This window comes from Amborella trichopoda, chromosome 11, assembly GCF_054954075.1.
Source record: "Amborella trichopoda isolate Santa Cruz 75 chromosome 11, AtrichopodaSantaCruz75HAP2 v2.0, whole genome shotgun sequence".
Lineage (NCBI taxonomy): Eukaryota > Viridiplantae > Streptophyta > Magnoliopsida > Amborellales > Amborellaceae > Amborella > Amborella trichopoda.
Window position 1 is genome coordinate 42,363,352 of NC_142346.1, and position 72,089 is coordinate 42,435,440.

At 35.4% G+C, this 72,089-nt stretch overlaps 2 protein-coding genes and 2 long non-coding RNA genes across 4 annotated transcripts in view; all 4 read left to right on the forward strand.

The window, feature by feature from the left end:
* LOC18431866 (uncharacterized) overlaps window positions 1-16,441 on the forward strand; it is a 29,994-nt gene extending 13,553 nt beyond the window's left edge. Inside the window, exons 9-16 of the mRNA XM_088850635.1 lie at window positions 3,458-3,825; window positions 5,081-5,262; window positions 8,248-8,339; window positions 8,426-8,652; window positions 10,333-10,508; window positions 12,026-12,244; window positions 14,060-14,198; window positions 15,810-16,441. Of these exons, the coding sequence (XP_088706761.1) occupies window positions 3,458-3,825; window positions 5,081-5,262; window positions 8,248-8,339; window positions 8,426-8,652; window positions 10,333-10,508; window positions 12,026-12,244; window positions 14,060-14,198; window positions 15,810-16,358 (1,952 nt within the window). The 3' untranslated portion in view covers window positions 16,359-16,441. The remainder of the gene's footprint in view (window positions 1-3,457; window positions 3,826-5,080; window positions 5,263-8,247; window positions 8,340-8,425; window positions 8,653-10,332; window positions 10,509-12,025; window positions 12,245-14,059; window positions 14,199-15,809) is intronic.
* A 6,566-nt stretch (window positions 16,442-23,007) lies between these two features.
* LOC148779918 (uncharacterized) lies at window positions 23,008-32,841 on the forward strand. Its single transcript, XR_016044644.1, has 3 exons — window positions 23,008-23,240; window positions 32,437-32,650; window positions 32,743-32,841. It is a non-coding gene; the product is annotated as an uncharacterized LOC148779918 (long non-coding RNA).
* Window positions 32,842-52,310: 19,469 nt separating this feature from the next.
* Window positions 52,311-58,263, forward strand: LOC18425474 (uncharacterized). The gene is given in 3 exon segments (XM_006830021.4): window positions 52,311-52,599; window positions 52,602-53,120; window positions 57,770-58,263. Coding segments are annotated over 3 exon segments (1,059 nt in total). The 5' UTR covers window positions 52,311-52,553.
* A 6,012-nt stretch (window positions 58,264-64,275) lies between these two features.
* Window positions 64,276-66,843, forward strand: LOC148779919 (uncharacterized). Its single transcript, XR_016044852.1, has 2 exons — window positions 64,276-64,456; window positions 65,997-66,843. It is a non-coding gene; the product is annotated as an uncharacterized LOC148779919 (long non-coding RNA).
* The last annotated feature ends 5,246 nt before the right edge of the window (window positions 66,844-72,089 follow it).

Consider the following 72,089-nt stretch of genomic DNA (forward strand, 5'->3'; position numbering starts at 1 on the left):
CTAGCACCGACAATGAATCGAAACTAAAAAAATGGTACAGATATTGTCGATCTATAAGCACTTAATTTTAGGACAAAATAGACAATCTAGATAATTTATTATTATATGCAGTTTTTTAAGAACTTGAAATTTTATTTTGTATCCACAACCATGATGCTCAAACCAAGATGATTGATATAAAGGTTTTCTAATTCTTGAATTGCATTGAGTTATGAGGTGAGGCTTCGCTTGTTTCGATAGAGCTACAGCCCTATCAAACCATTTTCGAGTACTAAATAACCCCTGTTAGGCAGCATTTTTATGCACAAATAGGGTTCCGACGATTATGGCTACGAACGCGCTGAGACACAATGGAGGAAGACACTGGTACTAATTTCATTTAGTGGTCCAGGCCCTCAGATTGTGTATGTACTTGAAACAATTAAGCCCTGCTAAGCTGGGTATTTTGTCACAAATCCTGGTTGTCTACATGTGTTTAAGTCTTTATGAATGAACCCAAAGCAATTCACATTCTCTTACTGTAATCTAGGGGTGGCAATGGACCCGGACCGGGCATGGGTCTAAGAATTGGACCCAATGGGTCGGGTCCGGGTCTAAATATTAGATTCGAATACTATTCGGGTCATAGACCCGAACCCATCATGAATAGTGTTATTATATTAATAATATTTAATTTATAATATTATAATAATATTTGATTAATTTTTAAATAAATATAACTATATATATTTTTAGTTATAATATTTAAGGGTGTGATTTCTATAAAGTTGCAACCTTAAACAATCCAATTAAGGCACACCTTTAAATTTTATCATATGTAATTTTGAAGTAAAGATTCCTTAAGATTATCTTAATATCTATTTTCAAATATCTATTTTCATCTCTAATTATGAAATTTTAGACTTTAAAAATGGTTTAAATCAAGTAGATCTATAAACATATGAAAATCTCGAAAATAAACGGTCTAGATAATGTATTTCAAGGTGCACTATTTCTGAGACTCATAATCATTTTTTTTCATATTCATACACCTTGATGTCGAGATGATCAATTAGAGGAATTTTCAATTCGATGGATTTTTGAGATGCATATGTAATTCAACATTTAAGGTTGCAACCTTATATAAACTTTTTCTTTTAAATAAGACATGTATATATTTAACTTAATATTTAAATATGTTTTTATCTATATATTTTTTATTTTTGGGTCGGGTCCAATTGGATCCGGGTTCAAGTCCGGCCGGACCCAGACCCGACTCGTTGCCACCCCTAGATTGTGTCGTGTTTGGGTCAACCCCAACCCAGACCTGATCCAATTGGTTCCTAGCAAGACTAGGAAAAATAACAAAGTTTTTTTAAATATAAAGAATATTGCAAATATACATGCCTATTAAATAAAAATATTTGGGTACTGTCAGGTCGCTTTGACCTTAACCCGAACCTAATTCGACCCAATAAGTTCCAGGATGGACCCATACCTAACCCATGCCAGGCCCAGGTAATTTGGATCTAGACCCGACTCACACGGTCAAATAATTTAGGGTAGGGCCCGACCATTGTCATGTTGAACCCAGGTTGGCAGGTCCACCCTGACTAGATATCCACCCCTAAACATTATATTACATTAGGAAAATCAGGCGCAGAACTGTCTGATATCGAAATATTCAACGGTTTGGATAGAATCTTTCCGACCAAACTTTGCAGCTTATTCCTTCTCAAATAAGACAAAAGCTCAAGCATAATTTGAGATGGGAAGGAATCTATGCGAACCATATGCTTTAGAAAACGGCTAATTGTCTAACTTCAAAAAAAAAATGCTAAAGAATGGAATGAAGTTTTAATAAGGCTTAAGTTTTATAAAAACAAAATAAAGCCTCACCTGAAATCCTCATTTTTAAAAGCACTATAAACATAAAAAAGCTCCACGATGGCTCTAAAATCAATTTCTGGCACCCAAAATAAAATTTGAAACTAAAAAAATGCTGCAGATCTTGCCGATAAACATAAAAAAGCTCCACGATGGCTCTAAAATCAATTTCTGGCACCCAAAATAAAATTTGAAACTAAAAAAATGCTGCAGATCTTGCCGATCTATCAACGCTTATTTCTAGGGCAAAATGGATGGTACAAAAGATTTGTTGCAATATACATTATTTTTAGAATTTCAAATCCTAATTTTTTTCATACTATAATATTCAACTCGAGATGATCGATTTAAAGGTTTTTCGATACTTCAATTACAATTTCTCGTGAGTTATGATGTGAGCGTTTACTCATTTTGATAGAACTGCAACTTGACAAACCATTGTTCTTAAAGAATAAGCAACTGATGTATGAAGATGCTCAAAGAATACATCCCCCAACAAACTTAGCCAAAAACAAACGGAGAAATTGCTAAATTGTCGCATAAAGAATAAGCCACTTGATCTATACGAATAATAAAACCCCTAACTAACTTAGTTTTAAAAAAGAAGAGGATAAAAACAGTAAACAAATGAAGTGTTAGATCAAGAGCTTCAACCTTGGGAGAAAAGGTAAAACACTATCCTATATATGCTTGGACAAGTTAGGTAAAATAAAAAGGGAAAGCTTTCTATGTTTCCCCTACAGCATAAAATTTATATATTTCCCCTTATCCAACCGTTCATTTTGAATGGAGGGCTAAGATTGCCCCAATCACAATGTCACGTCTCTAAATTATTTTATTTTTAATTTTTTTTTATAAACTATTTTTACACCAAAATTTGGACGTCCAATTCTCTATTAAACTCGCACTAGCGAAAAATATAAAAAAAATATTTTCAATGAAATAAAATGGTCAAAATACCCCTAAAAGATTCAAGGGGTATTTTAATCATTATATTTTATCGAAGAAGAATTATTTTCAATATTTTTTATAGGTGCGCCCCAATGAGAAGATTACACTTACCAAATTTCATATTCATAAAATTTGTATAAAAAACATTAAAAATAAAATACTTTGAAACGTCGGATCTAAGATCAAACAACGACTGGCTCTCTTGATCAAAATTGGACAACTGGATGGTAGGGGAGGATAGTTCTTCTATACTGTAGGGAAAGTATAGAAACCTTTCTCAAATAAAAGACCCAAAAGGGACATGAAAATGTGGAAGTTATTTTTTAAATACCACTGATTATAATTTATAAGAGATATTAGCATACTCTTCCAAAAAAACTAAAAGGAGGTAAACCTTGGGTTAGGCTCATGGACTAGGCTGGTATTTCAAAATTTTCAGGGTTATAAGTTTACTGTCAGTTTCCCCAAATTGTGAAAGTCCAGCACTTTGCAACTATTGAGATATTTCTAAAAATGAAAAGGAAAATAATAAAAAATAAATAACAAAGGAAAAACAAACATAACAGACTTCTGCGGGTCAGCACATAACTATATAAGAGCCAATGGCAAAGGAGTCATGACATGAAACTCCACAATATAGAGACAATGGCTCTTCTCCTCAGTGACTTCCCTCCACCCTCTCTTACTTTCTCTCTCCTCTCTCCTCGTGCCTCCATGAGCTCTTCTTTCTCTCTCCTTCCTCTTCATGCCTCCAGGGGTTCTCCTCCTTCCTCTCCCCTCTCTCATACATGTCCACACACATATCCACTTTTCTCTCTCTTCTCTCCTCATGGCTTCTATGGTCCGTCTCAATCCTCTCTTCTCTCTCCCCATTTCCTCCCTATTACACCTCATGTTGCCCGTACAGGTCTCAAGAGGCATGTGTGCTCATGCCTGGGCATTCATGGAGTCACCATGCCCTCAAGTTTAGAAGAAACTGATGAGAAACATCCTCACCATGAGGGCGATGTAAGTGTCTCACTTTTAATTGGTTGATGAATTTAGAATTTAGAAAATTTCACTCAATATTATACATGCACAATTATATTGACGGGAAAGCGTTCTATGTAATCTCACCCACATGTATAATATATGTGACCCTTGATCTCAACCGTCTGATATAAGTAGATTGTTGCGATGACTTGAGTCATAATGTCATAAGCTGGCTATTACCCGTCAGATCTTGATTTGATGGTTCATATTTTTTTATTTTAAGTTTTATTCCATAAATCATTTTGAAGTAAAATTCGAGGAATGCATATATATGATAGGGGAGAGCACATGATAAAAATAATAATAAAATATTTCAGGTGATCAAAATGACCAAAACACCTCTAAAAATTTTAGGGGCATTTTGGTTATTTATTTTTATGGAACTCTTATTTTTTCTAGGTTCGGCCCTAATTTTATGATGGGCTGCCCAAATTTTCATCCAAAAATGTTTTGTAAAAAGAAAATGAAAAATAAAACAATGTTTGGGTAACATTGCAGCATGAACATTCATAGTCGTTTGATTCAAGTCGAATGTCTAAGAAGTGGGGTCGCATATGAATTATATGTTGTTGGGTTGCAAAAAAAGCTTTGACCATATTGACAGACTCGGAAACAAAATAAAATAAGATAATTTACTTTTTGATACGAGGAGATCATAGTTAGACTTGGCCTTTAGATGTAATTATAAAGTCAAAAGGAATTCTTTTATCTTTATTACACATTTCAAAGGATCCATAACCAAATTCCCTCCCCCCCCCCCCCCGGCCCCGCAAAAGCAATGTATGAGAAAGCCTTTTGAAGCGGTTTTATAAGCACGGTTCTATAAGCATTACTATTCTATGCTCCGCATCACAACACCACCACCACTGCATTGCCTAACCACCACTATCACCACCGCTCCACCCCCACACCACTATGACTGTGGAATTGCACTACTACCACCGCCATGGAGCTACCACCATTACTGCTCCAACGCGCACAATACCATTGTCGCACGTATTATCTCAACTGCCGCTAAAACTAGCACCAACATCACATCACCATCACTGCAAATAACTACTTACTAGATCACATTTGGAAGAGAAGCATATTTTTTTGACGAAATTCAAAAAAATTCAACCATAAATAATCAAAGAGAATGGATGGTTGGGGATTATACTTAGCATACTATTTTGATATTACATACAATCCTAGTGGATAATTTGAAGGGAAACACTCTTAAAATTTACAGGGAGAGAAGAGGGTAGGAGATCTTATCAAAGAAATCAATGAGAATTTTGGGTCACATAGTGATGATGGGAAAGCCAGCCAGTGTTTGTACGAGCGACTGAGAGATGTTGACATAATGGAGAGGCTTGGGATCCACCCTCACTTCAAGAATACTATCAAGGATATCTTGCAGTCTGTTTATAGGTAATCCATCAAACCTAGGATCTTCATTGTCATGCAATTGTCTTTTTGACTCAAGTGAAGCGCTACAGCCTAGGCTTCTCAAGGGCTCATTTGACTCCCTGCAAATGGGTCTCTAAGAGACTCATTTCCATGGATACAGATATTTCTGTAATTTCAATGCGGTTTGGATATGATTTCAGTCTCCGCGAGAAGATTTGTATCCATGCCTTGAGGCCAAAATGTGGACATCTGTACTCCACAAAAATAGGTGGAATACATATATTCACATTTTAAGATCTGTATTCTATTATAATATAGATATGGATATTCCACCAAAATAATAATGTAAAAAATATATTATAATAAATATAGAAATATTATAATATATAATTATATTATAATATATGATTAATATATATTATATATGACGTCTTCCCACAACAACCTATTCGAGGGAACCAGTGCGCCCTAGACTCCCCCCAACTTGGGCACATATAATTGATTCACAATGAATTACTATTGATTTACACATACTCGAGTGACTCAATTGTATGCACCCAAGTCACTTGTGAAAGATGAACTATGTGATAATGCATAGTGTATATATTTTTTTTAAAATTTTTGTTTCACTGGTAATATCACTCACAATGTCTAATCACAATTAAATTTCACTTGAAATAAATAAATAAAGAAAAATAGGATCTCACTAGCTATCATCTAAAACAAAACTTTACACAATAATGAAATTGTAATGATACTACGAGACCCTCCTACAGCCATGTGAGTAGGACCCCAAATGATCACTATTAAATTTTGACACAGATCTCTAGAAAAGTTATCAATAAATATATTCACCCAAGTCCTACAACCAGGTGTTAACTTTTCTAGAGATCTGTATCAAAATTTAATAGTGATCCTTTGAGGTCCTACTCATATGGGTGTGAGAGGGTCTCATAGTGTCATTACTCATAATAAAAAACCTAGACTCTTTTGCTTTATGGTAAAAGAAGAATATAACATAATTAAATCTCTAAAAAAGTAAAATTGTAGGAGGTTATTTCAACCGGGCTTAGTACACTCCACGTCGAGTTTTTTACTTTCGATGGTGCTTGGGATCTTTGATCGCTCTCTTGATTCTCCTTCTTATGGTAAAATCCAATCAATGCATATCGATATTGATTTAGAACCACCCACCTAAAGCCTCAAAGCTTTAGCCTAATTCAAGCCCCTTGGCTTGATCTTTATGAGAGATAAAAATCAAGAAATGAGGGAGAAAAACTACTAGCTAAGGGCTCAAACCCCTTTGCTACCCACTAAGAGATACTGGCCTAGCCTAGCTTGGGCATGGTCCCTTAGAGCCTACAAGAGAGAGAGAGAGAGACTTGCTAGGTTGGGGCATGCCCTTTAGGATAGTTTGTGAGAGAGAGGTAGGCTAGGGTGGGTTTCTTAGAGAGAGAGAGAGAGATGTGACCTAAGTGGGGCATGCCCCTCTAGGAAGCCTTAGAGCAAGAGATGATCTTAGAGAGAGAAAAGAGCCAAGAGGTGTGTAGAGATCATGGGAGATGAATGATCTTTTTTATAGATTTTTTCATACATTGGTGTTTACTATAAATTGTAGGAGCAAATCTTGACCGTCAATTTAAGGAGACTTGTAGGGTATTAAATGTAAGACATCCATTCTTTAGATCTACCATCAAGATACTAAGAAAGGTATTAAAACTTTATCTTCCAATTTCTAAACTATTCCCATTAAATAAGTTAAATAAGAAAAATATCTCTTTATTTTTTTATTAGGAAATATTCATTTCTTATTTCTCAATCAAAACCTTCTTGTTTATCAAGATATTCTAAAACCATATATTTCATTTCTTTAACGCAAGTAGGCTTCTCTCAACAAAAAGAAAGCCAACTAGCATGGGATGCCTCTCACTATATTTAGCAAGAATAAGCAAGCCCCTATGGGTGGGGCGTGCCACCCTTTAGTGGCCACTCATGGGCCCCACCCAATTTACCCCATGTGTTTTAAATTGGTCCTCATTTTAAAGGGTAAGTCCCACATATTTTGGAAAATATAGAATTTGACTTTTAGGATTTAATTCTTCGTAATTTGTTTAAAACTTTAGATAATGAATTTCTCTTGATTTATAAATCCAAATGGCAAAATTAAAATATCAGAAGATTCACAAAAATTCAAATAAACATTCTAAAAATCAAATAATATAATATAAATTAAATTAAATTAGTTTTGATGGAAATCGGATCCGAAGAGATTTAAGATTTATCAACGCACATGAGCACTCCACCTTCAACTGTGGATCACGATCTACAATAGCTTTCTCAAACTGACCCAGCAGTTCTCATGGCTCACAGTCTATAACAAGGGCTCATGATTGGACCGCCAAAGTCAATTAATAGGCGAGGAGATGTAATCCCAGTATGTGGATTTAATGTTCTCTCCAAGAGACAAACCATGATTCGCTAGACTATGATGCAACCATGTCTCTATGGTGCATAGGGATAATCTCTCACACATATGCACACTTCACCCTCAATGATGGATCTCTATCTCAATAAGTCAATACGACTATCTATGTACATGTCATGTGATGATACAATGATGGGGTTTTAGCCTTGTCTCTATAGGCTATGCATCACACACAAAGATCACACAGTTCCTTGGCTCTCATCCGAGCATACTCCGACCTCATCAAGGGCTAAACTACTAAACCCTCTTTGTTTATATCTCTATGCCCAGGTACGTTGGATCTTTCCAATTCGGCTAGCCTAGCACGTTGAGCTTAGTCCGAGTATTGGCAAATTGCATTTGCCAAGTATAGTCCACAAGAGGACCACACTCCCACTGAATTTATGATTCATTTATTCAAATGTTTTAAACAATCTCTCTTAAAGGCCACATAAACCCAACAACTCAGACCATGTAGCGCCCGAGTTATGTGGCCTGCTGCATTTTTGAATACTGGGTGACAATCGTTCATAAAAATGCAGGCAATGGGATTGTGATCTTGGACTAGGTGATATACGAACCACAGTCATGGGATTTCGCTTGCTCAGACTACACGGATACCAAGTTTCTGCAGGTGCTCACTCTTTTTGTGTGTACGTGCGTGCATGTGTGTGTGCTGACGAATTATCATGGACGAAACTCTGATGTGTTTGGTGACAGATGTTTTGAAAGGATACCTAAAGGAAGATGATGGAGGGCTAAGTTCTCTCTCGATTGATTCCCATGAAGGAGTATGTGTGTTACTAGACTTGTTCATGTGTTCGCAGTTTGCCTTCCCATGGGAGTACGAGATAATGGAAAAAGCAGCAACCCTCTCAGAGACTCAACTTCACATTTCACTGCTGAAAGATGGCCCTCACCTTCGCATAAACAATCTCAAAACTGAGGTATCCTAACTAGTAATTTACATTTTTTTTTTTTGGGTAAATAAGTGAGGATAACGAGCCCCGACCTGTTTTTGAAATAGTCATTTTTAAAGATCAAGACCTTTTTAACTTGGGCTCAGGTGATAGTTTACACCAATGGTTTAAAAAACGGATCGGTGACTCGGATCGGGCTTCCAAAAAACCGATCCGGATCGGCGAATCGGATATCCGGATCGGGAATTGGGTGAATCGGTCAGAATAAAGCTTAAAAAAAATTCGAAAAAATTATTAAAATTCATTATAAATATTGTTTTTTAGGAATTCAATAAAAAATGAGGGTACTCCATTAAGAATTTTCATGTTTTTGAATGAATATGCGAATATTGATATGTTCTTTCCCTGCATGAACCGCCATTCAGCATTTAATTTACAGTATTTCGTGCTCATCCCTACACTGTTGCTGTTGAGACTCGATATGTGAATAATATGACTGGGATAGGGTGGCTTCAGAATCATCATCTCTCTCATTTTCTCTTTGAATAATATGGATTAAAAAAAAAAAATAACAAATTTTCAAAAAAATCGATCATGGATTAAAAAAAAAATCACAAATTTTCAAAAAATTCTATCATGGATTACAAAAAAAAATTCGATCATGGATTAAAAAAAAAAAATCACAAATTTTCAAAAAATTCAATCATGGATTACATAAAATTCGATCATGGATTACATAAAATTCGATCATGGATTACATAAAATTCGATCATGAATTACATAAAATTCGATCATGGATTACAAAAAAAAACAAACAAAAAAAACCACAAAATTCAATCGTGGATTAAAAAAAAAGAAAAAAACAGTTCGATCATGGATTACAAAAAATTCAATCATGGATTACAAAAACTCTATCATGGGTTACAAAAAAAGCAAAAAACAAAAAATTCAATCATGGATTACAAAAAAAAAACAAACATTTCGATCATGGATTACAAAAAAAAAACAAACATTTCGATCATGTATTACAAAACATTCGATCATGGATTACAAAAACTTCTATCATGGGTTACAAAAAAAAAAAAAAAAACAAAAAAATCGATCATGGATTACAAGAAAAGAAAACAAACATTTCGATCATGGATTACAAAAAATTCTATTATGGGTTACAAAAAACCAAAAAATTCGATCATGGATTACAAAAAAACAAAAACAATTCGAGCATGGATTACAAAAAATCGATCAAGTATTACAAAAAAATCTATCATGGATTACACAAAAAAAAAAAAAAAAAAAAAAAAAAAAAAAAAAAAAAAAAAAAAAAAAAAAAAAAAAAAAAAAAAAAAGATTCCCTACGGACTTGCCGATTCACTGTTCGGACTCGCCGATTCCGTACAGTGAATCTGCGATTCACTGTACAGAATCGTCCGGTTCTCTCTAGAACCGGACGATTTTCGATTTTTTAGGCGATCCGGTCCCCTTTTCACGATTTCCGAGTCGAACCGGGCGAGTCCGGTTCGACTCGGCGTTTTTTAAAACAGTGGTTTACACGTATATTGAATGGAAACAAGTTAGAGCTTGTTTTGCACTCAAGTGTCAACTCTCTCTCTATTGTGACGGGTAAAATCTAGGCTAATGTAATTCCTCTCCTTCTCTCTCTCTCTCCTTTTCCATGGATTTGAAGTGTGTGTCTCAAATGTTGGGCAGATTGAGTTTGCACTTTGTTACCCAAGACAATGCCTTTTGCCGAGACTCGAATCGAGAAGCCTGGTACGTCAACTTTGGCCTGGTGAAGGAATCAATCAACAATATGTGGAGCTGGCCTCACTTGAGTTGAACTCTCTCCAAAAACTGTATTTGCATGAGATAGAGGAAGTGAATAGGTAATTCTCAGTTCTCTAATTATTTGAGGAACCAGGTAAATAACTTAGTAAGCTTGTTAAGCGTGCCTGGGCAAGATGGGTGACTTCCTGATGGATTACTTAACCTAGAAGTAGGCTTTCAAAACACCTTTCATTTTTAATAAATGCTGAACTAAACCCCACTTCCCCTGTCAAATGAATAAGAAACAAAGAAAATTGTTAGTGGGTGGAACTTGAGAATTTTGATATGGGTTATTGTCAAATCATGAGAAGAAACTTGCATGCAAGAGTTTTTTCAGATCAATTCATTTTCTAGAAAAGATTATTTTGATTTCTTTGTGGAAAAGTCAAGTCTCGAGCAATCAAGAATGTGGCCATGAAACTCTTGCTTACATTCAATTAATGAAAATTCTCCCTATGGAGTTCTTCATTGGATTTTTGTCCAGACTGGTTCTTGGATAGCATTGGTTGCAGGCATGGGAGTGACAAGATAGAAGCCCTGGAAAAACTTGCATGTTTTAGCGGGACTTGCTACATGAGGCAAGCTTCCTTATCAAAAAAAATGGCAAAAGAAGGAAGCCAAGTTGAGGACTAACTGAATTTTCATATTGGTAGAGCCCCATGAATTTGAAGATTTAACATGAGAATCCAGCACTTTCCGATTGAATCATGAATTTCAGTTTTGGGGAATCAGGATTTGGGAATGCTATAAGTTAGAAATCAATTATGACTCCTATTAGGAAGAGGCTGGCTAGGTGATTAGGGTGGAGGGTTGCCACAAGATGTCTTGAGTTTTATTTCTACCAAGGGTAAGACATCTTTTCCTAATGAAATACTAGAAAGGGGAAAAAAAAGAATGATGAGTCCTATTCACAGACGTTGTTAGTCTTGGATTAGTTAATTTAAAGTCCTTCAAAATATTGAAGCTTTTTCGGAGATCCGATTTGGAAGAGTTTGGCAAGGAAAAGAAGCTCTTATGGACATTATCACATAAAGGACCTGTAAATTAGCATTTGAAATTAAAATAAGCTTTGGGTAGATTGTCCAGTATCATAGAGTATGATCTACTTGATTTTTCTGAGCAAAAGGGGAGCTAAACAAATATCTTCCGTGGCTAGACTTTGTGGAATTTCGGGCTATTTCTCTACCTTACAACTTGTTTTTTTTTTTTTTGGGGTGCGGGGGGGGGGTTAATATCAAATATTATAAGCAGACATTGTGGCTTGTATTGGTGGTTTATTTACATTTTCAATTTTTTGACATTAGTGATTTCATGCAATAATTTGAAGAGCAATATTGACTTTTGCTAATTGAGAAGCATGATAGAAAACATAGGTAGATTATTTCCTTGTTTAGGATGCTGCCATAGTGATTTACTCTTGTTTTTCATATTCGTTTATTTATTATGTTTTTGTAAGTATATATTGCCCATAAACTATTTTTTGGATCACAAATAATAAAAGTAGTCGTTCTCATTCAGAAATGAAATTGCAGTTCAGAAACAAACTAACGAAAATATTTCACTTTTTCCATTATAGGTGGTGGACAGGTTGGGGACTAGATAAGTATGAGTTCGCCCGGCAGCCGATTGTAAAGTCTCACTTCCCGATTGTCACTTGCTTCTTTGAACCTAAATTCTCAGATTCTCGAGTAGACCTCACCAAGTGTGGATGCCTGGTTAGTTTACAGGATGATTTCTTCGACAATCCCACAACAGAACTCAAGGATCTCGAAAAATACTATGAAGCAGTTAAGAGGTACAGTATTGCAGACATTCATTCGTATTTACCCAAAAAAAAAAAAAATGTTTAGAAAAAGTTTATATAAAATTGCAACCTTAAATGAGAAGTACAGATGCACCTCAAAATCCATCCGAAAAGGTTGTTTTAATTTTGAAAGCCCCTCTAATTGATCATCTCGACATAGAGATCTATGAATTGGAAAATAAAGTATTTTGAGCCTTAGAAAGAGTGCATCTTGCAGCACATTATCTAGACCGTTCATTTTCAAGACTTTCATATGTCTATAGATCTACTTGATTTTAACCATTTTTGAAGTTTAAAATTTATAATTGGGCATGAAATAGATTTTCAGATAATCTTAAGAATTTTTAACACCAAAATTACACATTATGATAAAATTTGGAGGTGCGTCTTAATCGGATTGTTTAAAATTGTAGCCTTATAAAAACCGCACCCTATAAGTTTTAGAAGAAGTTAAAGAGGTAAACTACCCCCCGAAATAAAAAACATAAGAAAAGAAGAGACTTGTAAACATGCGATATAACTTTTAAAAGAATTCCTTTATGATTATTAGTTCTATAAATTTCAAAAAGGAGTTTCCAATCCAAAATACAAAGAAAAATTCTTAAACTTTACTATTTTTGTGAGAATATAACAAGAGAAATGATCCTATAGGACTCTCTCCCACCCATGTGTGTAGGACCCCAAAAGATCACCATTAAATTTGGCACGGATATCTTAAAAAGTCGAGTCTTACACCCATGTGATAACTTTTTTAGGGATTCGTGCCAAATTTAATGGAGATCATGTAGGGTCCTACACACATGGGTGGGAGAGGGTCCTATAAGATCATTACTCATATAACAAATTCATTTTTGAATTTGAAGGCATTCAAAAAAATAAAAATTATAGAAGATCAAAACATTCCTTCAGAAGAGGTACAAGAGAATTGAAGACTATTCTTGCTACGTAGTTAATTTATCTAAAGCATTTGGCATTAGCATCTCTCTCAGTTTGAGACAATAGGATTATTGTGAAATGAAGTCATCGTGGGAAAATAAGATGGGATGGGATTGGATATATATTACTATTTACTTTTTTTTTACAAGGAGCTTAGAATTGTTGTTAGCCATCAAATGTGAAATCCGACAATTTAGGATTGTGTCATAAAAGTAAGAAATTTTCGGTTCGACTTTGACTAAGTAGCACACCCCCAACCACTTGATCTCAAATTACTTAATCCTTTTATTAATAATTTTTTATACGTCTTTCATAGACAAACTCATAGCTTGATTATAAAATTAAAGAAATAATAGTAATAGAAGAAGGTATTTCTTTGCTGAAGTTTTTTCCTACATTCCAATACCAATGAAAACTTTTCTTAGGTTTTGGTTTTTTCTTAGCTTTTGGTTTTTCCAAAAGATATCCTACGAATGTATTGTTTATTTGCTCCCTTGGATAAAGCATCACTTATGATTAGTATTAGGACCCTAAATTTTGGAGATATGGCCTCTTTAACACATAAATTAGCGTCAATAAAAAGAATTTCCTAATGGCACCCTGTAAGTACTTAAAAAAATAATGTCTCAAGATTAAATAGAAACCGCACAGTTTTTAAATGGTGAGATCTAAGTGTCACATACTCAAATTTCATTTTTCTTTTTAGAATAATTATCGAGTAATTCTAAGGTGGTTATCAAATTTCAGATTGAAAAAATCCTCCTAAGTAGTCCTCTTACTGAGGAAGTAGAAATAAACTGTGCTCCCGAGGGAGCATAATATTGCTCTTTGGTTTTTAAAGATTAAATAGGCATTGTGCTTTGGATTCAGATGGGATGTATCACTTGTGGAAGGCCTTCCTCATCATATGGCACTCACATTTAGGTGCCTCCACACCACTGTGAACGACATGGCAAGCAGATGTAGCAAGGCTCAAGGCCGTGACCTCTTTCCTCTATTTAAACAAATAGTATGTTTCTAGCCCTCTATAAATTCATGGAAAAAGTTTATATAGAGTCAAGGCTCTGAATAATCAAATTAGAGCCCACATAAAAAATTTCACTAGAAGATGTGGATTTGACGCTCAAATCTCTTTAAATTGATTTTCTTGACATCAAGATACATGAACATGAAAAAATATGGATTTCAAGTTTTTGGAAATAGTACATCTTGTAACGAATTTTTGAATCATCAATTTTCAAGATTTTCAAGATTTCATAGATCTACTTGATCTACATTGTTTTTGAAGCTTTACATTTTATGATTAAAGATGAAAATATATTTTAAGGTTATCACAAAGATTTCCAGTATAGAAACCACATTTCTCGACACTATTTAAAGGTAGGTTCTAATTGAATGTTTAGAGCCTCGGCTCTATACAAACCGCACTCTAAATTCATTAGTTTTAACTTAAACAAATGAAAACTTGTTTGAAGTTCCAAACCAAATTCTAGGTCCTCTGGTGAGTGTTGGATTTGATTTCAAGTACTGAACTCGTACTTACCCTCAAAAATAGTGCCGGACCTTGACATGTTAAACGAAATATGCCATTTGGCAAGTGCCGAAGTACGGATATTTCAGGAAAAAAAACTTGGACAAAAAAGGCACTTCAGTGTAAACTTTGAAAATTTTAAGATTATTTTCCATTTCAAAAATTATATAGGACATTTCTATAACATTTTCTATTATTGTAAATGTTAGTACTTTCTATTATTGTAAATGTTTATACCATTAAAGTAAGGTGTGTATCCAAATCCTAATTAAAGATATGGTTCATGTACTAGAAAGCGCTTATTATGGCGTTAAAATCTATTTTCAACTTTAATTATGAAGTTTAAAGTTGAAAAATAGTGCAAATCAAATAGATCAAGTAGATATAGGGACTCACATTTTGAATTTTCTTTAAATGCTGGCCTAGTGATTTTTACGTGGATATCAAAATTTTATATAAAGAAATTCCTCCTATGTAGGCCGTGTGTTGGATGGACTAAGAATATAGTATGCTACCTACATGCACTCTACTATTTTCTAACATAAATACAGCAAATATCTCAAATGATCATACAACATCGCTAAAGTTCTCACATCATCATATTTACCACGATAAGCTTTATTTTTTAAGTTCTAATACTAAAAAATTTGTTCATAAGTTTGAAAATTACCATAGTTCAAGGTTGTTGGAAAGTTTCAAAATTACCCAAGTTCAGGGTTGAGGATCTTGAACAAGGATATTTTAGTGATTTAACCAACTTAAGTGCCTTTGGTTGTTCAGGGCTTAGAACATGAAACTGCCAAATGATAACAATCTAATTATGCATTACTTACATTGGTTGAGGGAGGTCAAGGATTTTAACCCATGAAGTTTGTGTCAGAAAGCCTCTTTTTTTTTTTTTGTTTTTTTTTTTTTGCAGGGAAAAAAGTCACTATAATATGATAGCCCAATTTTCTCACTAGGTCCAAACAAGCTAGCCTGGCCTTTTTTTAGCTCAGCCAAAGAAGAAATTCACTGAAATATGTTAGCTTATAATAATACTAGGGTCACTAATCTGTGTCTCTTTTGCTTCCTATGCATGTTTCATAGTTCATAGAAGTGATAAGGTCAGTCCTGAAGGAGGCTGAATGGAAGCATTCACGATATATACCAACCTTTGATGAATATATCAAAGTGGGTGTCAACACAGTTTGTGCAGCAGCATGCACTATGAGTTCCACATTCCTGTTGGGGGAGCAGGTATCAGAAGAAGATCTCAAAAGGATTGGCCCCGGCTCTCGACTGCTACATTTAGTAAGCATCATTGCAAGGCTTTCGAATGACATTGTCACATTCGAAAGAGAATTAGGAGAAGGGCAGATGGCATCAGGTGTCGGATGCTACATGAAGGAGCATCCTGGTTGTAGCAAAGAACAGGCCATAGTGCACTTGAGACACCTGATCGCCTCAAGCAATCGTGAGCTTGAGTGGGAGCTATTCAAGTGTCGGGGCATTGTGCCGGATTTATGTAGCCAGGGAGTAGTCGATTTTGCAAGGCAAATGAGTCTTCTTTACAAGAGAGCAGATGGTTATGCTAATGGCTTAGACATGGACTTTGAGTGGTTGATAAAAGATTTTTACCATAACCTTCTTCCTTGATCTATATTTTCAAGTTCTTGTGAATGTCAGAAGTCAAGAAAAAGAACTTTGAATCTGTTCATATCAAAATAATTAAGCATGGATTGGTGATGCAATTTATGCTGATTAAGTGCATTATAATTGTTAATTATGACACTACGTGGCACATGTTTTGTTGCATTCAAATAATGTAAACATTTAATTTAGGGTGTGGTTTGTATAAGGTTGCAATCTTAAACAATCAAGTTAGGGAATCCCTCCAAATTTTATCATAAACATAATTTTGGTGTAAAAAATTCATAGGAGGACTTGAGAATCTATTCTCATCTCTAATTATAAAATCTTGTACTCCAAAAATGGTTCAAATTTAGTAGATCTATATAACAATTGAAAATTTTGAAAATGGGCGGTCAAGATAATGTGTTGCAAGATACACTATTTTTAGGTCTCAAAATCATTTTTTCTTTTCATATTCATATGTCTCGATGTCGAGATGATCAGTGTGAGGGTTTTCCAATATCAAAACAACCTTTTGTGATGGATTTTGTAGGTTCGCCTTAATTATACATTTTAAGGGTTGCAACCTTGTATAATATTTTTCCTTTAATTTATATACTTTCCAAAAGCATGAGTCACTCTTATAGGCACCTATTTTTTTGAAATCCTATTTTAGTCGAGAGCAAAACTACGTACAAGAGAGAGATCTACACACCTATTTTATATGAATTCATTTTATAGGATAACTAAATTAGAGAGAGAGGTCTACACACCTATTCTTTGAAACTCATTGTATAGGATAACTAAATTTGAGAGATTTCTAACTCTAAGGGAAATGAAGTTTGATAAAGTCTATATCGAAAGTAAGTCATAGTGATTCTTTTTATTTAATTTTTTCTATTGTCTTTGTTCGTATTTTTTATGTGTGCATATTGAAGGTAAGTCAAAGCACGTTTTTTTTTTTTTTTTTCTTTTTTGTATTACCTATGTTTGTATTTTTTTAGGTGTTCTTCCCATTTTGCAAAGATTGAGAAACATATTCATCTTTAAAAGTAAGAGAAACCTTACTTTTCCTAATGTACGTAATTATTATTTTAAAATATCATAAGCATCTGCTTTGAATTAATTTGTACATGCTTTTATTTTTCAGATGTTCTGTTTGTTTTAATTTATGTTTTCATTAGATAGTCAATATTTTTCAATCACGTGCAAAACACACGCTTCTTACTATATATATATATATATATATATATATATATATATATATATATATATATATATATATATATATATATATATATATATAATTGTCCGATAGTGTTTCATTTTTCATTTTTTTTTTACAAATCGGGATCTGAAATTTGGAGCGTGTGTACATCTTAGTGATGCGCACCTAATAAAAATATATAAAAAAATAATTTGTGAAAACAAAATTGAACATTAATCAATTTTTTTCATGTGAAATATTTTTTTGATATTTTTTGTAGATTCATTGATTTTTGATGAACATAAATTCCAAATTTCATGTCCTTCTGATTTGTATAAAAAAAAATGAAAAATAAAACACTACCAGACAATCGTGACCGTGCGATGAACTTTAGACGGTGATGAGGATAGGCGAAATCAAAAGGCCCAAGTGAAGCCCAAGTTCCAAAAATAGCATAGCGAGTGCGAAAAAAGCAACCTTCGCTTTGCTTACTTCTCGTTAATGTTACTTTCTTTATTATTTTTATCGCGCATTTTAAGCACTCGTTTCTTTCGCCTTCTAGTCTTCTTCCCTACGTACAACAGCGGCTAGAGTCCATCCCCCATATGGACTCTCGGCTATGGGGTCCTCAAAGGGCCCTAGCATGTCATATATCGCACGATGCTTTGGCTCAAGGGGGCAGTCAACAGGCTGCTTCTTGGCCACACCCCCCATTCAACATTCTCGAAATAAAAAATCAAACTGGAAAAATAATCAACGTTGTAGGACCCGGCTTACCACAACCAAAACCGGAAACTGGATGATGTTCATTTTCGCTTATAAGTGTTTTGTAGTATAATATATATATATATATATATATATATATCAAAAGAGGGGTTGGAGGAGAGGACGCAGCAACATGTATATTGTGCTCTCGCGAGAGCATATACTTAATATCTACTCTCTCTCTCCAAGATCTACTTTAGAGGATTTTTTCATTTTGAAATCATCGTTAGATAATTATTCAATCTTAGATTCATTGTTTTTTTTCTTGTACATAGAGAGTTTGATTTAGAAATTTTTTTATTGAGATAGTCTATAGGTGAAGAGGATATATCCCAAAATTTGAGATACTAAAATTACTCTTATATTAAGTTTTGGGATGAGACCATTTATCTTTATCATGAGGAGGTCGTGATTATTTATAGTCATTAGATGTTAAATTGGATGGCTTGGGGTGTGTCATGAAATTCGATAAATTTTTTTTTTAACTTTGAGTATAGTCTACGATATTTTTACAACCGTCCAATTTAAAATAAGATAGACAAGAATTTATGTGACCTCCTTATATCAAAAATAAATAGTCACTTTGTATACTTTCCCTTAAGTATTTGTTTCACGTTAAAATATTTTTCGAAAAATATTTTCACACGAAACAAACAACAAACATGCCATTAAGTTTTACATGAGGGAGTAAATGGATACTCCCATGAGATTATAAAACCCAGTGTAATCAAATTTGGTTAGCTTCGGCCAAAAAAGTCGAAGCAGTCAGCTTTTCAGGCCGCTTTCGTCAGACCGCAGCGAAGCGAAGCTTAGTGCTACTGCTTCAGTTAGATTTGGGCCGCTTCTGTTAGATTCGGGTTTGCTTTAAACCGATTCAACTGAGCTTCAGCCACTTGGACGTAAGCAAAGAAATATTTATAAAAAAATATTTTTTATTTTTAAAATTATAATTTTAATTTTTTTTTTTATTATATATAAATATCTAACTTATTTATATTAAATTAAAAAAAATCCAATATCTTTTTCATAATCGACAGAAGCACCGAATTGCTTTACTTTTGTTCCTAAATCGAAAATGACTCCCAAGCGAATCAACTTTGATAAAATCATTTGGCTCCATGCATACGCGCATTCCCCGAGCGCGTGATAATGACTTTCACTTACAGTCGCTAATGATCGGTCCTTGACGACTCATTCTAATTCCATTTCTCTCTCTCTCTCTACCATTAAAGGCTGTGGATTTCAGTTCTTTACCCCCCTCTCTCTCTCTCTTTCTCTCTCTCTCTCTGGACTTTACATCTTTGTTCAGTTTCTACTTCAACTAACACGTTTTCAAACTTATTAAGTCGCTGGGTTTTCATACAAACACATTTCTCGAGCCCATCATCATGAGTTCATGACTTTCTTTTACATCTCTAACCAGCACTTTGATAACTCATTCCACTTTACTCTCTCTCTCTACCCCTTTTGGTTGTGGACTTTTCAACTTTTTCCAATTTCTACATCAATTAACACATTTTCAACTGGTTAAAAAAAAAGGAAACGTTTATATAGCGCCTAGGCCCTAAACAATCAAATTAAAGCCTACCTCAAGAGTTTCACTAGAAGAAGTTGTTTTGATGCTCAAATATCATCAAATTGATCATCTCAACATCAAGATGCATGGACATGAGAAAAAATGAGATTTCAAGTTTTGGAAGTAGTGCATCTTGTAAGACATTTTTGGACCGTTAATTTTCAAGTTTTCATAGATCTACTAGATCCACACTATTTTTTTAACATTTAAATTTTATAATTAAAGATGAAAATATAATTGAAGGCTATCACAAAACTTTTCTGCATTAAAATCATATTTCTCGATACTATTTGAAGGTGGGTTCTAATTTGATCGTTTGGATCCTCAGCTCTACAGAAACCGCATCCTAAAAAAAAACAGTAACACATTTTCAAACTGATAGCAAATCTTTTAATCTATAAAAAGTCGTGTCGAGACAATTGCACAATTACTTATGTTCAAAAGAAAAAAGACGAAAAAATTAATTGTAGATCTCAAGAATGATAACTCAATGCAAAACCTTATTGACTTGGTTACTTTTACTCTTTCAAATGCCTTCCTCACTACGGCGATGCATCTGAAAATATTTCCAACTGTGCGGGCAACCTTACACAATACCAACACTTTTCATTACATTATTCAATGAATATGGGAGTGCCCATTCAAGGTTATAGTTTTCTCTTATCTAGTTTTAAGGACTTTTTATAATGGAAAATGTTTATCTAAGTGCGAGGCTTGAAACAATCAAATTAGGGCGCACCTCAAGAATTTCATTAGAAGATGTTGTTTTGAAACTTTTGATACCCAATAATTCTCAAATTGATCATCTCGACCTCAAAATACATGGACGTGAGAAAAAAATGGATTTTTAGTTTTAGAAATAGTATATCTTGCAATGCATTTTTTGCTCGTCAATTTTCAAGATTTTCTAGTTTTCATAGATCTACTCGATCTATACTATTTTTGAAGCTTTAAAATTTTTATAATTAGAGGTGAAATTATATTTTAAGGCCATCACAAAGATTTTCAGTATTGAAACCACATTTCTCGATACTATTTGAAGGTGCGCTTTAATTTGATTGTTTAGAGCCTCGGTGTTATATAATCCGCAAGTTTACACATGGCATCAACTATAAATAATCACAGCAAGCGGTACCTTACTTTTCAATAGGTACGATTTATACAAGACACCAACTATAAATAATCTAAGGTGAACCTAATAACCTGGCCGCAAGATGCATTTTTGAATAAAAAACACCCAAAATTTATTGAAAATCTTTTTCTACCCTTGATTATGAAATTTAACTCTCGGTGTAGATCAAGCATATTTATTAACACTTGATAATTTTGGAAATTAACAGATTAGATAGTTTGTCATTAGATACACTATTTTTAGGATTTCAATTTTTTCTTTTTTTCTTTTTTTTTTTTTTTTAGAAAAAAAAAAATTCTATACATCTCCAAGTCAAGATGATTAAATTGAGATTTCTCTAGGATCAAAACAACCATTTTTAGTGGATTTTGATGTGCGGTTTGCTTTTATAGTATAAAGTTGATGCTTTATATATGATTTTAATTCTTTTAATTCTACTTCTTCTTCTTTTTACTCATATTAATATGGTTTCATCAATGTTTAAAAATCCAGGATTAGTTGACTGAATTGCCCGTCCGAGAAACCGCTTTGGAGTAGTGAATCATTGATTCGGATCAACAAATATTGATTCAGATAAGTAAATCATTGATCAAAATACCATTGTATCTTTTAAGGGTATTTTTGTCAATTTATTTCATAAATTATTTTTTTAATTTTTTTATTAGAATCGCCTATTTTCAAGAGATGATGGTCAAAATTTTAAGTTAATAAGATTTATAAAACAGTAATTAGAATTCAAATATGAAATACAATCATGACTATTGGATTGACAAGATTCAATTTGGGCCATTGTGCATTTATTGTAGCAATCCTGAACTGCCCACCAGCTGATGGAACAATGTAAGCTCCATAGCCCAGATTGAACCTAGGCCGATCTGGCGGCCACGAGTGCATTTTGTAATATAATTTTAATATTTTTATATAAATCCAAATCACAATAAAATTTGAAAAGTCGTCTCTTCTCATCAAGGTGAATCTAATTAAATTATTTAAAAATTATTCATAAAAATAAATGGCCCAAAATACCTATGAAATTCTCAAGGGTATTTTAGTTAATTTTTTTTTTAGGAATTATCTTTTTATATTAATATTAGATTCTAATATTTTCAAAGATATACACTCTAAATTTCGCCTGTAAGTGTTTTCAAGAGTTTTCTATATATATATATATATATATATATATATATATATATATATATATATATATATATATATATATATATATATATATATATATATATATATATATATATATATGGAAAACGCTTGGGTGAGCCCACTAGCTCATGGAATAGTATAAGCCCAACGGGTTAGATTGAATCCGGGCCGATTTGACGAACACGGATGACTGGTAGTGTTTGATTTTTTTTTTTTTTACAAATCCAAATAATTTGAAATTTTAAGCGTGTGTTCTTCTCATCAAGTCGCACCTAATAAAATTATAAAAAAAATAATTCACAAAAAAATACTTGACCAAAATACCCCCAAAACTTTTTGGGCATATTTTGGTCGATTTATTTCATATAAAATATTTTTTTGATATTTTTCGAAGATTCACCTATTTTTTATGTACACACGCTCCAAATATCAAGTAATTTAGATTTGTAAGAAAAAATTAAAATTCAAACAATACCGGATATCCATGATCGTCAGATCGGCCCAGATTTAATCTGGATTGTTGGGCTTATTTTTTCCTGTGAGCTAGTGGGCTCACCCTAACATCTTTTATATATATATATATATATATATATATATATATATATATATATATATGGATAATTTCTTTTAATTTTAGTGTTAAAAGAAAAGAAAAACAATCTCAATACTTGACGGCAAGTTGGCAATGGTGGTACCTAAGATTGGAACTCGGAAAATTTCCAGGGTTAAGTAGAACTCAGCTTGATGTGACTAGTGATTTTTTGAGAGGAAAAGCTGCCTGGGATTACTATAAATACAAGTCCCAGGAAGAGGAGCAAACAGAGCACAACGGCGCTTCCTCTTCACCGCCTCTCTCTCCCTTCTCCTGCTTACCCTCTCTACTCTCCCCTGCCAAACCTGAGACCTTGTTTCTCTCTCCTCTCGCATCACCCTGCTAGTGCTGCTTTTCTTGGTAGTCCACGTTCTACAAGGATTCCGTGGTCATGGGCCTTTATTGGGGGAGCCGTACAACAACAGTTGTCTTCAGCTTCAAAATCCTCTCATCAAATTACTGATCCACGTGACAATGTAAGTATACTCCCCTTTCCATATCTCTTCATTATAATGGGCCGGTTCAGTCCTGGTCATGACCGGTCCTATTTGGCTAAGGGCCAGCCAAAGGCCGTTCCTGACCCTATTAGGGTCGTGCTAGATCGGGTCCACTCAGTGAGATTCAAGGAAAACAATGAAAACAGATGAATAAAATAAGGGTGCGGTTTGCATAGAGCCTAGGCTCCAAACAATCAAATTAGAGCCTACCTTCAAATAGTGTCGAGAAATTTCCTTTTGTGATAGCTTTAAAATACATTTTCATCTTTATTTATGAAGTTTAAAGGTTCATAAATCGTGTCAATCGATAAATCTATGAAAACTTGAAAATCTTGAAAATTGATGGTCCGAAAAACGTTACAAAATACATTATTTTTAAAACTTGAAATCCATGTTTTTTATCCATGCATATTGATCTCGAGATGATCAATTTGAAGATATTTGAGCATCAAAACAACCTCTTTTAGTGAAATTTTTGAGGTAGGCTCAATTTGATTGTTTAGAGCCTCGGCTCTATATAAACTTTTCCCATAAAATAAAGGCTAGGCTGGGGCAAACCAGACTGGGGCAAGACCCCAGCCCCCAGGCTTCTTAGAGTTATGTTCAAGTTTCCTATGCACTGCACACACTCGCACCACAGGCTAGAGACATTTAGAGCTCAAGAGGTTCAAGGCTCATGGTACAATTTTTTTTTGCTCTATGGATATTTACAAGTATATTGTTACATAAACCCCCCACAAGGGTCGGTGCCAAGGGTTCATGTAAACCCAAGTTTACAACTTAAAAGTTTGAATCGGTGAAAAAAGGTCACGACTCGGGGACGGTACTCTGCCCCTACCTGAGTCGAGTAACTCGGGTTGAGTTACTTGGCTTGAGTCGAGTTCGGTACTGGACAAGTAAAAAAATGTTAAAAAATAATAAAGAACACAAAAAAACCTAAAAAATAAGAAAAACATGTTTAAATTAAAATTAAATAGAACACACCTAAATGAGGTTAAAAAATTAGTAGAAAATAAACTTTGAAAAATCAAAATTTGAAAATGTAAAGATAGTATTGATGGTCAAAACACTTTTTAATTTTTGCCAAAATGATAGGCGCTATAAAAAATATATTACAAATAACTTATTTATTTAAATTTTATAATATTTTTTAATTCACTTTTTTCTTTCTGATATTTAAGTGGGGAAGATAGGCCCTACTTCTTTTTTCAAATAATTTAGGCGTAAGTTTTTTTAAGGTGTTAGTGTGGTGGTATTAGTGAGAACGAAAACTACAACATAATGATTAAGGTGTCGGGTTGCTACCACCACAATCCCATTTCCCAAAATTCCCTACTTGATCACCTAAGATACTCATGCTTGGGTGGCAGGTTTTACTCGATCGACTTCAAGTGAGTAATCAAACACTAGTTCGAATACAAAGGAAGCCAATGTTGTCAGATTCCCTTCCAAGTTTTATTCGGTCTAGTAAGAAAAAAGAAGCAAGTCGGTGGTTTGGTCGATTGCGGGGAAGACTTCAGATTTTTATTTTTATTTATTTTTAAATAGTATAAATAAAATAGATATGGATATATAAAATATATACAAATAACGGGAAAAACTAAAAACACAAAAATTTTAAAAAAATACATTTATGCTATTGCTTTGCTGGCTGAAACAAATCCGAAACTTACCCAAAATAAACCCGAAGTGGTCCGAATCTGATTGAAACGGCACGACAGCGCCAGACTTCACTTCTCTTTGGTTTATGTCTAAAATCCGAAAGCTTTCGAAAAAAAGTGAATTTGATAGCATAACCGATTGCCACCTTTGACCCAAATCCCAAAAACATCTAGTCGTTGACCAGGTCCTCCCCCTCTTCTCTCTCGCTACCCCCATCCCCTTCTCCATCTCCATCTCTACTTATCAAGCTTGTTACCACTCTCTCTATTGATTCTAGAGAGAGAAAGTGCTTGAAGAATAGGGTAGGGAGAGAATGTTCATTAGGGTGGAGTAAAGAAAAGGGTTGTCATTGGAGGCTTGAGATGGGAGAAAGAGAGATAAAGGTCACTGGTTGGGTTGGTGAGAGAGCGGGGAAAGGGGTAGAGAGAGGGATTTCTAGGTTAGAAGGGGGATAGAATAAAGAGTAAGGGCACGTTTGGTTCGTGTAAATGCATATACAAATAAGATATTATATTAAAACATTTTATCATGAAATGGTCTCATTTTGTAAAATGAAACGATACCGACTGAGATGGAAAACATTCCCCGTGCATTTGTTTTCACACGTGGATTTACTATTCACAATTTATAATATTATATATTATCATAATATTTTATTTATATATTAAATAAAATTTTAATTTATAAATTATATTTTAATAATAACTAATATATAATATGTAAATAATATATTATATTATATAATATAACAATTAGATAATATATATTATTATAATATAATGCATAAATTTACTATACATAGTATAATGTGTTATATATTATATATTCATATTTATTTTATTAATATAATTTTATTATACAATATATATTTATTATGTATATTATACATAATATATAAATAATATATATAATATTATTTTAAAAATAATAATATTACTTATTATATATTATTTTATTAATAATAATATATATTATTATATATTTTATGATATTAATAATATTATATATTATGTATTATTACATATTATTAGTAATAATATATATTATATATACTTATTAATGAATATTTGCATTATACAACATAATATATAGTTAAGCAATATAAAATAAGTAATATTATTGTAAATATTATATAATATATTTTTAATATATTAATAATATATTATATATTTTATGTTAGAGAAAAGTCTATGTAGAGCCGAGCCTCTAAACAGTTAAATTAGAGCCCACCTCAAAAATTTCACAAGAAGAGGTTGTTTTGATGCCCAAATATTCTCAAATTGTTCATCTCGACATTAAGATGCATGGACATGATAAAAAAAAAATAGTTTTCAAGTTTTGGAAATTGTGCATTTTGTAACGCAGTTTTGGACCCTCAATTTACAAGATTTTTAAGTTTTCATAGATCTACTCAATCTACAATATTTTTTAACATTTAATTTTTATAATTAAATATGAAACTATATTTTAAGACTATAACAAAGATTTTCAGTATTGCAACCACATTTCTCGACGCTATTTGAAGGTGGGCTCTACTTTGATTGTTTAGAGCCTCAGTTCTATACAAACTACACCCTTTATGTCAAGTTATATATTATATATAATATATGAATATAATATTATATATATAATTAATATGATATATTTATAAAATTTATAACAACAAATATTATTATTAAGAAAATAATATTGAATAGGCAATATTATTATTTATAAAATAATATATAATATACTATATAATATTTATATATCTTTATATTATAATATATATATTTATCTTATAATATATATTTTATAACATATATATATATATATATATATATTGTATTATATATAATATACATATCTATTCAAAATTTTGTGTAAATATTTTCACACCATCGAGCGCCACCAAACATATGAAATTGATTACATAGTGTTTTTTAAATGTGCTACCAAATATAGTAAAAAGAATGCATATGCAAATATTTTATTGCAAACAGTTGACATATGTAAGTTTTTTAAATGTGCTACCAAATATGGTAAAAAGAATGCATATGTAAATATTTTATTGCAAACAGTTGACATATGTAAATACTTTACTTGTGTAAATATTTATACACAAACCAAAGTACTCTAAAGTTATAGTAATTATTTGGGGGCCCGGTTCCTATGCAGCTAAACCTGCATATATAGAAATGCGGGCCTATTAATAAATATATTTTTGAAATGGATTTTTAGACTGAATTTTTGAGGACATGTAATCTCTAATATGGAGATAATGAATATGAAAAAATAAGTAAATGTTTTAAACTAAAAATAATAATTCTAGTAAGAAAACATTCGGACCGTTAGTTTCTATTGTTTTTAGATGAAAAACCTACTTGCATCCATCTTTAAAATGGATGCTTTTCACTTCATTGGACCTCATATGTAGAACTGCAGTCCAGTCCATATAAAACAAATTTTCAAAATTTGGATAGTAAAAATGTGATAGAAAAAATTTAATATCATCTTATCATGTTATTAAAAGCTCGGGGTCGATCAGTTTTGCATAAACCCGAGGGTATACGAGGGATGAAAGTCCGCTAATCTGGGTTACGCGTCCTTTTCCCTAAAATTGTAGTCGTAAACTATAATGCACTTTATAGCTATAGTTTGCGTATTTATTTTACTGTTAAAATAATGACAATGTAAAACGAAATTCTTTATCCCATTAAAATATGACTTAAGGAGGACTCTTACCTTATTATAAAAAAGGGAAATTTATGTAAATAGCCACCAGAGATGAGTTATTTAATAATCTGCCATATAACTTGATTAATTTCAAAATACACATCCAAAGCAAATGAGTATAGTGTTAAATAGTTAATTTCGTATGGTATTTTGATTAGTGTCACTACAAAAAAGACAACTAATTAAATGTAATGGCTGAAAATAAGTCCCACTAGACGATGAATGAATTTGTAATTTCTCAAGTGTAAAGATTTTATGGATAGATTTGGAATACGTGTAAATGTTTGATAGCAGTTTAGGAATGTTACTAGGACATCATTAAATATTGGAAAATTGTTTTATGTTGATTGGACCGCAGTACTACACATGCGATCCTGAACGTATAAAGCATCCATCTTAAAGATGGATGCAAGTAGGGTGTTCCATCTAAAAACAATGGAAACTAACAGTCCAAATGTTTTTTTACTAGAATCATTATTTTTAATTTTTAAAATTTATTTATTTTTTCATATTCATGATCTCTATATTAGAGATTAGAGATTAAAAATTAAATCTTAAAATCCATCTCAAAAATAGATTTATTAAGAAGTCTGCATATCTACATATTTGGGCTTGGCCGCATAGAAATCATGTCCTTAAATATTTACAAGAATTAGTGTGCATTTTTTGGAAATAGTTTGTGTTTGTTAGGTGTTAGCAGTGTAGGAAAAAGTGCCTCGAGGCAGGTAATCGGTTATGGCCCAAGCTGATTAGTCGGACCCAATCCGACTTTATTCGGCCTGATAAGTTAGTTGTGTGATGTTCAAAAAATGGGGGTAAAAGACCCCAAAATAAATTATAAGAAACATGTAAAAAAATATGTTAAAATTTTATATGTATTGTTTTTTTATTTGTCACATAAAATAAGTCAAACAAAAAAATATAATTGGGTTTCAAGCAAAATTTCTAGACAGCTGATGCAATAGGCTTTTTTGGTGAACTAATTGAAGAAATTACATATTACACAATAGTAAAAAAAAAATTGCTCAAAAGTAGTAAAGTCGACGATGAGATTCATGATTTTATTGAGTTTCACTATCAGGGTTTGCAAAAGTAGTAAAGTCAATAATGAGATTCATGATTTTTTTGAGTTTCACTATCAGGGTTTACTGGAGCATAAATTACCATGAAGTCTGGTGGAGTCTGTAGCGCAGCAACAATACCTCCTTCCCCAGTAAGAATGCTATCTTGTGAAGTTCCTAGACCATAGTCACCTAGACTTTGAAACTGTCTTTGCTCATCGCCTCTTTGGCCTGTGTTTTGCTCCTCATCAGCACTGTCATCATTATGAATAATTAGCCTACAATGCCTGCCACATGTGTATTTCTATCTAGAGGTATAGCTGCTATGCCTGGCTCTTTCGACCTCTTCCTAAACCAATCTAAGTCCCTCTTCTTCCTTAGTGGAGATCCGAGTACCTTTGGCACCTCACACTCTACGACCTTTGACTCACGCCAATCATCTCGCATTATCCCATCATCACCATTATCATCTTTGTTGTTGCCCTCATTGAAGTCATCATCGCCTTCCTCCATGTCTTCCGCGGCTTCCACCACATTCCCCTCGCCAGTTGTTGGAATGTCGTCATTGTCATTCATATCCACAACCGATTCTTCTAGGAACTCCTGATTTAGTATTAGTACCTTTTGTGATACCTACTTGTCAACAACGTTTCTATTTAGTGCGGCTTGAGTTTGAGGTTATAGTGGACATAGAAGAGGTCGTGCAGTGTCTTAGGCTTCAACTTGTTCCCTTGGGAGCATGAATCTTTTAAAATGTGCTCTGATTTATCTCACAACCTAATGTAGAACAAGTTTGGCTCAAAATTCAAATGACAAACTTTTGAAGGTGTGCATTCGAATACCATGCATCATCAACTAATTATCTGATACAGAAAGATGACAAATCGAGAGAGAGAGAGAGAATAAGGTAGACCCTGCCCCAAGTGAGAGAGAGAGAAATGACCTGCTATTCCAGCTAAGAGTTTGGGGGTCTTATAGACCCCTATGGCACAAAATTCTCCTGATGGATATTCTCTTTCCATCTATTCACAGAATTGATAAAAGAAAAATCCCCAATAATGAAGCCTAAAGCACTTGAAAAGAAAAATCCCCAATAATGAAGCCTAAAGCACTTGAAGAAAGTCTACAAAAGCCTGCAAAGCCTGCAAACTTTTAACCCGCTTTTTCCATAACAACGCAAAAATCATCCGATTTTTGTAATAAATCATTGATTAGTCCTGCAAATCAGCCGAATAGCACCGATTAGTGTATAAATTGGCCGATTTATTGAGTTTTTTACTTTCTGGATTCCATTGCCCTTTGTTTTCTTTAGTATTCGATGTATTGAACACTTCACCCGGCCTAACCGGTCCGGTCCGAGTAACCAGTAAACCAGCGAGCTCACCCAGCCTAACCGGGCAAGTCCAAGACGGTTCAAAACGTGTTAAGGAATAAAAAAAATACAAAAAAATCCAAAAAAATATGAAAAGTATATTGAAAGCATAATTAAACAAAGCAAATCCAAATAAACTTGAAAAGTAATAAAAAATAGATTTTAAAAAATCGATTTGTGTCCCGGGATATTATTGAAATTTTCCAAAAAAAAGAAAAAATATAAAAATAAGTATTCATGGTCAAAACACTTTCCAATCTTTGTCAAAATGATAAAAAACATTCAAAAATATATTAAAAATAAATCCCTTATTTTTTGGGATTTTATATATATTTGTTTTAAATTTTTTTTTTTTTTAAATACCCAGGCAGACTACCGAAACCAGGCAAAACCAAATCGGCCAGTCCCAAAAAAGCTTTCACATAAAGGCAACATAGAAAGACTGTTTGCTAGTTTCTGCATCTTACTTGCATAGAATGTATACATTGACAAGTACTATACCACTCTTTCTAAGCTGCTCACCTGTCAATATGCGGTCCTGCTCTAGTAACCATAAAATCACACAAATTTCTAATTAAAATTAAAAAGAATGAAAGAGAGAAGTTATGGCATTATAAAATGTAACGTTGAAATAGAAAGTGAAGGACACTTACAATTATATTATTCATACATATCCAGTATTCAAAACTGATATTAATTAGTAGGGCTGCAAATAGGTCCGGTTGGCTCCCGATCGACCTCAATCTAGCTAGGTCTAAGTTAGACTCAAGCTTGACACAGACATGGGTCAGGTCCAAGTCAATTGGACCCAGACCCAGCTTACTTGGTTATGTTGGGTCCGGGTCCGGGTTCACGTCCAAGAGTAAACAAATCTAAAACTTTATCGTATATATTTTTTGTATATATAGTTAATATGTATAACATTAGATTAAGGTTAAGTGGACCCAGATCTAACTTATCGGGTCCATTGATTCGATCCAACAGAAATCTAATCAGGTCTAACTGTGGGGTCGTTTAAACCCACCCTTTCCTTACCCGTATGAACCCGGGACTCCTTCTACTCCATAAGGAGATAGAGTTAGGATACTCATTATCCAAACCTAGTAACAAAATCTATTCATACCCAAAAGAAAGCACACTTTAAGTTTTTTTTTTTTTTTGGGTAATTTAGTAGGTAAGATAAGCCCTACCTGTTATAAATTAGGGAGTTAGTTTTTTTGAAAGTGTCATTGGGTAGTTTCGATAGGATTGAAAACCACAACATGTAACTAAGTATGGGGTTGCTACCACAATGACGTAGCCCTTTTCCTCAACTTTAGGCCGATGATTGGCATGTCATATAGAAGGTTTTTTAATTAAAATGAACCATCCAGAACCAACAGAGACATACAAATTACCTACGTAGTAACACACTTGGCAATTTTCACCAAGGCCTCATAGGTGTGTTTGTAGAAGAGAACAAATTACCTACGTAGTAACACACTTGGCAATTTTCACCAAGGCCTCACAGGTGTGTTTGTAGAAGAGAACATGGATTTTATTGTGAAAGAAATCAAAGAGGAAATAGCAGCCTATATTGAAGGGGACAGTGGGAAGTTTATACCTAAGAAATTGAAAGCAGTTGATACGATCCAAAGGCTGGGGTTAGAGAGGTTTTTTAGAGAGGAGGTTAAGGAAATCATGCACGGCCTTCATAGGTAAAGTGATCAACATTTCCTCATTCACTAGGAAAATAATGTAGTGCATGCAGAAGTTCATAGTCTTCTATTACACTGTGATGCTCCTTACTTGTACACAAAGCTATGACACAATATTTATCTACTCGGACTAGGCCGGGTCTAGGCGTGACAACAGGTTGGGTGTTGAGGATTAATGTCTTGTATTCCGAGGAAATATATCTGCCAAAGATGGAGTCAAAGAAACAACTCCAGAGGGACTCTACCTATTGTAATTTGTACCATCTACCTGAGACTCTATATATTATAGCGATGAAGGTTCTTTCTTAGGGTTAAGGGAAAAATGACAGATTTTTTTGTAATCAGAGAGAACAAAGAAGCGTGAGGAAGAGAGCTCTTGTAACCCTATTCTCCATTGCCAGTAAATAAGCTCTTATCTCCCGTGAACGTAGGTACGTTGCCAAACCACGTATATCTTTGTGTTGTGGTTGGTTGTCTCTTTCTTTTGTATATATTTATTCTTTCTTGTTTTCGTGGACTGCTTTTAGGGCTTTCTACATCGAGTACAAGTTAACCTAGACCTATACCCACATAGTAAACAGGTCCAAAAAGAGCTCATAGTAGGTATATGTTTTTTCTTTCTTTTTTTTTTTTTCTTTTTTTTTGTCTTTATGTTTTCTAATATGCAGATGTTGTTAAGGAATTAATGGAGAAAGGTGGAGAGGGTGGTTCCTACTCAATTGAAAGCTATGAAGGCATTTCAGCACTCCTGGATTTGTACAGATGTTCTCAAACTGGGTTTCCTTTTGAGTCCCACATCATGCGTGAGGCTGCAACCTTCGCCGAATCCCGGCTCTGGCGAGCACAGTTACTGGAGGGGCACTTGTAGCGAGAATAAAGATGGTGTCCTTCTCGCTTAATATATAAGAGATATTTTGTTCGTTCCGGTTAAGTTTTCCTCTCAATTGTTCTTCTTTTCTTTACACTTTTCACAGATAGAATTTTCCTTAGCATACCCAAGGCAATACCCTCTTTCAAGATTGGAGTCTAGAAGCATTCTTGAACAGCTGTGGCCTGGTGATGAGAGAAATCACAAGTACTTGGAGTTAGCAAGACTTGACTTAAATTCTCTACAGAAGCTCTATGCAGAAGAGATCCAAGAAGTAGTTAGGTACTACAATTCTTTGTGGTTTTCCCATCTCTCTTTGTGAATATACTCTAAACCCAAGTATCCGAACATCTTTTTTTCTTCAACAAGTTACCTATTTCTCACACATTTTCTTGGGTTTTTACTTAAAATATACTACCTTATCCATTCATCAACTAGTTTACACTGAGCTTTGCTCAAGTTCTCATTCCTAAAGCACATAACAATTTTGTCTTTTAATTTGTGTATTTGTCAATTCGATGAAGTTGGTTGGAAGACGTGGGTTTTATGAAGATTGAATTTGCAAGGCATAGGGTTGTGAAGAGTTATTTCACTGTAGCAGCTGGCATATATGAACCAGAATACAAAACATTTCGGGTCGAGTACACAAAATTTGGGACCATGGCTGCTCTTTTGGACGACATCTATGATCTCAAAAGCAACTGCCCTGAAGATTTGAGGCTCTTAACTAAGGCAATTCATAGGAAAATTTTTATACTAACACTTTGGCTATATTCCTAATCAATTTGGGGTATATACACTCTACGAGGGAGTCCTTCGACCTTGTTCTTATCAACAGGTGGTGGTGACAAACCAATGTCGTGCTGTTGAGTTCCACCAAGAAACTATGCTGACCTCGATCAACCATTGTCATGTACAATGGATGAATGGTTGGCAGCTTACCCCCTATTACAATTGTTGGGTATATAGTATTGAAAAGTATACAAAGAGACCATTTACTTTTGGTACAAGGAGATCATAATCTCTCTTGTCCATGAGATTTTAAATCGGGTGGTTGTGAGTATATGTCATTGACAAGGTTTAAAGTTCAAAATTTTTTTCTCGAACTTCGTGACATACCCCAAGCTATCCAATTTGAAATATGATGGCTAGAGGCATTTGTAACCTCCTTATAATAAAGTTAAATGGTCTCATGGTACACAATCCCATATAACATTCATGTTTCATTTAATATGAGGTTGTCTATAGTAGATTACCTGATAAAATTATTTTTCATTATTATATAAACTATAACCATATAATTATTATGTCCATCTTAATCCTTACCAATTGTCATGTTACCCACCAAAAACTTAGTGGGAAATTTATTAACTTCCTAATCCAGAAGCTATTGGGGCTTTATAAATAATAAGCCAATAAAAATTCTTTACTCGATTTTAAAAAGGCATTGTTATTGTTGAGAGGAACTTGCTGATACTCCCCAGGTTTATGTTATAAACACCGAGGCCCAAGTGTGGAACTCCAGCCTATCCAATTGATAATTTCATTTGTGTTTTTTATAGGAAGAGCAAAAAAATGGTTGCAGGCACATGCAATGTAGTTGTAGCAATCTCCATGAAAAACTCTTTTTGGACTAATGATTCGACAATGTGAAATAGGAATTATTTTTCTTTTGTAAAGAAAGAAATGTCTCAATCGAAATACATTGAATTAATACAAAAGGTCAAACCCTTCATTCTGTCTTTACATTACTTATTTTCTAATTATTCTTCTCTTTGTTTTCAGATGTCAGATGGAATCCTTCAAGAGTCTGCGGTCTACCACTTAATAAGAGCATTGGTAATTCTATTTACTCGATCTACATGACAACTTGACTCTGTATCATATTATTCAATCATTTTAGAAGTAATAGTGCTCGAGCACACGCACACAGAGATGCACAGTTATCCGTGTTACTTGCTTATGCATGGGTGTATTTGTAAGATGCATAGGTACAGATACAAATAAAGCACCACTACAAGGGTTTAGGATTTTGCACATGAGAAATACATGCCCTTGTTCCACATGGCAAATATTCTTTGTTCACTTATTTTGGTGGTTTTGGGGTCTCAAAAATCAGAATTAAGGATTTCTTAGCTTGAAAGCTAATGAAATTAGCTTCTAAGCTAAATAGGTATCTAAAACAATCAATAGAATTGAACACCAAGAGCTCATAGGAAGTTCTTTAAAGCTCCCAAGTTATCTACAATGAAAACTTGTTCAACCATTAGCCATGGTGAAAATTGTTAAATGGCAGTGAAAACATTAATGGTGGCGAAAACACTCAACAACAATGGAAGTTGTTGATGTGAGTGAAAACAGTTAGTAGTGATGAAATAGTTAATAATGGCGAAAATTATTAATGGTAGTTAAAACAATTAATGACAACGAAAACCATTAAGGATGGCGAAAACGTTTAGCAACATGTATAAATGTTTTTGGCATTGCGTGAAGCAGCAAAAAGGAATAAAACTAATACTAAAGATCAATGGGCATCAAGCTCCAAGGTTAACTACAATCAGAATTCTATTAACTGTTACAAGAATGTATATAGGTATTCTAAATATATGCCTCCATGAGAAAAGGTTAATAATGGCTGTGATGGGTGGTTTCGCTAGGATACGCAATAATAACATAGCCATATTAGTAAATGATGTGGAGAAGGGTAGTGACATTGATCCGTAAGAAGCTCAGCAAACTCTTGAAATAGCTGAAGTTAACGTGAGTAGAGCTGAAAGCAACGTAAAAACAATTGAGGCGAATTTAGCTCTTAAATGATTTAGGATACGAGTAGAGGCTATCAATGCTTTTTCGTCCTAGTCGAAGTATCATCCGAATGAAAAAACTGTTGTTTATACAACCATAATTAGAATTTTAGCAAGAGAAAAAACTTCTATTCTTAAATAGAACAACTTGCAAAGCTAGAAAAACATGAATATATATAACTTGTGCTTAACTTGAATACAAAGGCATGAGATGCCCTCATTGAAGAAATCTTCATGGTATTTAATACCCCTGACTGATTTCTCATGATCGAGTTTCGTCAAGGATGCTACCTGGCCCAATAAAGCAATGTAAGCCAAAGAAATGTAAAGAGACATGGACAACAGATTGATTTTATGTGCTCGTCGTGGTTTTGGTTTGGTTTGGGAAGGTTGAGTGGGTTGAGGTAAGCTAGGGGGTGTGGGTTAGGACGGACATGCTAGAGCGTGTAGGTCTAGGAGGTCGAATGTGTTGGGTCGGCTTAAAAGTGTTGGGAAGTGAGAGGTGGAAGAAGGCCAATCGGAATCTGACAGAATTATGGTAGCACCTCCTCAATCGGAATCGGAATCCAAGGTCGGGCCCTGTAAAGATTTAACCAAGCTGGGTTAGGATTGGGAACTAACTGGAAGTTAACCTAAGGTTAGGTCTTAGGGTGAGGGGCAAGATCTCTTTTGCACAAAATTTCTGTCTCTTTCCTAAAAAAGAACTTTATAAGGGTTTAGATCATGACTTTTCTTACGTCAAACAAATATAAAGAGTCATGAAATTTGAGCTTGATTAGACGGTCTGACGTCGAGTTACAATTGACGGAGTGTAAAGAGGTCGCGCAAACATTTTTCTAAAAAAGAGATGTGTATAGAGTGTTCGAAACTCATGGAACTAGCTAAACCCTTATAAAGTTCTTAAATTTCTAAAATTAATCTCTCTCTCTACAAATAGCATGTACATTGCACAAAGTAAAAAAATCTCTTCATGGCCCAACCATGAATTTGGTAACATCTAACCTGCCCTAATGGACACATCAGCAAATGGCATATGCATTGCACACAGTAAAAAGAATTTTGTAACATCTAACCTGCCCTAATGGATACATCAGCAAATGGCATATGCATTGCACAGAGTAAAAAGACCTACTTTCGGGAATGGGGTTGAGTTCATGGTAGTAGTATCACTTGAACCTCAATTACCGGTCTAGGTTTTCATTCCAACTGATGGGTTCGAAAACTGTTAATTATTTCTAAAAACAGGTAGGGGTCCGTATTCCCCATTGATCTACCCAAAAAAATAAGACTTACTTTCTTCATGCCTCAGATCCCAAATTATGTAACTAGGGCTAGCAACACGCTAGGCTTGAGAGTCCTGGCCAGATCCTAGCGCAGTCCCTATTGAACGGGCCTGAGTCGGCCCCCTATTGGACCATCCCGGGGGATATAACTAAAAATACAATAATGGGCCAAGCCAGCTCTATCATGGCTTGGCCTAGCTCTGGCCTCGAGCTACATCATGTGGCCCAGGCCCAAGTTTTTCAAGGCCCAACAGCTTCATTGCTAGCCCTAATGTTACATGTGGTTGGCAATGAATTCTAAAACCTTAGTTGTGGATAGAGCATGGTTTTTGGGGGTATGCTTAAGTCCCTCTTTTGATATTAAGGGCATATTTACATTTAAACTAATATATATTAGGGGCATATTTATATTTTCAGAAGTCCTCGGCCAAACTAGCCGCTTTCTTTTTTTGTTAAAGTTCAAAATAAAATAAAATAAAGGCTAGACGCTTGCCCTTTTTTGTAGGTTGTCGAAAATCTTTTGTAGGAATCTTTTTCACACCCTATAAACTAAAAAATATTAAAAAGATTTTATCTATGCGGGAAATCTATTATACCAAATAGGTTTCAAGAAATAAATATAATGAAGCGGATCATTTTGATCCCCTTTTCTCTTTGTCTTTTATGAGTTGATACGGTCCTAGCATTTTTAGAAAGTAATTTCTATTTTTTAGAAATTTAGGTAAGCTTCTATTGTTGAGGGATTTGGGTTAATAGATGTGGGATATAGAGTACTATTGGTTATAGCGAAGATATTGGACATAGATTACGGTTAAAGATTTCTTTAGATTGTTGAGTTTTTAGTTTTAAGGGGATATTGAGCTATAAAAGATGATGCCCTGTAACTTATTTGGTATGAATGAAGATCTTATCAATTGGGGTAAACCTTTTCCGCTTATCAAACCACAGTGCCATGATTCCCCTCATTCCTTTTGTGTCGGCTTTGTAGGAGGTTTGGGTTGGGTCCAGGCCAGGTCTGATTTGGACCTGACCCAACAAGTCTAAGGTTGAACCAGACCTAACGGTTCACATTGATTAGACTTATATGCGACCTATCGGGTTGGAAGGGGTCTACGTCCAAATATATATATATATATATATATATATATATATATGGAAAAGTTTATATAGAGCTGACGCTCCAAACAATGAAATTTGAGCCTATCATTTGAAGTTTTGGAAATAGTGTATTTTGTAATGTATTTTTGGGCCGTTAATTTTTAAGATTTTCAAGTTTTGATAGATCTATTGATCTACACTATTTTTGAAGTTTTAAACTTTATAAATAAATATGAAAAATATATTTTAAGGCTATCGCAAAGATTTCCAATATTGAAATCATATTTCTCGACAATATTTGAAGGTAAGCTGTAATTTGGTTGTTTAGAGCCTAGGCTCTATACAAATCACACCCACATGTATAAAATGTAGTATTATATATAGTACATAATGTGTCGGTTAGGAAGGGTCAAGGCCGATCAGACCTAATCCAACTCGATTAGGTCATGGCTGGACACATACCTAACCTTACGCGACTCTAGAGTTTATATTGTTAGACCCAAACCTAAACCACTAAGTCTGAAAATGAGACCCGAACCAAGACCAGAGTCAGGTCAACCTATAATCCTTCTATTGTGGTAAAGGTGGCAATGAATCAAGTGGGCTTGCCCGACCTACCTGGTTGGCCTGGCCCTAAAATGTGGTCCGAGGGCTGGGCCAAGGCCATACCACCATGGCCCCATGCCTGGCCGGGTGTCGGTCCAGCCCGATCCTTATTTTCTTCTTATCTTTTAAAATTTTTTATTAGCCTAGCCTCGTCTCGACCCAGCATGGCCTTGATAGGGCCATGGCCAAGCCTAGCTCAAGGACTCCTTGACACCACCCTAGCCCAAGGCCTCCTTAGCACGCTGCCCAGCCTATCTTGGCCTAGGTAGGCTCTCAGGGAAATAGGGCCAGGGCTGGCCAGGTCCATTGCTGGCCCGGCCCATTGCCGGTCCTATTTTGCGGTCACCTGAGATCTTCTATGAAAGGAAGAGAGGATAAAGGTAAAAAGAGTTGACAATGGTGAGTGAGTGGTGACGAGGTAGAATTGCTGACCAAAATGGCAAGGTGTATGTCGTATTTTATTTTCACATTTTCCATGTAAATTTCCTTCTTCCCGTTGTATTGAAAGGGCGAAGAATCAAAGGCATTTTCTTTGCGATGTAATTCAATCGATTCATGCCCAGTCAGTATCTAACCTCGGACTCGAGGGTGTAAATGGGTCATCTCAGTCTAGGTCGACCCGACCAGGTCCTGATCCAACTAGGTCCTAGTTGGAGGGGTCGGGTTGAGGTTATTAGACCCTGTCAGATCTGGACCAAGATAAATAATAATAATAATACTTTGTATGTTTATATTTTATAATGGGTGTCTTTTGTATAAGTTTTCAACCTTAAACAATCTAAGTGAGGCTCACCACCAATTTTATTATAAAATATACTTTTGGCGTTGGAATTCTTAGGATGGTCTAATAATTCATTTTCATCGTCAATTATAAAATTTTAGAGTCAAAATAATTCAAATCAAGTAGATTTATAAACGCATAAAAATCTTGAAAAAGGATAGTTTAGATTATAGTTAGCAAGTCTCCGTCTAAAACATGTTTTTTTCAATAAGTCTCAGATTTTTTGAAATATGTTAAGAACTCCAAGTTTTTGAAAAGATCTTCAAAATACCATATTTTTTAAAGGTATCAATATAAATCCCTATTTTATCTTTTTGCAAAAAAATTTATTTTCTATAGCTTTATTTCTTTATTAACTTAATATTATTAAATTCTAATTTAAAGATGGGAGCAAATTAAAAATATTTATTTAAAAAAATTCCTTAAAAAATTCACAATTAAGTTCCTTAAAAAGTTTACGAAAAGGTACATACAATATATTCTCCAAAAAATAAGATAGCAAAACAATCGCATATCTCAAAATAATAAGTAGGCTTAGAAGAAAAGTAACCCAATGAAGAACAAGATAGAGATTCAAGATACTAAAGATTTAGGCAGCTTGGAATTCAGTGTGAGATTTGAATTTGCTTAAGCATTTTGTTACTTTCTTTATGCATAAAACACTTTCATTTTTTCTTTCTTTTTTTATTTCATTCGTGCATACAACATAGCATTTTGGACAGATCACTATTTTATATATTTGGGTGCTTACGTTTTGTTTTAGTTAACTGCAACCCTATACAGAGGGTCTCTTTTGTTTTTTCTTTGAACAATTATCCTATACCTTGATTGGTAGTTTTTGTTATTTACTAATGTAGTTCTTTTTTTCCGTATTCTTATTGTTATTTCATTTTATGCTCCTAATAAATCTATGATAAGCTTTGTGTTGTGATAATGGAGTAAGCATTATTGTTGGATTCATTGACAGTTTAAACAATAAAATTTCAAGTATTATTACAATGACAATAAGTAAGGCCATGAAATTATTGTTCAATGGCTCTAACGTATCTATACAATAGCTGCAAATCATAATCCTAAATTATATCATATTTACTCATCTAATTTTTTCACTCTGTTTTTTTAGCCAAATCTGAAATATTCACGATTCTATAATTTATCTTGTATTTTGGTGATCCTTATTTTTTACCTAATTTTTTCCTTTGTCTCTTTGAAATAAAATCGAATTATTACGGATATTTTGGTTTGCCAAAATATTATTATTCCCCGACTTGCTAACTATGGTCCAGATAATGTACTTCAAGATGCACTGCTTTTGGGAGTCAATTTTTTTTTTTTTTTCCACATTCATTCATCTAGATGTTGAGAGGATCAATTAGATGATTTTTCAGCTTCAAAGCAACCTTTTGCGATGGATTTTTTATGTGCAACTTAAAATCTTGCATAATTTTTTTCCTTTTATAATAGGAAAAATGTATGGAACAAAATTATTTGGATCTGAATCCTATCAAAATTACTTTAATTATTATTCTAGTGTTAAATAGTTTTTAAATTGATTATTTAAAGTTTTAAAAATATCTGGGTATTTTATGTTCACAAAATCGATTTATAAAGAGTAATGATCCTATGAGACCTTCCCACACCCATGCGTATAGGACCCCAAAGGATCACCATTAAATTTGGTACAGATCTCTATAAAAGTCAAGTCCCACACCCATGTGATAACTTTTATAGAGATATGTGCCAAATTTAATGGCGATCATTTGGAGTCCTACACACATGGGTATGGAAGGGTCTCATAGAATCATTACTCTTTATAAATTGAGAAATATTGAATTTTCAGTATTTAAATATTTAGAGAGAAAAGTTATATTTTTGCCAAATTCTAAAAATTAATTTAATATTTTATAAATCGTTATTTGCTTGGGGGCCCATGGGCCGCCCACCATTGTAACACTTAGGATGTGTGTGGGGCCCACATGGGTCCCATGGGTGGCACATGTAATTCAAGGCATTCAATCAAGTTGGATGTTATGAAAGTCTTATGATTTGAGAAGTTTGAGTATTCAAAAAAAGTATGTGTAAGAAGGTTATGGAAAATTAAAGTAAGCATGATATTATTTTCAATATTTCTCTATTTGATGAGATTAGGTTTAGGAAGCTAAAGAATAAGGTTCTAGCACCTTCCTTTGAATGTTGTTGACTGATCTATGGATTAGATGACTCATATCTCTCACCTCACAAATCTCCTATAATCAATGATATGGATCTAATCTTCACAAAGATGTTTGAATGTTGTTGACTGATAATGAATTAGATGGCTCATATCTCTCACCCCACAATTCTCCTATAATCAATGATATGGATCTAATCTTCATAAAAATGTGTAATCCTAAAAAACCCTAGCCTTTGGAAAACTCTATAAATAGGAGCTCTCTCATATTATTTCAATACACATCGCTATCTACCTCTCTCTCCCCCTAAGGGTGACCCGCCACCCTCTCACCTCTCTCTCTCTCTCTCTCTCTCTCTCCCATCTTTCTAAGATCTCTTTCGTCTCTCCCATTAGAAATTAGTAAGCTAAGTGGAGGGGCACACCCCACCCACATACCATGCGGCATTGAAACCTACTTTGTGATACATGTTCCATTGCTTTTATATTGTTAAGGATTAGGGTTGTAGCCTAGGCTTTCCCATACTTTGTAGATATGAGATAAACTATTGATCTTGTACCTCATTGGAGGAGGAAACGCTAGTGAGGAGTACTTCAATGCCTAGTTTGTGATACATGTTCCACCGCTCTCATATCCTTAAGGATTAAGGATTATAGCTTAGACTTTCCCATATTTTATAGATCTAGACTATTGATTTCATGTCTCATTGAAGGAGAAGACCTAAGTGGGGTGTATTAAGTCCAGTTGATGTAATCTTCGCGCATCTTGCTTTGTGCTTTGCAGTCTTATGTGCTCTTTCCTATTTTTATAAGCATTATGTTATTTTTTATTTATTGAATAGAAGAAGTTATAATTAGTGGAAGAAAGTGCGAATTTATGTTGGTTGTTTATTTGGTTTACTTGAGCTGATTTAATTGTATTTGGATATACCATCTTAGATCACCTTATCCAACTTTCAATTAAGAATATCAAAGGCTTCAGATTGTTCAAGAGCTTGAAGATTATTTAAGTGGACACCTTATATAAACTTTTTCTTCTTTTAATTCCTTCTTGATATCAATACAATTTTGATAAATTGGACTTTGGTTGTACATGACAAACTTTGATTCTTGTAAAACATAAATATAATAAGTTTGGAAAAGGAAATAAAATAAGTTAGCATCTATAAATAGAAATGTGCTACGATTAGAAGTAGACTAATTGACAAAAGCTTTGTCTTCTACTATCAAAACCTTTTTGTGCACAATTAGACCATACACATTTAAACATTTGAGTCCTTATTAGGGAATCTAAAAGTCCTTGGGGGAATCAAACATTTGCTCTAAGACAAGTCTCTTCATAAATGACTATAATAGCCCTATCGTGCTTTGGGTAAACTTCCTTGTCTGATTTTTCAACAAATAGCTATTGAGGACTTAAAAATGTTTTAGATTTCACTTGAGAAAGGAGCTGTTTCACCTAGATAGAAGCAGAAAATAAAAGAAAATTACAATAACTAATATTTTAAGAAAACATTAAAAACTTGTTATTTACAACTTTTACTGTCAGGCTTCTACAAAATACTATCCATGCTCTATTTTTGTAGTTTGAAAAATGTTTTTGCAAATCTTATAACTTGGATGTGTGTAGGTATATGTATATGGAAAGGATGATGTATGCGCATTGACATCTAGCCATTAATGCCCAATGTCCCAAACATTCCAGCTTCTTTGTCTTTATTTATTTTTAATTATGTTCTAAAAGTGATTATATATGAATTTGGGGTGCCTTTACATCAAACCGAGGTACCCCCAATACAAGTAATAAAAAAATATTTCAAATAACAAATCAAAATATCGTGAAGTTTAGGCGCATTCTGGTTAATTTTTTATTTGAAATATATTTTTATTATTTGTTTATTGGCTGTGCCTTGTTTTGATGTAAGTGCACCCTAAATTCATAAAAAATAGTTCCTATAAAAAATTAAAAATAAAAAATTTGTGGTCATAAGTTTTGGCTGTAACTAAATATTCGCTGTGGGTGCATACTGTTACGTTAGACCGTCGGTTTACAGCAATGATATATAAAGAAACACCATAATACTTGATCATTATGGACACTCTTCCATACAGTGGCAAGTTCTTGCAAACAGAAGTTTCAAGGACTGAAATTTGGAAATTGTCATGGTTAAATGGAGTTTGATTCATCTGAATAGAGAGATTTGTCTTTGCACCATTTGTATCCTTTAATAAGGAAAACCCTCCTAGGATTAGTATAAAATGAACTACTTACAGGGAGTGGGACAAGCATCCTTAACGCCATGGGGCTTCCTCTTCACTACCTCTCTCTCCCTTCTCCTACTTTCTCTCTCTACTCTTCCCTTCATTCTACTCTTACTTTCTCTCTCTACCCTCCCCTTCATTTCCTTCCAAACCTCAGACCTTGTTTCTCTCTCCTCTCCGATCCTCCTCTTCGTCATCGATCCCTCAATTTTACTCCCCTTCTGCAGCTTTCTCCTTGTCTCTCTCTCCTCTCTCAGATGGCCTTTCCTCTGCCTTTCTCTCTCCTCTCTCCTCACCCTGCTGCTGCTACTTCTGTTGTTCATCCATGTTCAAGAACGCCAGCCCGGTCCCGACTCTTTGTTTGGGAAGCCATACAACCGGAACTTTACCCAATTGTTTCAGCTTCAATATCCTTTGATCAAATGCCTGTTCTTGACCATGTGAGTCCACTCCCCTTCTTTCTCTCTTCATTGTAATTCTTACATGTAAATGGAAGTGTTTTAAACACGGAAACGTATACAGTAACACTATTTATTTTTTACACAAGACAATCGTTAATTGACTCTTTTCGAAGGGTGCAGTTTGCATATGGATGCATCCATAGGTGTAGAGGTAAAGTGCACCTTCAAATTTTATCATGATATATAATTTTGATGTAAAATGTTTTTAGGATTATCTCAAAATCTATTTTTATATCTAATTATAAAATTTTAAATTTTAAAAATGGTTAAAATCAAGTAGATCTATAAACATACGAAAATCTTGCAAGTGGACGGTGTAGATAATATGTTGTAAAATGCACTATTTTTTAGACTTAAAATCTTTTTATTTTTCATAGTCATGCATCTTGATGTAGAGATGATCAATCAAAGGGTTTTTCAACATTAAAACTACCTTTTCTAATGGATTTTTTAGGGGCTTTTCAACATTAAAACTACCTTTTCTAATGGATTTTTTAGGGGCATCTGTATTTCTACATGATAAGGTAGCATCCTTATATAAACTTTTTCCCTTTTTAAAATAGGGAAGTTGAGGATGTGTCATTGGTGGAATAAAACCTAACACAAAATTTCTCAAATGTTGATATAATTTCATTTATTGAATTTCACATCTAATGTGATTATGACTTTTTTGTATGAAAAGTAAATGGTCTCATCATAGACAATCCTAAGTAGGTAGTTTTGAATTTGAGCTTAGTCGGAAATAGAAAAATTTTGTACGAACCATATTCCCCTTTTTGAATGAAATGGTCCATATTTTTGTAAATTTTATGCGATTACCCCCACCCAGCTGCTACATCCCCCTCTCTTTTTTATTTTCTTTTCCTAGAATTGTGGGAAACTCCATTATTTTACCATTTTTCTTTTACTCTAGATTTGTCTAATATGAGAAATACCGAATGGCCTCATCTGTCAAGCTATCTGGTGTTGCAATGTCGGACAACCCCAAATTTCCAATGTAAGGTGTTCGATGTTACCAATAATATCATACAATGGAATCTATGGCATTTTTTAAGTCTTAAGCTCTCTTGTATTTGCAATACTGGACAAGTTCTCCCTTTTATATATATATATATATATATATATATATATATATATATATATATATATACCTCATAACACAAAAAAAAAAAAAACTACCTATAACTATGGAATCAGATGGGAAGACGGTGGTGGATATGGGACCTTCAAACAACCGATGGAAGTAGAGAGAGAAAGGCCGGGCTAGAGAGAGAATGAGTGAGAGAGGAAAAATGACAAAGAGAAAGGACGGGCGTAATTTTGAATCCCTGAATCGAACATAGCTGATATTGCAAATACCATGCTGCTTAAAACTTAATAAATAAATAACTATAGACAGTTCAATATTGACAACATCAAACCCCTTAGGAGCTTAGTCTTTTGGGGTTGTCTCATAGTATAAACACTGAACAACAGATAATGTTATTCGATGTTCTGATATTAGACACGCTTTAAAGAAAAGAAAAATTGAAAAGTTATAGAATTTCCCTCTGCCCGGTATTGAAAATGTTGGATAGGGGTAATTTTGAATTAAAAAAAAAAAAGGCTCATTAGGTGGGGGTGGTCTCCGTGTAGTTTTCACAAAAATTAGAGCGTTTTGTAATAAAGGCGGCAAAATAGGATCAATACAATTTTTTTCCTTGGAACGGTCGTTGGGTGTTTAGCTAAACCATGCGGCCTTGGGCCGATTGACAAGCTAGTCAATTCTCTCATGGGATCTTCTGGGCATGAAGAAGTTGCTTTAGAGGGAATGTGGCTCATTCCATTCACCATAAAGTAGTTTCCCTCAAATGAGAGTGATGAACTCTCATCAGAGGTAGGGGTGATTGGATAGATGAGGGAGATTGAAACCACATCATTAGCATTGGTCAAAGAAGAATCTGGTTCATCCGATCTCTGTGATTCTACGATGAATCCGGGTAAACGAATAGAGGGGACGAACAATGACAAAGCCTCTTCCTTGTTCATGAGGTTTATCTTGGCAATGAGGCTCTTAGCCCTTTGAAGCAGTTCAACGACAATGAATTTTTCTTTAATTTCAGTATGGGGAGCCAAGATGTCAATGAAGACTGTAGGTGAGGGTGGTGGGTAATTTTCTTGCAACATGGTAGTGAAACTAGTCTCCACTTGGTTCAGAACTTGCACCATCCAAAGGATACATTGCTTACGCGAGCATATAGTGGCCTCTTTAGAGGGGGTCACATCGATCTTTTCTGCATGCTCCACAACTTCCTCGGGCTAATGAGATTCCCCGAGCTCAAATTGAGCTATCTTAAGCTCCGACGTCATGACATGCTCGAACCCAGTTGCCTCGGGAAAGCTAATGCTTTGGATGCCCCGACTTAAAATGGGCTCGAGTAAGGATTCTTCGAGGGTCTGAGTTGCAACAAGTTCGAGCAGAGCAAGTTCTGACTTAGGGGCTTGAATGGGTAGTGGCTCAACTTGTTTCGGCTTTATGGGGTTGTTGGTGTCAAACCAGCTCTTCGCCCTGTTTGTAAGCTCTTCTTTGCCCCAAGCGACCTCATTGACCTGTATCATGTGGCGGGCTTCTTTGATCTTACTGGCACCAAAGGTACCAAGAGAGAAGAAGAGGTTCTCCCCTCGAGAGGAAGAACCTTTACTGCTCTCCTCTTTATTGCTATTAAGTCGGGCTTTCAGCATCTTGGTCTCCCAACCCCATATCCGGGCTTCACCATTATTTCCCTTCTTGATGGCTTAGTAGAACTGCCCTCGAGCGAATGCAAGCAGTTCTTCTAGACTCCTTTCACGTCTGCCCTCAAAGCTAGGGGCAATGTCAGACTTGTTTGTGTGTGCTGAGTCCGAAGACGTGTTTGGGGCAGCCTAGGGGCTAACCGTTAGTGAGGATAAAGTTCCGGCCTCTAGGATGCAGACCTTAGTGATTGGAGTGGCCATAAGGCCTCCATTTTTTGCATGCAAGTATATGTTCGCATTTGACCTACGCCTGGGTCATTGATCGTGTGCCCTATGGGGGATGGAATTTGAGCTGCCCCGAGCTGAGTGAGTAGTATGTAATGCAATTGAAATGACTTGAGTGTCACTCTTGATAGTGGGTCTGGGTCCCAATAGAGCCAGAGTATGTGAGAGACTCGGGGTGGCTTTTTGCTTCCCCGAGATGACGAGCCAATCGCTAGGCCATTAGTTGTAGTGTGTGTGAAAGTGTGTCGAGTGACCTGGTGGTCCTTCGACTGAGGTGGGCCAGCAATCGGACCATCGATTTGGGATGTGTGATATGCGATGTCGAGACGGGTGGCACGCATGTGGAAAGAAGAGTTGGGGGTGACCTTCTTGGTACCCACAGAAACAATGGCCTTAGAAGAGCTTATTGCGAGAGTCGCCTTAGGGCCACTCTTAGGCTTGAGACTGGTGAAGGATCCACCAGTATCTGTGTGAGCATGAGAAGTGGTGGTTTTAGAACCACCCATGCATGTGGTGTCAACGGACTGCCCATTGATGCGGGTAGAGGGGGACTAAGGGATTTGAGAGCCCCTTCTTGCTTTAGGTTGGGCCGAAGCCCAAGTGCGAGCAGTTTGGTCGCTTTGCAAAAGAAGGGAGGGAGATGTAGGTTGTGAAACCTTACCCCCGAGGGACGAGTTCATGGGTGTGGGGATCAAGAAGTCGCAAACCCTATAGTAGGAAGATTATTTAACCCCAAAGCCATTTTTTTTTCAAGTTGGTCGGACCTGATTTCTCGTCGTCCCGGGTCAACCAGAATGTGAGTGACTCAATCGGAGGAATCCTCTCTCAAACAACCGCGAGGTGCACACAAACGAGCGTGTGTGCACGTGTGCTCGTGGTATGGATAGGAACAACAAAAAAAGAGATTTTAATCGACAAATAAGGGCTCGAGCACCTACCTTGCCATGTTGGGTTCGGGGGATGCATCCGGACGATTTGCCCTCTTAGATCATCTCGAAAGCCCTCTGGCTGTCCTTATAACGCGGTTTGAATTTGGCTCCCATGCCTTTCTGCACAGCACTTGGATCCAACAACTAAAAATGGCCTTCAGGGTATATTTATTTATGGGGTCTCCTCCTATTGGTAATGTATGGTGGATTGAGGTCTAGACAAAAGGTTAGAGGGGCTGTGAAAGTTGGAGTGTGTTAGAATAATGTAGATTCGGATGGGTGAAGTGTGAGTGGAAGTGTGTGAGTAGAAGTGTGTGAGTGAGAGTCTATGATGTGAGTGTGCGAGTGGGTGAAGTGAGTGTGTGAGTGAGAACGTGAATGAGAGTGTGAGTGACAGTGTATGATGTGAGTATGAGTGTAAGTGTGTGAGTATGAGTGTAAGTGTGTGAGTATGAGTGTAAGTATATGAGTGTGACTCACATGTAAGAGAGGGGGAAAGTGTGTAATAAAGTGTGAGTAAGACTCACGTGTAAGAGAGGGGGATGTAGACACAAGCGGGAGAGAGAAAGATTTGAGAGGGAGGGGTACGTACAATAGAAGGAGAGAGAAGATTTGAGAGAGAGAAAAAGAGAGGAAGGTGGCGTGAGAGAGAAGAGAGAGAAAGGTGACATGAAAGGAGATACATAAGCCAAAAAGAAGCGAGAAAGGATTTGAGAGTGAAAAGAAGAGAAAAAGGTGGCCTGAGGGATAAGAGAGAGAAATTGAGAGAGAAAAGAGGAGAAGGAGGTGGCGTGAAGGATAAGAGAGGGAAAGGTAGCGTGGAAGGGAGAAAGATTTCAACGTGCAATAAAGGGAGAGAGAAGATTTAGGAGAGAAAAGAGAGGTGGCATGAGGGGGAACAGAGAAAAAGGTTGCGTGAGGGAGATAAAGATTCGGGCATGCAATAAAAGGGGGAGAGATGATTTGAGAGTTAAAAGAAGAGAGAAACATGACGTGTTGGAAAGGAGAGAGAAAGAGGGAATTTAGGAGAGAGAAGATTTGAGAAAGAAGAGAGGAGCGAGAAAGAGGGGATTTGGAGAGAGAAAGAGGGGATTTGGAGAGAGAAAGAGGGATTGAACAAAGAGAGAGAAAATAATGGCATGGGAGAAAGAGAGATAATGATTGTGTGGGAAAGAGATATAATAATTGCGTGAGGAGAGGAAGAGTGGAAGTTAAGAGAGAGATGATGGTTGCGTGTGAAGGAGAGAGTAGGTGGTTGCATGTAAAAGAGAAAAGAAGGACATAAGCACGGTTGGAGAGAAAAGTGGGAGATGAGAGCGGGTAGAGAGAACATAGGGAGATGAGTGTGGGTGGAGACAAAGGAGAGAGATGAGCGCGGGTAGAGAGAAAAGTAGACAACGAACGTGGGTGGAGAGAGGAAAGGATGTGTTTGAGAGAAAATAAGGAAAAGAGATAAAGGGATAAGAGAGAGAATGGACAAGCAGAGAGAGAAAGATGTAAAACGGGGGTGTGCACTTGTGACAACAATGAAGAGGAGAGAGAGGGTGGTGACGTATATGCCCCTAATTGTGTGCCAACTGATAAGGGATAAGAAAGAAGGAGAAAATAAAGAAGAGAAGGGCACCGCTCTGGGTTTGCCAGCGGGTAGGGGATGATAGAGAGGGAGAAAAATAAGAGAGAGAAGGGAGAGAGGAGGTACAAGAGCAATTACCCAAGGTGGTAAAATTTTCTCTCTCATATCTCTTGAAGTCGGGAGCGATGCATGAGGCTCAAAGAGGGGGTAGGTGGCATGCTCAAAACTAAGCTAAATTGTGAAAAATTATAATTTAATAGAATTAAAGTAAAATTCCGTTTTTGGACAAATTACCAAAATAACCCTTAGTTCTTTAAGCAAATGACAAAATCATCCCTCCATGAGGGGCCTCTTGCCATTGCTAGACTTTGGGAGCTCTTTTGCGTGCCTGTGACAGTGATTTGGATAGTCCATCCTCGTATAATTGATGCTTGATCCGTTCTAAACATTTTGACATCCTTTGATCATCTTGAAACAAATTTTTCATGAAAGAGCAAAAATCAGGCCAAGTCCATAAGCTTCAACTACCGATCTGGTGCGATCAGCGATGTTTCAAGTCCTCATTTTGATTTCAAATTAAAGGGGACATTGTCACAATCGTTTTGCACTAAGTTTTGTCCAAATTGGTTTCCGTTTGAGCATATCCCCAAATTGGGAAGTCGTCAGAATTAGGATTCTTGCGATCGGGAAACTATTGTCATCTTTAACCTTGGACTTCATATTATTTGGCCTTTATCTGAATGCAAAATCTATACCAGACTTGTAGCCCTTCGCGATGTGGTCATAACAGATCTGATTTCGTGTGTATCCGACTTATGGATCTCGAGTTATGGTTTCATGAAATATGGGACATCTTCTTAGTAAAATTCTAATTTTTATGGTTTCGTGCTCTTCTCTCCATAAAATCTCTCGTCTCGAACTACACCGCGATGCGTGCCATATGTCAAAATGACCTGGTCGTCGAGACCTAGCTTGCATCAAAATTTGAACTTGTTCCCATTCCAACCAGGCGACCTGTGGGCGTTTGAAGATCATCTTGAGATGTGAAATGCAACCTTTATGATTGGGAACTGGTTCAGTGAGGCTACACTGTAATAGTGTAAAACCTACCCGTTTTTGGTAATTCGGGCTTAGAATATTCCTAAAAGGTCCGATTGAGCCCAAATTTTGTCCATGGGGGTTTTTCGACGTTCCATATCTAATGGCGGTAGTCTGGTACCATTTTGAAATTCAAAAAATGAGGCTGTAGTTATAAGGTCCCCTTTTAGCATGATAAGAGCTAGTTTTGAGAATTGAGTTTCGTTCTGATCATATCAAAACATATTGGAATGTGACGAAACTTTTGTGAGTGTCCTTAGGGTATCCCAAAATACCATTATCATTCCTTTTTAAGCCGTTTTAGTACTTTTTCAGAGGTTGCCCAGTTTTAAGCTTATTTTGTAGTGTTCCCATGGTCTGGCAGTGTCTTGAGTACCGACAGGACTAGGTCATCACGGGCTCTCTCCTTATTTGCACGGGCGATGAAAGTACGTAAAAAATGACATACAACAACGAGTTTTTCAAAAAATATCAATTTTTTTATTAATTGTTTAGAACTCCGAGTTTTTCAAAAGATCTTCAAAAAGCCGTGTTTTTTTTGTGGAGCCCATATAAATTTGTATTTTATCTTTTTTCAAAAGAACTTCTTCCCTATAACTTTATTTTTTAATTAACTTAATATTATTAAGTTTTAGTTTAAAGATAAGAACATTAACAATAGGAGTAAATTAAGAATCTTGATTTAACAAAAAATTACATAAAAAATTTCACCAATGAGTTCCTTTAAAAATATGGTGTACAAAAAAAAAAGCAATATATTCCTAAAAAAAACTAAAGCGATCATATATCTTAAAATAATATGCACAATTAGAAGAAGAGTAGCCTAATGAAAAATCTATTTTTTTTTTTAAACCAATAACGTCCTTATAAAGAGCAAAAGAGAGACTCAATGTGATACTAAATATTTAGATAGCTAGGAATTTAGTGCGAGCTTCAAATTTTCTTAAGTAGTTTTTCATTTTTATTTTTTTTAGGCATAAAAAAATTTGATTAATTTCATTTTTTTTTTTGTATTTTATTGGTGTATATAACATAACATTTTGGATGGGCCACTATTTTATATATTTGGGTCTTTTTGTATTCTTTTAATTAGCTACAATCCTATATAGAGGGTATTTTTTATTTTTATTTTTTGAAAAATATTCCTATACCTTTGGTTATAGTTTTAGTTATTTGCTAATTAGTTCTTATATTTGATGTTGTTGTTTCATTTTGTGCTCCTAATAAATATGCGATATGTTTTGTGGTGTGCAACAATGTTTATTGAAAATTTCAACAAAAAAATGTTAAGTATTGCTCTAATGACCCTAGTACGGCTATAAAATTATCGTTTAATAGCTTTAGTATATCTATACAACAGTTGCAAATCATAATCTTATTTTTTATTATTATCACAAACAGAATATTTTTCACTATTTTTTTTTAAACCAAATCTGAAATATTCACATTTCTGTAGCTTACCTTATGTTTTGGCGTTATTGTATTCTTTATTCTAGACTTTTTAAAGTATAAATCAATTTATTACAGATATTTTGGTCTATTATTCCCAGAAAAACACGATATATTGGTCTGTTATTCCCGAAAAACAAAGCTGGTTGGGCTTGGGGCTCGTAGGTGACCGGACAGACCCACTCGTCCGAGTTTGCAATTGTTCACTGTAGTGCAAAGCACCGTAGAATCCCGCTTCTTTTAATAATTGAAAATGGCCTCCACGGAGCACTAAACACTAGTTGTTTGACGCCATTAACACTTGCCTATGTAACAAGTAACAACCCACTTCCTTTTCTCTCTTAATATCCATGGTATCAGTTAATTTTGAGGGTATTATTTTCCATCCAACGCTTTTTCAAGGAGAATGGAGCTTCAAGGAGAAAACGGTGACAGAATCCCCTTAGAGAATGGTAAAAGGACAGAATTAGGCGAGGCAATGGCTCCCCCTTCAACGATTTAACGGTTTCGAGGCAACATGTCTCCATGGAGCTTGAAGAGGACCGGAAAAATGGAGAAACTAGGGTTTCTTTCCAAGTATTGGGCAAGAATGCAATCTGTGTTATCAGTTCTGGTAATGGGTCTAATGGTTCAAACCCTAGAATTTACACGAGATATGAGAAGGGGCACCTTAGAGTTGCGGCCAAGTTGTCAGTATCTCTTAAAAACCCATTTTTTTATAGTTTGAAGAGAATTGCAGTGCTTGAAACACAAAAAAAAGAAAAAGACGAAGAAGAAGTAGAGAGAGGGGTTAAGGAAGCAGTATCTAGAAGAGAGAAGAGGACTTCGAAGAGGAAGAAAACGGCTCGTGAACATGGAACTGATAGGGGTGTTCTTGGTGATATTTCTGAAGATGGGTTTGTTGGTGAAAATGCAAAACTTGAAGATTTGGGGCTGGATTCATTTGATGTTTCATGCATTGATCCTGTCAAAGGTTAGGTGTCTTCTTAATTTACTGTTACTGTTACTTTCTTAAGAAAAAAGTATATATATTCTGTTATTGTCATTTGTTGCGAGTTTAGACTCTAACTGTGTTATTACTGAAAGCCCATGGAACTAGGCCCCTTTGGGAAGCACGAAGGTACAAGTTCAGCTTTGCCCTTACCTTGAGTTTTATTTACGAAGCTTCCTGCTAAAGAATGGAAATCTGATTTTTGCGCTAATATCTTCTATTTTTTCTCTCTAATTTTAATTTATCCACTTTTATCTACAAGAAACTGTGAAAATTATCCTCCTTGGTCACAACTATTTCTGTTTCTTATTTCTTTAATTTTATTTCTGTACTTTATTAACATAAAATAATGCAATTTGTTCTTTTTGTGCTTCTAAAGGGTTCAATTTTATCATCAAATGTAATTGAATAGGTTACAAATTTATGTGCATGACTGTAATACAATGGTTTTTAAATGAGATTCAGATATTCCAACTTTACCTAGGCGGAAGGTTAATGGGAGCTAAGCACATGATAAATTTGGATATTAGCGTGGGAATTTTTTGTGGTGTGTGTGCTTTACATGATGCACTCGGAAAATATTTGAATTATCATTTACAGAAACTAAGAACCATTTCTTTGACAAATTTCTCTTTAATTCATTTCACTTGGACTATAGCATTAATATTTTCTGGCAGTCAAATCGATATTTTTCTCTTCAAGGTTGTATACTTGTCCTATTATGTATTTATCAACAGTGATCTATTTATGTTTCTTTTGTTGGTGTGAATTTCAGCAGTATTTAATGCAGAAATCTTTTAACATTCAAATCGTCTTAAGTTAACCTTTCTCCAAAAAAAAAAAAACATATTAGTCGCGGTCTGCAAAACTTTTCTAAAAATACTCCTGCATGACTTTAGTCTTGTTTTCTATCACGGTCTAAATATTTTCAAGTCCTCATATAGTTAATGGTTCGCGTAGACTTAATACAACACCTGTTAGGAGGTGCGAGTTGGTTCAAGTGGAAGGCTCAAAAGGGCAAGGGGTAGCCCAAAGGACATGTTTGGAAGTAGTGAGAAAATATATGAGGACTTATGACCTCATTGAGGGTATGGTCCTTGATGGAGCAAAATGGCGAACCAGGATTCATATAGCCGACTCCAAATAGTTGGGAAAGATCAATGACCTTATACTCCAAAATTTAGGGATCGAGATCACAATATGTTGGGAAGCTCGATCCCAACTTCTAGGGGTTGAATGGATAAGTTTTACAGGTTGAGCTCCATTTGGTAAAAAATCAGAGTCCTTGGGTGCATTTAACTAGGATTCCTAAGGTCCATAGGGCAATCCATATAATATTGAACATAATTAATGAATTTTGTAAAAATTCAAAATTTTATTAAAACTACAAGAAATCCTATAACTTCGGATGTGGTTTATATTTTAATTAAGCAATAAAAAATTATAAAGAAATTGAAAGTTAATAAAGTTTTTTTAAAAATGTAATCTTTCTATGGTAATTTAACTTTGTGTTCGTTGAGTGCAGTTTATGACATAAAGTAACATTATACTTTTAACTTTGTGTTCGTTGATTGCAGTTTATGACATAAAGTAACATTATACTTTTAACTTTGTGTTCGTTGAGTGCAGTTTATGACATAAAGTAACATTACACTTACCCGAATTGCCTATGAGGATAGCAATTCCGTTTCGAAATCTCCAAATGGCGTTTCCTCCGGTGAAAGTCGATTCTAAAAGAAAGGAATCACGTTTTCATTTTTTGCAGAATGCGATTCCACCTAGTTTTGGAATCTCGATTCCTGGATTGCCGGAATCAAGATTCCATATCGAGGACTTTATGATTCTTAGCTACACAAGAGTGCGATTCTGCTTGTGAGAAATGTTGATTCCAAATTTTTGGAATTGCGAATCCATGTTGTCTGGAATGAAGTTTCTATATCGCAGACATCGTGATTCCTTGCTACACAACAATGCGATTCTTGAACTAAATAATAGGAACTTCAAGTGTTCAACTAAATAATATAACATGAAAGTAATGTGAGAATAGGAACTTCAATTCTTGAACTAAATAATATAACATGAAAGTAATGCGAGACTAGGAACTTCAAGTGTTCAACTAAATAATATAACATGAAAGTAATGTGAGAATAGGAACTTCAAGTGTTCAACTAAATAATATATAACATAACATGAAAGTAATGTGAGCATAGGGAGCGCATAAACCTTTCGATGTGTGCTCAATCATGAGTGAGCACAACATGTATGAGAGCGTGAGAGAATTTGAAGTTGTTGCACACGACAATAAAATCAAAATTTAAAATATGAGTAATATGTTAAATTTTTTATTTTCTTATTTATTAATTTCCATCCTTCATTCCATGTTACTTTTTAAGAACTGTCACCAAGAATAAATGATACTAAAAAAATATGTTACTTCAAATTTAATAATGTTCGGTAAATGGTGTGGGTACGAAACTACTAATATAATAATGTTTAATATATGATTGACACCGTCATTTCTTCAAGTTGAATAAGAGGATAAAAATGCTTTTCCTTAAGTAGAATAAGAAGATAATAAAGATACAAGCGAAGTGCCCTGTGTGGTGTTTTAGGTTAAATTAATCATTAAATATAAGAGAAATTGACTAAAAATTGATTAACTCAATTTTCAAAAGTCAAAAGACCCAAAACTACATTTAACAAAGAAGAATTACTATGTCATGTACTTATTTTATAATTCAAGGAAAAGATATAAAGGGAGCTTGCCCTTGTTCTCACTCCTTGTATGCTGTAGACTAGCTCCAGACCTTGTAGGCATAATAGGGTTATCGGGAGATCGAGTCCATTGTATGGGATTGTCTACAAAGATATCATAAAGTTTGACATTAGGTCTTGGAGTTTTGGACTGGGTATATGCAGACCAAAATTCGATCTTGTAGTAATGGGTAAGTTTATATATTTTTTGAATACTTCTCTCATATACCGGAGGGAATTGGTATATAAGGAGAGAATCTCGATTCCAATATGGGGAGAATTATGATTCTGGAATGGTGAGAATGTTGATTCCAAATTGATGAGGACAACGATTGTAGAATTTTAGGAATCACGATTCCTTATTTTTAGGAATTACGATTCCATATTTTTAAGAATCACGATTCCAACAACCACCAAAACAAGCGGGGTCTTGTGTGATTTTATATAGGTATGAAACGCGATTCCAACATCAAGGGACATCGATTCTTGCAAATAGGAAACACGATTCCTAATTTTTTGAATCACGATTCCAAAATAGTGAGAATTGTTTTTTTCAAATCTGAATCGTATGGACATCGATTCCTAAATTTCGAAACTTCTGATACACGCAATTCGCGATTCCGATTTGGAATCACAAACGTTCCCAACTACTATAAGTAACATCATAACAATCATGGATCCTTTTTTGTTGAAGAAAAACTATTAAGATGAGTATTAAAGTTGAAGCCCAAGCCTCAAACTCATGATTTGTTATAGACGCCAATAGTGATAACATAGTGTACCACCACCGAAAATTACGTGCATGAACAGAACATGCAATTAATATATTATATAGCACTTAGAGGCTTAAAAATATTAAATAATTATGCAAAATAGCCGTTGCCTAGCATTAAGTTGGAGGTCAAGGTTGGAACTCGTGACCTGTTAAAGAGGCCGAAGGGGACTTAGTTTAGTTTACCTACAAATTCTCGATGTGATGTTGAGGATTCTGCATCCCATGTGACGTGGGATGTTAATCCCTAATAGGAAGGATCAAGATCCCAAAGTTTATAAATCAAGAATGAGCAAGTTCGCTCTGCAGTGCAGGATTGATATTTTGTAGTGGGATTGACCCTATGATTTGGAGATTCAAGTAAATATGGTATAACTTCTATGTTACATATTATGTTAGTGATAGTAATTCAAATAACTTTACATGACTCCAGTTTTTTAAGAAAATTTCACCTAAGTGTTATTGGTTTTGAAATTCACTTAAAAGAGGAACGAAATTTCCATAATTTTTTTAAGAAAATGACCTTATGTTGGAGGAAGGAGGTTTTACATAGGGCCTTATGCTAAGCCACACAATAACAAGGAGAAGCTTTATTTCTCATTACCTATCATCAAATACAAACATTGAGATATGTATGTATGTATGTATCTATCAGGATTTATGGGCTATCTGGCCTATGTTTCAGTATAGGCTGGACAACCCATGTTCACCAACAGGTGTGGGGGAATGTTTGTCATTTTCTATTTGTGTATGGTTTTTGAATTTTTATTGTGCGCCTAGTTTTGTGCATATCTTCTCAAATTTCAGCTCAAAAGGATTTATAGTAAAAAATTAAAAATGAAAAGGTGCTTAGATTGAATCTAAGTTCTTTAGCCTATACAATTCAATAGGCAGCTGGCTTACGAAATAACACACACACGTGTGTATGTATGTTTGTATGTATATACTTATGATATCTATGTGTGTATCTAAATACATAGATATACATACACATACACGTACACACATTTACATATGCATGTGCATGCACGTGTATGTGCCCGTGTGCACTCACACGATCATGTTGTGCATGCTTTTTATGCATGATCATGTTTCCGACTTGTAGAATTCGGCTTTTTGGTGGTGGGTCATGAGTTCGACAACTATGGAAAACAGAGGATCCTCCACATGAAGGACTGGGACCGGTTTATTGAGGAACCTAGGGAAAATAGTGATGGCGAAGCTGATGACAAGAGGATAGGCCAGAAAGGGGGAGGAAAGAGAAAAGGCAGAAAGACCAATGACGATGAGGACTGGACTGGTGAAAGTGAAAATGAAAAGGAATTAATTGCAAAACTTAGAAGATCGAAATGACCTTCATATTCAAAGACCAGAGCAAAAGATCAAGGAGAACAAATTGAAGAGATTTTGGATAGTAACAAGCCAAAGTGCCAAAAATATTTGGATGTTCAGGAAGAAGATGACGATAGTCTTGGCAGGTTCATTGTTAATGACAATAAAGAGGAAGAAGGAGAGGGAGAAGATAATGAAGAAGAAGAGGAGGAGGAGGAGGAGGAAGAAGAAGAAGATGATGAGGAGGAGGAGGAAGAAGAGGAATAGGAAACAAAAGCAACACACCTTTTAAATAAGTGGAACAATTACTTTATTGCTTAGTATCTCTGTGAGTTGAGGCACTTTAAAGAAAGGGATATCTCCTCTGATCTCAGGTATGTTTTTCAAGTTGGATTGGCAATCCTTTACAAAAAGAATCTAATGGTATTTTTATGATATTTGTGCTGTCAAAAATGACCGTTTTTTTGCCTTGCCTCAAAAAAAGGAGGGGGACAAAAAACGAGAAGGTAACCTGCTCTCTTCTTGTATTATCCTCTGGTTGTTTTGCTAAGACAGTTGTAAAAGAGGATCATGATTATTGAATCCTGTGGACATATGTGCATAACATTTTCCCCAAATAGTTATAGTTTTTCTTTACCCCATAATATTTGTCAAGTTACAATTGACAATATAGCAAATGAGATAGATATCCATCATTACAATCAAATGAATAGTAAAACACCCACTTATAGACACAGTATGGACCAGTGAATAAAACCTCACTCATTGAGTCAACTCGACTTGTTCAATGGGTGATTTATTTGTTGATTTGGCCCATAAATGTTCTCTTCTAGGCTATTAGCATTGTGGCATGCTAAGCTGATGAGTTGGGTTCAGTTCACCTAACTGGCATTTTATATTTCATACAAAATTTAGAAATTTTTTCTGAGATCTTCCTAGTTTGCCATTTCATCAGGCAAGTTGACTTGCTTTTGATGGTGACTGCATTGCCACTGAGTTTGAGTTTCTAAACAGCGGTTATAGATGTAAGTATGCATGCATGGAGGAGCCTTGAATGATTATGTTGATATATGTATGTACATGTATGTGCATATTTCTCTCTATAAACAAATGTATACATGAATAAAATTCATGTCCATTTATGTATCTATGTTTATGCAAAGTGCTACAACATCTCATCAACTTGTAAGGCAGTTAATAGCAGGAGTTGATGTTCCTTTTGCTGTGGGATTTGAATGGTTGAGGAACAATTGTATGATGTTATAAGATTGTTGACTTTTATCAATTGACGGCCAATTCAACAAGCAAATGACACCAATGGTCAGCAATACTATCTGCACACACATAATGAAACTACACTTTCCATTATCTTTTATGGCGGTTAATATGCCTTTTTGTGACTTTTCTTTTTCCTGGAATTTGATTCTTAAGGAGCATCTGGCATGGCTGTTGTTTGTTGATAATCTGTTCTGCACATAGTCATTCTGGTGGTCTAGAACATGCCTACCTGGGAAATCTCAATGAAATAGTGCAGGAATGCTTCATGCATGGCTTATACCAGTTGTTTACCTTATATGCATTCATCTTTCAGCAATACTTCCAGATGTGGGCCTTGCACTTTTAAGAATATATCGTTTCGGATACTAAAAGGCAAAGTTTTTAATGTGTTCTCCAAATGAATTGGACCATAGAAAATATGTGGAACCACATAATTTACAAAATTGTAACATTTAATTTATGAGATGTTACATGGGTATGCTTGTTTCATTCTAAATTCTTTTCTTGTTTTCAAGTGTTGGAGAGGAAATGTTGATTCTATATATTCTAGGCTTTCACTATATTCTAAGCTTTCACTATATTCTAGGCTTTATGGTACAAACCTCAAGAATGCGATATTTTTCCACCTAATCTTGCACAGTTCATTAAAATTTTCTAATCCTCAAATGGAATGGGTCATTGAAAGCTGATTACATGTTGATGTAGCTTTGTTTGGATTTTTCTATAAGGATTTTGGTTTTATTTTTATATTTGTTCATCTTTGTCTTACATTTCGTTAGCTTTAGTTTCTTGAACATATCTATTACGTAATGGTTTTAAGGCTTCACAGGAAAGAGTGTCATGCTTCACTTTGACCATGATAGTCAGTTACTGGATCTTCCAACCTAGTGGTCGATTCTACTCTGGAATGGCGCTTCTGCGCTTCAGAAAAGAGAATCTCACTCTGCAATTTTTAATCTTTGGATCTCAATCCTTCGTGTTAGGGATTGAGATCCCTAGTTGTTAAGGATCCAAATTCCCTAGCATTAAAGTATGGTATAGCAAAATGTTATGGTATAGTCTAGTTTAGCAGTGTTGTTTAGTATAGAAGTATATACTATATAGTATGTTAGCATATGATATGGTATAGTAGCATATAGCACATAATATTGTAATACAGTATAGAAGTATATTATTGTATAACAGTTTGGTATGGTATAGCGGTATATACTATACTACTGTACTAGTTAAGTGCTGTCAGGGCCTCAATTTTTAAGTAGATGGATCTCAGTCATGTATAATTTGTCATTCAATCCCAATTAGGTTTAGATCCATCTCCTTCACGTAGTGGTACCTAGATCCCTAGATTTCAAGGTGTACGTAGAGCAATCCGTACCATAGGGAGCTGCCTGCTTGTGAGGATCCTACGGTCCTATCCCGATCCCAGATCTAATTCAATCCCAACGAGAAGGGACTCACTTTGATTTGCATGGTATGGTCTGAAACCTTCTTCCCCTCCTTGTCTTTGTATATTGTTGATGTGATGCATTTCCATTTAGAAAACATTCCAAGCACTGTTCCTCTTCTACAAAGTTTATGTTTATAAAGCACCGTGTCCAGTAGTCTCCATTTGTTCAATACCGATCAATACTCTATTTTAAAATTACATAGTATGCGAGTAATGATATATTGTTTTGCATCTTCCAGTAATCATTGCTATGTTGATTGTGTATAATGGTGTTCAATATTTCTGATGTAAATATTTGTCACAACAAGCTGAAATATGTCCTGCCACACGTCATTTTATCAGTTTAGGAAATTTTAAAATTAATACATATGGTTTTTATGACTTTTTACTCTCAGTAATATTGGATCCAAAAAACATGCCTCCTGTGGGCTTCTTTGAACATGAAGTTGGTAGATTGGACCACTCTAAACAAGGAATATGATATTAACTAAAGTTAAAATTGTTCGTATCACTTTGAACTTACCTGGTAAATTCTTGGTAAACTGAAGTAGCGGTTCTGGACCTTGATGTAACTGATGAGAATTTGATGAAAATCTTAACCAATCGTCTTAAGGATTCGCTGACTGCCATGCTCAAACAGAAATTTTGACATGATTTAATAAAGCGTTGTATGGGTGTTGACATGTGAAGCTCTAAGATATTCCTATTTCTTCTGGGCAGATTTCGCTTTCTTTCTGCACAAATTTCTTTGCACTCTTGTATCATGGGATCGCTCATGTCTTGAGAAATTGCAACAGGCATATACACCTTGAGAACCAAAATGACACGTGTTTTTGTGTGCGTGAGTATATTGCCTTTTCAGTTATTTAATAAGATTTTTAGAAATAGTATTTGTACCTTTTGAGTTGTGCCGAATCACATTATCCAAATCTTTGAAGCCCCCTTACAAAAGTTCAATCGTAAACACTAGATTTCTGATGCTATTGATGTTATTTTGCACTCAAACAGAGTGTAATATTCTGGTCATACTTGAGTGTCAGGTTGGCCACAACTTACATGTGCGTTAGATCATCTTGTTCCTATTAATAGGCAGCTGGCAAGTTTTCCTGTCCTCAATATTTGTATCATAATTTTCCTATCCTCAATGGTGAGATTTGTGCAGATTTTGTATGTTTTCTTCTGGATCTGCATAACTAACATTTGGAAAACTATCATTTGTGGATGTCTGAGTGTGAAGTTGTGCATGCAAGGAAGTAACTCATCTATTATGGCAGAATATATGACTTGTCATTATGGTGAGTTTAGTTATTCCTTTTGTAAATTTGAAATAAGCAACACAATGGTTAAATCTCATGGCTTGTAGTTAAAGTGATTGATTTCCATTTTAGAGGGTGGCTATAAAAGTTTGGATCATAAAAATGTTAATATCTTGGTTTGTATTCAGGTGTACCATTGGTTTCTTTGCAATTGTAGACTGTATACAATCAATATTGCTGGGACTCCATGGAGAGGCATACTAGAATGTTATGGCTAACATTGTTGTTTGGGATGCATGTTAGCCTTCCCCTGTTTGCTAGGGAACAAAATGGGTTACACTTTAACTAACAGGTGTCAAGTTGGTAGTTTGGAAAGAAATGTTTCCAGCCTTCTCCATTTTACTCTATGGTCATCTTCCTTTTTTATCTTTAGGAGACTAGGGTTCAAATTCAACTGAATGAAAGGGATCTCTCACTTTGTTAATTGTGCAATAACTGTGTAAAACTAAAGTCTTACAGTATGGAGTAAAAGTATGCTACTATGTCACTAGCAATTGCCCATTTACTAGGAGTAAGAGCATAAATCTGTAGTCTGGGTATGCTGCCCATCTTCGCACCTTTCTTCTGATAAGGGCAGTTTGATATGTAGCCCATGAGAAACAAGCCTTAGCAGTAAGCTAATTCTAACAACTGCTTACTTTGCATCAGCTTCATATCCGAGAGGAGAGGTAAACAAACTTCTGCAAAAAAAATTATAATCAGTAATTCTAGCATGGTGAATGGAGAACAAAGATTGAAGAATATCATAGGAGTACCCCAGAGAGAGAGAGTAATTCTAGCATGGTGAATGGAGAACAAAGATTGAAGAATATCATAGGAGTACCCCAGAGAGAGAGAGAGAGAGAGAGAGAGAGAGAGAGAGAGAGAGAGAGAGAGAGAGAGAGAGAGAGAGAGAGAGAGAGAGAGAGAGAGAGAGAGAGAGAGACCTCTTGATGGCTGGTACTGATTCATTCCCTCCATATTTTCTATCAATAATGGTGGCACTTTTTCTGCCGAATGGTTCCTGAAACGCACATCTTTTATCATATTTTTTGGTGGTTAACAGAACTAGGATTGATGTTCCTTTGGACTTTGAATGGTTAAATGCCAGTTGGTATCTTGGCATGCATTTTTTTTTTCTCCCTTTCCAAATGTTAATATGTGACCTGGTAGGTATGGAATTCAAGATGTCACTTTGTGACATTTGGCCACCATGGCTACTATTGCCTTGAGCCCGTTACTGTGATTGTTGATTGCTAGTTGTTGTAGCCTGTGAATCGCATGAGTAACCCAAGAGTTTGAGTGATATTTTACGAGTATAATAGTACACATATAAGAAAAGACCTGGAGGACATGTGGTGGTTACTGACCTAGGCTTGATGTTCCTTTGGCCATGGAAATGTGAATGAATAAGAAGTACCAGCTGGTAAGTAGTCATATGATGGCTGGCTGTTATTAGTTGATAGCATCACTCAAACACAGGAGTCACCTCAATGGTCTGCAATTCTAGTACACATGGATGAATTCTAAGAGTGCATTATAATAAATGCTGTAGGCATGGCTTAGATAACTTTGTCAGTTGGACTGCATGGTGGAAAAGACGACATAATGTTTCAATGAGTTATCCATATGAAGTCCTGCTTGGTGGACTTGCCACACTATGATTATCTTTTGCATGAGCACCCTTATTTAATCTAATTTCATTTCCTTGTTTTCAAGTGTTTGACAGAAAATGATATTCACGAGAACATAAGCCAAGTTGTAATGCAATCTGCAAAAGTGTGATAGTTTTCTACCAAAACCTTGTACAGCTCCTCACAGATTTCCAATTATTTAATGGAATCTATCGTGTAAAGTTCATGACACTGATTTAACCTTGTACAAATGTTTATAAGATTATTGATATTTACTTGATCCCAAGCTGATGTTGGAGTTAAGTTCCATTTGCAGCGAACCCTTGGGGCGAGTTTGGAATTCAACTACATTTTGGGTCCATCATGTATCTGCGGACACACGAGAGTTTTCTCAGAATAGCGGCAGTCTGACTGTCTCCCAATCATAGTTAGCAAATAGGCAATTAATCGCCGATTTTTTCAAAAAATCGGAGTTTTTTTTAAAAACATTAAAAAGGGCATTTTTTAGAAAAGTTCGTTAAAAAAACGCGTTTTTTTTCTAATAACGTTAAAAACGTGTTTTTTTGGAGAATGATTTCAACGGGCCTAAAAAAACATATTTTTACTTGTTTTTTTTTTTAAAAGAGAAACAAATTTTTTCCTGATATGTGTAATTTAAAAAAAAACATATTATTTTCAAAAAACAAAAAAATACTAAATTAGAAATTTTTATCCCCAATTGATTTATGTATCGTTAGGGTTTATTGTCTTAGGGTTTTTGCTAAAATCACGTTCTTCTTCTTCAAAACCTCATTTATAGATTGAAGGTATGAATTTTTTTTTGTCTTTTTAACTTAAATATGTCAATGCTCAGTAGTTATTTTGCAAATGAAATATTATTTGCTTGTAAATTTATAGAGGAAATTATTGTGTATAGAAATAATATAGATGCAGAGTAAAGAAAACCATATCGATCCAAAAACCAAATCCAGAAACCTGACTTCTGTGATGAATAATATATGCATACATTAAACTTTTTTACTCCTGCAAATTACAGAAATAAATATTTAAAAAAATATATAATTAGATTAAACCTTCAATATTTAGGGCATCCTTAAATGCATACAAAAACTAAAAAAAAAAAAGAAAATCTTAAAATCAGCAAACCTAATTTCATGCAAATTTCAAAAATTAACTCCATCTTCTTGCTCCTGCAATTATAGAGAAAAACCTCAAGAGCCCCATTTCATTTTCTCTCTCCAACCGAAAACCTCTTTTCAATTTCTCTCACAGAGAAACCCCCTTTCAATTTGTATTTCTTTACTCTCTTTAACAGGAAACCTCCTTTCAATTTCTATTTCATTTTCTCTCCCTAACAGAAAACCCCCTTTCAATTTCTCTCACAGATAAAACCCCTTTTCAATTTCTCTCTAACATAGAAACCCCCTCTTTCTCTAACATAGAAATCCCCTTTCATTTTCTAATGCTTTCAGCTGCAGCCCATCCTCCCCTTTCAGCTCCAGGCATCTCCCTGCTTTCAATGGAGTAGCTATTCAGCTCCAAGCCTCTCTCTGTTTTCAATGAAGCAGCGATTACCCATACTCTCCCGTTCAGCTCCAGTCCAACCTTCCCTTTCAACTCCAGGCCTCTCCCTGGTTTGAAGGAAGCAGAGATTACCCATAGTCTTCAGGCGTCTTCCTATTTTCAGCGATATTTGTTTTCAATGAAAACAAGAATATAAAGTATAAAACCTTATTTTTAAACATAGTTATAACATGACTAAACCATGGTTAAAGCATTTAATAAAAAAAAAAATTGTGCCTTTTTTTGGGTATGTTGATATTTGCTAAAGCATTTAAGTAGATTTGGGTATGTTGATATTTAAGTAGATTTGATATTTGTTGATATTTAATTGTACCTTTTTTTTTGGGTATGTTGATATTTAAGTATATTTGATATTTGTTGAATTATTCAAAGTGAAAATTTATATGGTGTATGTTGGATATGTTGATATTTAAGTAGATTTGATATTTGTAAAAAACAATTGTGCCTTTTTTTGGGTATGTTGATATTTAAGTAGATTTGATATTTGTTGAAGTATTTAATGTAAAAATTTATATGGTGTACTTTCTTTGGGTTTTTTTTAAGTAGGTGTGATCTTTGTTAAATTATTTAATGTGAAAATTTATATTGTGTATTTTGTTTTTTTTTGTATGTACTAAGTAGGTGTGATGTTTGTTAAAACATTTAATGAAAATATTCATATGGTGTATTTATTATGAACTTATTACTTATTTTTTATAAAGAGCGTGAACGCCTAATGTGTTTATACTTATATATTATTATTTTTTATTTATTAAAAAACAGGAAAGAAGATGCAATGGTTAGGTCAAAAGTTCCATTTTGGGATTATTGTGAAGAAAGACGCCGTAAATTGTATTGCAATTTTTGCGGTGAAGGATTTTCTACCGGGATAACAAGATTCAAATATCACTTGTCAAGAGAACAAGGGAATGATATAAAAGCTTGTCCTCAAGTACCAGATGATGTACAAGCTAGAGCTGTTTCTGCGACACACGAGGTATCTTCTAAGCCTCCAAAGAAGATGAACAAAATTACATCATATGTTCAAAGTGTTGATCAATGTTCGAGAAACTTAGGTACATCTACTGTCAGTTCCTGTTTGCAACAAATTTTTTTACCGTCATTGTTGAATAAGAAAAATAAAGATTTTGTTGACAAAGAAGTTGCTCGTGCATTTATTATGAATAATGTTGCATTTAATCTCATCAATGCACAATTATATGTCAATATGATAAATGCATGTATCAATTTGGTCCTAGCTACACATTGCCAAGTTATTCATCTGGTCGCACTAAATTGGTACAATAACTTAAGACAGATGTGATGCATGTAGCTTCAATAAAGGAGTCATGGGTTCAATCAGGATGTACTTTGATGTCAGATCTTTAGTCGGATATGAAAAACCGATCATTCCTCAATGTTGTTGCATCTTGTCCAAAGGGATCGGTTTTTATAAATGCATTTGAGGTATCTGAGCATAGCATAACTTGATTATTTCTTGAAAAGATTATTGTTCAAGTCATTGAGGAGTTAGGACCACAAAATGTTGTTTATCTTGTGACTGACAATGGATCAAATTATGTATTTGCTGGCGATCTAATAGAATCGAGATTCTCTCATATTCATAAAACACGGTGTGCTATCCATAGGTTGAATTTGCTTCTAGAAGACAATGATAAAAATGTTATTTAGGTACAAAATGTCACTAAGGATGCTAAGCCAATAGTGGATTTTATGTATCGGCATATCATTGTTTTAGATTTAATGAGAGAGCACACTAATGGAAGGGAATTAAAAAAGTATGGTAAAACTAGATTAGCCATTAACTTTTCTGTATTGCAAGTAGAAGAAGGTTTGAGAGTGATGGTTGTATCCTCTGAGTGGAGAGCTATGAATTATAGTAAGAGTAAAAATGGTACAAAAATCACAGAAATAATTCAAAGCTCTAAATTTTGGAATGATGCGACAGATGCAATCACTACATTAGCGCCTCTTTTCAAGGTGCTTCGTTGGGTGATAATGAGGGGTCAACCATGTAATATTTATATGAAGCAATGGAAAGGGCAAGGGGAGCACTAAAGATAAATTGTAATGGCAATGAATCTAGATATCTTGAATTGGTAAAGATATTCGAAAAGAGGCGAAAGGAAAATATAATTCACCCCATTCATGCCGTTGCCTCATTTCTTAATCCAACTTTAATGTATAGTGGGTTTGTTAAACTTGATAATCTTGAAGTGAAGGTTGGTTTTACCTTGATTTCAAATTCAGTGATCCAAGCAGAACAAAAAACTGTATATTTTTCAGAGTTGTTGAAGTACTATACGTGGTATTCAAATATATTTGATGGTGTTGCATTGGGATTATTGTCAACAGCTCATCCTCGTAAGTATCTTTTTGATTATCAATTTTTGTATCTTCTTGTATTATAATTATTATTATTATTTTTTAAGAAAATAAATTTTATCTTACTTTTAATTGTATCTTGATTACGTGGCTAAAAAATTCCAATTATGTAGAAGTTTGGTAGGAAGTATGCGGAGTAAGCATTCCACTGGTTCGAATGGTTGCCACTCGGATTTTGAGCCAACCATGTAGCTCATTAGCGTGCGAAAGAAATTGGAGTGCTTTTGAGGTGACTCAAACAAAAAAAAGGAATAGATTGATACCAACTATGTTAACCGACTTGGCTTACATACGAGTGAACTGGAAGATGATGGCTGTATCACATGAAAATGAAATTCGAGATTGTAATGCAATTAATCTAGAACAACTTGGTTCATTGTCGGAAGAGGTTTCCAAAGAGGTGGAACATGAGGACACCTCTCCAGATGATGATGATGATGATGATGATGCATGGCTACATGACTTGGGGATTACACCTTCCTAAACTCCTAACTTTTCTTTGGACTCTACCCTGCCTTATACTTAATTTTGAATATTTCTAGTTAATTATGTTTTAAATATTGGATGACTGGATGAGTGTCATGAGTCATCTAAATTAATCGACTTAATTATATCAGTCTAGTAAAGTTTTTATGAATGGATTAGTTATTGATGACTTTGACATAATTTTAGTTTTCAGAATTTCAAAATTTCTAACATTTTAACTTATCTGATCTTTTGAGCCCAGTCCGATATATGGGCGATATCTTTACATGATGTATTTTTTCCGATCCGTTTTTTTTTATCCAATTATTTCATCCGACTTTTTGAAATAAAAACGATTTTTTCTCGATTTTAAGGTAAGCCGATTTATTGAAAGTCCCCGACTTGCTAACTATGCTCCCAATGCCTAACCACAAATGGAACTGCCGAAGTGCTGCTCTCAACCATTTATGCAGGGAAGACTGAAATGCCCGAGTCATGGGCTATCCAAACTGGGATAAGGATATGTGTTTCCTAGTAATGTTCAAATTTCACACTGTGGTGCCTCATTTCCATTCTCTTTTTTTGTTTCGGTTGACATAGTGCATATCCATCAAGAAACACCCCAGGAATTCTGCTGCTACAAAACCTTTTTGTATAAAGCTCAATGGCGAGCAATCTTTTTTTTTGCTGCAATTGTTATGATGGTATTTTTTGTCACAAACATAAAAGATGTATTTCTTGTGGCATGGGTTTCACATGTCTCTGTGTTTTTGTGGCTGCAATTTATGTGACATACTTTCCTAGCCTTGGACATGAGCTTAAGGCAGCATGAAATTTGCCCCGAGGTGTGACTCGAGTGGATGGACCACGAGTATTTAGATGTGAGCGAGAGGTGAAGGCCCCAGGACCTCTGCCTTGGTGTGCCGAGCCTCTAGGCATAGAAGTTTGGGGTGGTGAAGGAGCAACCAGCTTGCCCTTCGCGAAGGTGGACAAGGCAGCCTTTCGGTGTACCTTAGTAATGTGACTGGCAATGGACTTGCCAGTAAAGCTGTGGGTGTTAGCAATCATGCTACCAATACGAAGGGCCTGGGTGGAGGGTCAACCCGGACTAGTAAGTGGGGAGTTAAGGACTTTCAAGTCCCTTCTCGCACCAATTTAGGAAAGAACCCGAGAGCCAGACTGTGAGTCCCGACTCAAGAGGAGTGTAGGGAACGAGGCATGAGAAGCTCGCTTCCTCGGGGTGGTCACGAGTGCGAGGATGAAAAAATCCCAACTCGGATGAACGGGTTGAATAACCCAAATGCCATGGAATGCAGTGCAAAAAATAAAAGGTGATGCCGATTAAGCAAGAGCAAATCGACAGAGGAGTAATAAGTCCCCAGTGGAGTCGCCAAGCTCGTTCGATGCCTCGATCTCGCCTCCCTGGATCTAGGTGATCGGGCGACACATGTCTCGAGTTAAAAGACCCTGGATATGAGACCGCTCTCTCAATAACTTATTCACAAAACAAGGGTAGGTGCCCAACTGGTGAGAGATGAATTTTTAAACATGAGGTGGGGACCAACCTCACCTGGGTCCTTAACTTACTCGAGTTGAGTCCGTGACTTACTAACCTGGGTTCGTGACTTACTCGGGTTGTTGCCCCCATGCTGCTTCAGCTGATTCAGAATCTCCTCCCTTGACTTGTAATCTCCTTGTTTTCTGCATAGTACTAACATGGTTAATTTGCAAGACAAGTGGGCTGAAGGACCCCTTGTCTTAGGACGATGCCCATTCATATGGCCGAGAAGATGAGAAGTTAGGATGATGAAAAAGAGGGTGCGAATAAGGGGAGAAAAGAGAAGAGGACTTGACAAAGAAACGAGCCTAGCCTGATAGCTGGACCAGTACAATGATTGATTCGGAGTGGTAGCAAGATAGGCATGGTAACTTAGACCGGCACGACTGCAATACTACTCGAAATCGAGGCCTATATGACTGTCATAATCTGGTGTGGCAGCAAGACGGGTATGTTACTCTTGATCAACACGACGACAATATTGCTCGACAGCCAGACCGTTATGACAGTACTAAACTGAGTCTATCCTTCAATCAAGCAAGCATGAAAGACGAAAGGATAAGAGAAGAGGATGAAAAGAAGGCACAGGACAAAGGAGAAGGCAGGTCCTGGAGGCGTTAGGCATCGTCGTCCGCAGCCGTGGAGTAACAGTGTCATGGCCCTTGGACGGCGCTAGACATTGTTACTCATGGTGAAAGGGGGAGCAGTGACCTACAAATGGCATTAGCCATCACCGTCGACAACACGAGAAGGCAACATGACCCTTCGTGGGCGACTATAGGTAGCGCCATCTACGATGGGCACAAAGCACACAAAAGAATCCTGTGGATGACGATCAACATCGCCACGACACTTCACGGGCGGCGATAGGCATCGCCGTCTGCGATGGGAGCTAGGTGTAACAGACAGGCCTGTGCACGACGAGAGCCATCGTCGCGACCCTTCGCGGGCGGCGATAGGCATCGCTATCTTCTATGGGCGCGAGGCGCAACAGACAGGCCTATGCACGGCGGGAGGCATCGCCACGGCCCTTCGCCGGCGACGATAAGCATCGTCATCTACGATAGGCACAGGGCACAAGAGAAGCATGCAGGCGACGATAGGCATCTCTGTCTGCCCTTGCATAAGATGCTGAAGACACGCCTACAGATGATGATGAGCAGCGCCGTCTGTGGATCAGGAGAAGAAAGAAAGATGGTTAGCGGTCGGCGATGCACATCGCCTCACGTGACGCCAATCCTGGAGTCAAAACAAGAGCCCGAACCGCTGCTTGTCACTGTGTGCACCTGAAGACGGCGTTATGCACAACAACGACTAACGTTGTGCGCCAACTTCATTGAGAGATAGAGACGAATGAAGAGAGTGAGAAAGAAGCTCGCGCATGGCGCTGCCATCACCATGCACGACCTACGAAGCCACAGGAGGGGAAAGAAAGAAAGAGGCATGCATGACACTACCACCGCTGTGCATGGCCTCTAAGAAAATCACAGTATAGAAGACGAAGAAAAAGAAAGAGAAGAAGAGAGAGAAGAGGAGAAAAAGAAAAAGAAAACCCGAGAGAAAGAAGAAGGGATGAGAGAGAAAATACCTTTAGAGTAGGAGGGGTCTCATTCTAAACTTTCTCACTTCTCTCTCTCTCCAAGACACACCCACGAATTCAAGGAAGAATCTCAAATTTTATTGCTCAATGTAGAGAATGAACAGTGATCGTTACAGTGATTTTTTCAGCCTCCTTCTGAATAAGATGTAATGTCTATTTATAGACTAGGGCTAAAACATGGATGGATTACCTAAATCTAACCCTAGTTGATGATAATTAAGGTTTATTTGAATTTTTAAAAATAAGAAAATAGGGAATTAAAAAAAATCCAAAACGGTCCCTGTTGAAAACTTGGGATGTTCTTGATTCTTCTCAGACGATTCGTTGATGATCCGGCATTCGAGTGAATAAAAGGTGATTGCCATCGTGTAGGGCTCGATGCTACGATCATTTTGAGATCAAATTTAAGTCATGAATCACACTTTGAAGGCATGATCACATAACTTGAAATTCACATAGATCTTGAAAATTTTTGATCGATATTGCATCTTCATGTGGATGTTTTTCTGTGATTTCTTAGCTGAATTGCACTGAGCACCATGATCGGGTTGCAATAAATGAGATGTGATTTGGTGCCCAAACAAACTTTTAGCAATCTTGGACTTTGGCCGAAATTTGGGATTCCAGCTATCGGAATCAGCAATGACTTCAACTCATCTTATATGAAATCCAACCGTTCATCATGCATGAGGTTCGGACCAGTGATAGCCACGGACCTTACGTATGTGATGCAACTAGTCTTGCATCGATCGAGCTCACGGGCGCTGTGATTTGGCCGCTCACGTGAGTGGATGTCCTGTTGATTTTTTGCAACATATGACTTCAAATCACGATCTTCTCTCCCGTT